Genomic DNA, 72,089 nt, shown 5'->3' with positions numbered 1-72,089 from the left:
TGAACCTTGCACCATTGAACAGCTGCCAAATTCAGCAGTGTGTGATTTCACAATGGCTCTGTTACCCTGATAAAACACACTTCACTTTATATCTAAATTATAGCTTTTGTGATTTGTTTACTGTATGTCTGTCATCATAAACCTTAAGCAGTTTTCCATTGTAATGTCCAGCGGGGGGCACCAAAAGTGAGTGAAATTGTGTCATAATCAGACAAGGTTTTTAAAGTGAATAATAAATGTAGGTTTTAATGAGTAAAATGCACCTCCCTAACCTAAATCTAACCGATAATGTAGTAAAACCAAATAAGAGGTAAACAAAACTGAAATCCATACCGTAAACCAACACCTAAATCTAACATATAATGTTGTAAAAGCAAATGCGGCATGAAAAGCAAATTTTCTGAAGCAACCACGTTATTTTGTGTCACTTCTATGACACTTTTGTCTCACGTATTATCTTGGCTGGGCTCGACATTGGAAGCTCCAGAAATCACATAAAGGCAGTGTAAAAGTAATACATACAACTCCAGTGGTTTAATATACATCTTCTGAAGTGATACAATTACTTTGGGTGAGAAACAAATAGTCCTGGTTACTTGTGTAACCTCCGTTTCCTGATGGAGGGAACGAGACGTTGTGTCGATGTAGTGACACTAGGGGTCACTCTTGGGAGCCCGAAACACCTCTGGTCTTTGATATTTGCATGCCACTCCTACTACAACTACCACTCCCCCGAACATGTGGGTATAAAAGGAGCTGGTATGCAACCACTCATTCAGGTTTTGTGCTGAGGAGCCGAGACAAGGTCCCGGCCATTTCAGCAGGTAATCCAGCATTGTAGCAGGAGGGACAAAACGTCTCGTCCCCTCCTTCAGGGAACGGAGGTTACGCAAGTAACCAGGACGTTCCCTATCTGTCACTCACTCGACTTTGTGTCGATGTAGTGACACTAGGGGTCCCTATACGAAATGCCACAACTGGCTGAACTGTGTTACGTGAACTGGTGGTGTGTGACGGGCAGACCACTGTGTGCCTCGTAGCCAGCGCACCAGGCCGACACGTAACCTCCCCCAACACTGTTATGAGTGCCGAACGGCCCTTCGGGGACAAGTCGACTGCCCAAAAGATAGAGACAGGCTAGCCCAGTTGTGGCCCTTTATCCTCTTTTTTGTCTCTCCCCAAAAAAAGAGTTAACCGACTGGGGCCACCAGGTCTACGTCAGGGGGGTGTCCCTCCCAAGGGCAAGACACCGTGGAGACCACACCCCGCACAGAGGGGGGGTATTTTGAGTGGAAATACGTCACATGGTCTTGCCGAGCTTTGTCGGAAGTATGTCATGTGGAGAAGTCCCATGGTAGGTCCTACCCTACGGGGGAGGAGTTTCTACAAACAAGGTGACTGGGGCAGAGGGGCCTCTGCCCAAGGAAGACGCAGTTTACCAACAGGGAAACGAATTAGCGGAAGATATACGTCGCATGGGGTTACCTATGGGGAACCAAAACATGCGGAGCACCTACCCCAGTACAGGGCTTAGTTAGCACATGTACTGAGCCAGCAGCGAGTTTCTCCGCAAACTCGTCTACCACAGGGCTCTGAGGAAATTATCCAGGGAACACAGTTTGTGAACACTACTGGGAGTCAACAGGGCATGTCTTCAGCTCAGGGGAGGTGAAAGGCGCTATGCACAAACGATAAACCCGGCCAGCTGTCCCAGACTTACCTGCTTGTGACTGCCACTACACGGGACGAAACCGGTTCCACCCGGAGATTGTAGAACCTCGCAAAGGTTAAAATAAAAATAAAAGTTAGTTCTACAATTTAATTCAGCTCTGGAGATCTGTCTGATGCACATAAAGTTTTGGAAACTGCTTATCATCCTGGCCTGTTGCCAACCATAGTACAGCCTGTGGTGTGGTGTTTGGTGAAGTGTCAGCAGCAAGGTCATTGTCATTGATGACCTAAGCTCAGTCTTCCTGTGGTTTATACATAACCTGAAGCAAGATGAAGGGTCTGGGGATCATGAAAGACAAAGCCTCACAGGAAATGGTTGAATAGTCCCTTTTATGTCCATTGTGTTGTAGCTATTGTACTATGTCATCTTCATACTCTTCTGCCTGATTTTTTAAAGGAATAGCACATCCAAAAATTATAATTCAGTCATTATTTACTCTCATGTCAATGGAACACAAATGCAGAATTTTTGAAGAAACATTACACTGCCATTTTCCATACAATAACAGGTCATAGTGATCACATCTGTCAAACTTCAAAAAGGATAATAAATAAATAAATAAATAAAAACACCATTAAAGTAGCACACATGACCCATGCCCTTTATTTCAAGTATTCTGAAAACAATATAATAGCTTTGTGTGCAGAAACGACTGAATATTTTTCCCTCTGCAACAGCTCTCAAACGAATTATGGTTAAATATGTCAAAATAAATCAAATTTGGTGCAGCTAGGTTTGACATCAATGATGTTTGGTCATGAGATACAAGAAAACCATTGACGTTTGATGTCACTGATGTCCGTATTTGATTTATTTGGACTACTTTTATTGTGGGTGTGACAGACATGGTAACTATGAATTGACATGGTAACACTTTATAATAACAGTACATGAATAATCATGAATTAATACCTGACTTAAAAGTTACTTCTGCATGAATTAATGATGAGTTAAAGAATGGACATATCAGGAACTAATGAAGAGCTAACATTAAGTACAACATGAGTCATATGATTTCATGCATTAATAACGGTCACCTTAATTACATGTTAGTACATGTTTGTTAGTTAATGCATTAATTAACATTAGGAAATAAACTAAATCAAACAGGCTTTAGAAGGAAGGAAATGAAGAAATTCAACCTTGAATTAAACATTCATATTTAATATGGTCATAATATAAATATGTTTGCAGTTTCTCCACAAACGTCATTGAATGACGCAGCATAATTCCGCCATTTTTTAAATGGACATAAAATACATAGAAAGACACACAATTAATAATGATCACCAATAATTTGATCTCAACTGATTTTACATTATTCTCCGTTCCTTTCATTTCATACTCACCCTTCCACTCAATTCACTCATCATCCAAACCATAGATACAGTCGGCATTGCGTCATACCCGGCGGTGTGATTTAGTATGGGAGAAAGCGAAGCCTTGTTACAATAGTTACTCACACATTCCTATGTGGAAAAAGGGGAGAAATATCTGACAAATTTGGCTATTTTAACAACGAAAAATATGACGAAAAGCTGTTGTGTAGTTGTTTGCAATCCAAACAATGCCAAAAAGCCCAAAACTGATTTTTTTTTATTGCCCGCCAACTAACAGAAATAGATTTTAATAGAAATACATTTTGTGTTTTTTAATGTCATATATGCTGGTGGATTTGTATTTTCAAATAAGTAGAAAAAAAATCTTGGTCTTTATTTCATTGGTGCAAAAGGTTAAGGATCAACTTAGTGCATGTGTATTAAATGACTTGTTAATGCAGCATAATGTCGTCACTTTACTTAGAGGGGCAAATCATTACTAACTCATTATTAACTAACCATGAACTATAATCAACTGATGACTTGTTAATGCAGCATCATGTCATGACTTTACTTAGAGGGGCACATCATTACTAACTCATTATTAACTACCCATGAACCCATGACTTGTTAATGCATCATCAAGTCATGACTTTACTTGGTGGGGCACATCATTATTAACTCATTGTTAACTACTCATGAACTATCATCAATTGATGACTTGTTAATGCAGCATCATGTCATAACTTGGTGGGGCACATCATTGTAAACTTACTATCAACTACACATGTACTACACTATTATTCATCCTAGTTAAATCACATACTGTCTAGCATCATTTGGTTTGTCATGAGGTAAAAGCTGAGATGTGGACATGGTCTGCATATGGATGACGAGTGAACTGAGTGGTAGGACCCACAGTGGTAGGGTGAGTATGAAGGGAAAGGAATGGAGAATCACTCTCACCCTCATGCCATTCCAGATGTGTATGATTTTCTTTCTTCTGCAGAACTCAAACAAAGATATTTAGAAGAATATCTCAGCTCTTTTGGTCCATAAAATGGTGAATGGTGACCAAAACTTTGTAGCTCCATAAAGCACATAAATGCTGCATAACATTAATCCATACGACACCAGTGGATTAATTTATTTCTTCTGAAGTTGTCCAATTGGCTTTTGGTGAGATCAGACCAAAATATAACTAATTTTTCATAATACATTTCCTTGGCCATCATGATTTCAAAATCATTAACACTTCCTTGCACCATCTAGCACTCAGCGCATGCGTCAAGCACTAGAAAGTGTAATCAAGCTTGAAATCATGATTGTGCCTAGAGACTGCAATGGCAAGGTGTACAGTTAAAAATGAGTTACATTTTGGTTTATTTTCACCCAAAACTGACTAGATCACTTCAGAAGAGTTAATGATGGGAGAACTATTCCTTTAATGTGTTAAAAAGTTTATTAGGATGATCCATGTAAATTATACAGAATAATCCAGCATCATCCAGTGATGTATGTGGCAAACTGAAGACATAAGACAAAAGTTTTTAAAAAAAATTGTAATTAAGACCATATTTAATTATGCACATTTAATTGAAGGTTTAAGTACTTCACAGTCTTTCTTCTAAAGCCTGTTTGATTTAGTTTATTTTCTAATGTTAATTAATGCGTTAACTAACAAACATGTACTAACATGTAATTAAGGTGACTGTTATTAATGCATGAATTCATATGACTCATGTTGTACTTAATGTTAGCTCTTCATTAGTTCCTGATTAGTCCATTCCTTAACTCATAATTAATTCATGCAGAAGTAACTATTAATTCAGGTATTAATTCATGATTATTCATGTGCTGTTATTATAAATTTTTACCACATTTTCTTCACTTGACAAGCACATGTTGCATATTAGATGGCAATAAAATGGTTAATAATGAAGGGATGACAAAAAGCTTTTTCTTGCTCAAAATATGTCCTGGTTTAATATCCTTTTTTTCCGTGTGTGGTGACTGCACGATGTTTAAAGTCACGTTTATTATTTGTATGTTATGTGGAATTACTTAAATTTGTTTGTTGTATAGAAGCAATATTGTGTAACAGTGGACTCGATATTGTCCATTGATGTCACCCATGCAGCCACTATGACAAATAAGGCAATTTAGATTTTTTTATATTATTATTATTATCCATAATTAAACTAACTACATTTTTTTACCATGTAAGTTAAATTTAGGTAAAAAGTTACTTTGTAGACAATTCTACTAGACTGTGTCATTTAGCAGATAGTGTAAATTCTAATACTTTATGTAATAAAATTGTAGTATTTTTACTACATAAAAAGTAATCTGGCATCCACAAAATATATAGTCACTCATTTTCACTTCTAATACTTAAATAAATACTTGCCTTTGAGTCATTTCTGTCAACACTGTCACACAATGTTGCCTCCAAACAACATACCTAGAATTATTATATTAATTTATTATTTTTCTAATTTTGTTTTTGAGTTCCATTTTATGCAAGAAAAGTAAATCAAATATTTGTTTATATAAATATTCCAGAATTTTTAGCAATAGAGGGTTCATCTCAAATTCATCTAAACACATTCAAAGGGAGACACTGATATAAACATGGAGACAGGGCACAGTGGTGAAAGCTATCTGTGTAGTGCATGTTCATAGAAAAACAGTGCATTGTGTCAGCAGTGTGGGAGACCTGGGTTCAGATCCCATGTTGGAATCATGAAGTAGTTGCGTTCTCACAATCAGTGACAAGCGTGATTCGGAGGTTGCATTTTTCCCTCTAACATTACATTTTACTCCACTGATGGTTAGGTTTAGGTAGTAAACCTAAAATGATTTTTTGCTTTAATTTTTGTCTTTGGGTGAACTATTTCTTTAAATCATTCCTGCTCTGTTTAAAACTCTGTGCTCATTGTCTCATACTCTGTCCTTGCAGAGACATATGACTTTAGCCAGATTTGTTCATGAGCTGATAAGAGCTCTAAAGCAATCAGGACTTTATGGTTATATTACATCTATTCAAGATAAAATAAACACTGCTTTGAGTGAGTCAGACAGTGGCTTGGGATTGGATCACTCGCACACACAGACCTGCATGTGGTTGCTGGGTGAGGCCAGTTGGTGTGAGACAGTTGTAGAATTGGGTCAGTATATCTGGGGCTCTCTATCAGTGTTTCTCAATACACAGAGCACCTGTCTTACCTGCCGAGCTTGTGGCAGTGTCAAATTCACCTGGTTTCACACCTGAATTTCTCAGAACTGAAGGAAACATTCCCCTGGCAGCACGTACACGCTCTATTTACACAAAAGCTGGAGTCTCTTCTGCACACCAATTCATCTTATATCTCGCCCCTGCGCGTTTTTGAAATCAGATAACAGAATTCTCTGTATCTCAGGGTAATTTGTGATTGGGTCTATCATGCATGAGATAAAAAGGAACTAATCAATGTGCCCAAACAGAGGAGGGAAAGCACTGACCAATGCGAACCACAGGTGAGGGCAATGACAGTCACTGCCCTGAGAATCCACACAGCAAGCACATGTTATGCGGTCCAGGGTTCACAAAGGAAGGAGACACTTTTGAAAGCAGGACAAAAAGCAATGTCTGTGAATCCAGCTGCCCGTTACCAACTCAGAACACCTTAATAATATTATTTGTGGAATCACATCATCTCTTGAATGTTGTTGCTAACATCGCGACGGTCTTCTTTTGAGGATCTGTCACAGTCATCGCATAGAAATGGAAGAGGGGTTATCAATTAAACAACTGCCACTGGGTGCCTGGGTAGCTCAGCAAGTAAAGATGCTGACTACCAAACCTGGAGTCACAAGTTCAAATCCAGGGCATGCTGAGTGACACCGGTCAGGCTTCCTAAGCAACCAATTGGCCCGGTTGCTAGTGTGGGTAGAGTCACGTTGGGTTAACCTCTTCCTGGTCACTATAATGCGGTTCTTGGTCTCGGTGGGGCATGTGGTGAGTTGTGCGTGGATGCCGTGAAGAATATCATGAGACTCCACACACGCTAGGTCTCCACTGTAATGCACTCAAAAAGCCACATGTTAAGATGCTCAGATTGACTGTCTCAGATGCAGAGGCAACTGAGATTCATCCTCTGCCACCCAGATTGAGGCGAGTCACTACACCACCACGAGGACTTAGAGTGCACTGGGAATTGGGCATGCCAAATTGGGGAGAAAAGGGGAGAAAATCTGACATTGCCACTGACATTTTTCATGGGTTCCTTCTCACGTAAGCAATGCCTCATTTTAGCAACTAATCAACATGAAGCTCAATGATAATAGCATCATGTGAACGTAAGCAACCACCGTGGACAACAACTGCTGTCTTGCTGTAGCATTTACAGTATGCACCTTTGCGTTCGCTAAGGGAAGAGAAGATGAACCAGGAATTTTGGACCAGATCAACTAATTTCATTTATCCAGCACTTTGGTCCACAAGATCACATTCATGCCTTGTTGTGTTCTGTAATGTGACAGAATCATACATTATATGTGACTATTATCCACATATATGCAACAACATATACTTCAAAATACTACAAAAATGGCAGTTTTCATATACAGTATGTTACATATATTTACCCAAATCAAAGTGGAATTTAAAAGAGTACTGTACATATATGCCTAATGTAAATATATGAAATATACCATGTACACCATGGTGAAACTATGGTTACTGTAGTAAAACCAAGGTTATTTTTTCTAAGGTAAGATTAAGGTTAGGTTTAGGGGTAGGGGTTAATGTAGTGTGTCTGTTGGATTATAAATAAACACAAACATGCTGCAGTGATGTCAATTTACTGTTAGTATTTAAATATGGGTGCAAATAGTATCTGACACTATTTGCACCAGACTGCAATTAGTATCTAACATTATTTGCACTAGGGTATAAATAGCATATACCATTATTTGCACCAGGGTTCATGATTTAAAAATAGAAATAGAAGTGGAGGATCTAATCTCAAGACGTAGACCATTCCACAACCTCGGACCAGCAACTGAAAAAGCCTGATCCCCATTGAGCTTTAAGCGTGATCTGGGAACAGTCTGTAGTAACTGATTGGCCAATCTTAATGATTTACATGAATAACGCAAATGTATAAACAGTGAGGTAGCCAGGGGCCATACCATGAACCACTTAAAAAAAAAAAACAGGACCTTGTATTGAATTCTATACTATACTGGCAAACAATGTAGTGAAGCCAATACCGGTGAAATGTGGTCCCACCTCTTAGGGGGCTTTCACACTGGGCATTTGCTGCGGTCCGATTCCGAGTGCGATTGTTCCCGGTGCCCCCCGCAGTGTTGGTCTGGTTTCACACTCACTTGATTCTATCGAACTCCGGTCCATTTGCATTCATCTTACATCATCACAAACATGCATGGAGAACACAACGCAACTCATCATACTTTTTTTTAAAAAATTTTTTATTTTGGTGCCATTATGCACAGCAGAGTGAACGACAACTGCGTATATGTACGCTTCATGGCGTAACACATCAGATGTCCAGGGGAAGGCGGCTTGCTGCTGCTCGCAAACTGCGTTTTTTGAGGAGACAGCTGATTGCAAGGAATTCATTTGCATCTTTGTTTACACTGCACGCTTACACTCGTGTCAAATGTGAAGTTATCGCCACTGTCATCTTCTATTATACCCTGTATTTATAACCTATAATAGTATTTATAAAGTGTATAGATAGATAGATAGACAGACAGACAGTATTTATAGTGTTGTATGTCATTGTGGTGTCATTACTTTTTTGGGATGTGTGGATCCTCGTGTGTTGTCAAAACTAATGATGTCGTCATTGGCTAAAACGCATGCGCAGGTTACTTTACTTCCTGAACGAGTATGCACCCAAGTCCGAGTTGCTTTCACGTTCACGTGAATCGCGCTACAGTTCCATTGCAACCAAACTCAGACCACCTCCTCCAGGTAGTCTCGGGTTCTGTACCGCGGTGCACTCCCCGGTCTGTATGACAGCTTTCACATTACCAATGTTTCATGTGAACCGTGCTCTGTTTCGAACTAAACATTTATATTTACATTTACATTTATTCATTTGGCAGATGCTTTTATCCAAAGCAACTTACAAACTGCCAGTGTGAAAGCACCCTTAGTATTTGTGAGCAGCCAAGCAGCTGCATTTTGGACTAGCTACAACTGTGACATAGATGAATGACTAGTCCCCAAGTAAAGGGCATTGCAGTAGTCGAGGTGGGAAGAAATAAAAGCATGTATAACTTTTTCCAGACTGCAGAATGATAAAATAGATTTTAGTTTGGCAATGGCTCTTAGTTGATAAAAACAACTTTTCACAACAGACTTTGTTTGACAAATTTTAGTGCTGAATCAAAAACAACACCCAGATTTTTCACTTGGCTTTGCAGATTAGCGGCCCATGGCCCTAAGCCATTGGTAATATCTGCGCACATACATCAGATCCAAAGATAATGATTTTTTATGATGGTTTTCTTCTCATTTAACTGGAGAAGATTTTGACCCAGCCAACCTTTAACCTGTTCTAAACATAACAACAACAAATTAAAAGAACAATTCACTCCAGGCTGCATGGGGAGATGGATTTGAATGTCATCTGCATAGAAGTGGTAAGATATACCATATTTCTTAAAAATCATGCCAAGGGGTAACATACAGTATACAAAGAAAACAAAATCGGACCTAAGATAGATCCCTTAGGAACACCATAGGTAATGGGTGCTGAGGAAGAAGAAACATCTCCAAACCTTAAGAAGGTAAGATTTAAACCATCTTAAAAATGTAACTGTAATCCCACAGCATGCCTTAGACAACTAATACGAATTTGATGATCAATAGTATCAAATGCCGCACTGAGGTCCATCAAAATTAAAGCAGCATGATTACCTGAGTCACCAATTATTAACAAATAATTTACTACCCTTAACAGAGCTGACTCAGTACTGTGACCAGCCCTAAATCCAGATTGAAACTTGTCTAAGACATTATTCTGAGTTAAAAAAGACTTCAGCTGAGATAATTTTCTGAGAACTACTTTCTCCAAATTCTTGGAAAGACTTGGAGGCTTAGAGATCAGCCGATAATTCTTCAGATCCAAAGGATCTAAACTTGGCTTCTTCAAAAGAGGCTGAACAATAGCTTGTGTAAAGAAAAGTGGAACCACACTCTCAACAAGACTACTATTGATGATAGACATGATGCTAGGGCTAAAGATATCTACAATCTCCTTGAGAAGGCGCACAGGAACAACATCACAGGGGCAGGTAGAAGGCTTCAGATGAGAAATAATCTCTTTTACACTTGAGAGAGAAACAAGGTGAAACTGATAAAAAATCTCATCACTAACAGTCACTATCACTGGAGCAGGGTCAGCCTTTTTTCAAGAAAAATTCTGACTAATTTATTTTATTTGATCAACAAGTTGAGTGTAAAAAAATAATATTGCTCTTGCATTCTTCACAACCTTTTGATATTTCAACAAAATCTTTTTTTCAGCTCCGTTCAGCCATTCTACACTTCTGTCTGACTACACGAGTAGCATTATCTAACCACGGTTGACCTCTAACTTTGTTCTTGTTTTATACAGAGCAATAACATCCAAAATATTTGAACACACAGAGTTAAACACAGTAACCAGCTCATCAGGACCTACCTTAAAAGAGGGAGACTCAATAAATGACGTGAAGGAGGAGGCTAAAAAAGCATCTGTAAAAGCCGTAGATGTAGATGAAGTGATCAATCTAGACCAATATGCAGAAGGCTGAGAGCTAGATGATCCACAATTCAAAGTGACATTAAAAATCACAGGCAGATGATGAGACAAACAGTAATTACCAATTTCAACATTACAAATTTGAGGGCCTAAAGATAAAGTCAGATCCAACGTGTGACCCTGCTCATGAGTAGGGCCTGTGACAAACTGAGTGAAATTAAGAGAATCTACTAAATGTATATACTGTGATACCAAAGGTTTTTCAGGACAACAAACATGAATGTTAAAATCTCCCACAATTAAAATATTATCTGAGATAGAAATAATATATGACAAAAAGTCAGAGAATTTTATAATAAAATCTTTGCTATACTTGGGAGGTCTATACACAACCACACATATCACAGGGTTCTGTAAGTCAAGCGTCATTAATTGGGCTTCAAAACTTTGATAGTTTACAGACGGTAAAAGCCGACACTTGAAACAATGTTTGAAAACCTTGGCAATCCCCCCACCCCGTCCAACAGTTCTGGGGGTGCTAAAAAAGTCACAACCAGCTGGGGAAAGTTCAACAAGGGGGCTAAATTCACCATCATTCAGCCACGTTTCTGAAATAAATAAAACATTTAATTTGTGAAATAAAAAGAAGTCATTAAGGATAAAAGATTTATTTGAAATGGATCTTGCAGTAATCAATTAATCAAAATCAAATCAAAGACTCAATGCATTTTATTATTATTTTTACATTGCTTCAAAAATAATAACCACAATAAAACAGCACCAAGCATATCTATATTTTTGTTATTAATAACTGTTGTTTGGCTATTATTTAACAGTCACCTTATTTTCAGACCCCCTCTCGGCATTACAGCACCCCCTGTTAAGTGCTGTCAAACCCTTGTATTCTGTGTTAATCTCGTTAACAAATGTAATGATGAAAATGTTAAGGGGTATTTTTGTTATTTCCGCAGCAGTGGCCAACCCTAAGCCCCCTGGCGCCAACCCGTCCGTCCGCAGCATCCCCTGTTCAAAATTTGTTCCTGCGGCCTTGGGTGCATGAGTGCGCATTAAAAGCATCTCACAAACAGGCCATTTCATGTTTCAAGTCATTTTAAGTACATTTGTATTAGAATATGAGTGCCTTCCACACTGTCATCTCGTAATCCATAATGTTTGTTTTAGATTATTTTTGTAACATTTTTGTACAGTCGATTATTTTTTTCATCTGAATTTTTTGTGGAGCACTGTCTCCCTTGCCTCCTCGTTAGAGGTCTGCAACCCAGGCCAGAGGGAACCCAACAAACAGTTTGTTTTCAAGCCAGGTTTGGGTCAGTTTTTCAAGCATAACTTCGGGTTACCTACCTTCCTTACCTACCTAACTTGTTTCGCTAATGCTCTCACTGGGCCGTTCACACAGAACGCGTTTTTGTGCATATCTGCAATGTTTTTCAATTGTTTTCTTTGTAAACACGTGCTGGACAGACATCTTTGACCGTTGCACAGCAAGCATCTCACGCAGGACTGCCACATTTTGTCACACTGTGTCAAGTTAAAAGAGAACTTCAACTTTTGAAAATGCATCTAGAGTAGGGTGACCAGACATCCCCTATTCTGGAGACAGTCCTGGTTTTTGACGGTCTGTTCCCAGCAGGAGCTGTCCCCGGAAATGTCCCCATTTTTACTGCGCGTTCAAAACAGTCTGCAAAGTGAAAATACATGGCAAGAAAGCCCCTATTGAAGCCTATCGGCAACAAGGTTAATCATGTGCTGTTTATTTTGACCAACAGAGGGGACTGCTCGCTATAGCAGGTTTAAGTCATTCGTCTTCCTTTAGTGATTACTTGTTTGCGCCAGTTTTGCCATTAAGAACAGGACCAGGAAGTAAATGTTTGCAGGGTAAACGTCGACAGTGGTGAATGGGAGTGAATGGGAGATCACAGCAAATATTATTTTAATTTACCCATTTGCTCCAAGACCAAAAGAAAAAATCCACTCTTACATTTGAATGACTTTCCCCCCATTATTATTATTATTATTTTATACAATATTTAATATCTTTGTGTCATGACTACAAAGTGGAAAAAATCCCCGACAATATGAGGCATCTAAGTGGGACAATCCCCCATTCAGAAATTAATTTCAGGCCCTGATATTGTCCATAGTGTAAGTGTTTCATATGATTTCAGTTGTATTGCTGAGGGAAATGGTAGTCAGGTGAGCTCAGTTCTTTTGAAATCCCTATGCCAGTTCGCCAGCAAGCAAATTAGTAGCTGTAACAGTTTAAGGATGGGAAAGGAGGAGGTGGGAACCGGCTGAATAGTAAATGTAAGTTTAATGTTAAAACTCAAACTTAAAACAACAAAGAACACAAACACAGACACACATGCAACGCGGCCACGTGCGTCTATCTCTCTCTCTCTCTCTCTCGAACTGACGCCTCCGGCTCCCCTTTATCTCTCTCTCCCGCTGATCAGCTGATTCAGCACCGGCCGTGCACCATCACGGCCCGGCCACACCCTCCACCCCCCATCTCTGGAGGGGAGACCCTGCCCTTCCGGCAAATTAAAAACGATCAACTTTACCTGCGTATCGGAATTTCATTGAGACATATTCAACAGAGTATGATATACTATAGTTCATGACATTACTACATTCACCATGGTCAATATACATGACATCCAAATTGTCCCTCTTTTTTAAATCATAGATAAGTAACATGTGAAATTTCAATGACATATTTACCACTAAACTAAAAATGTCCCCGTTTTTCATTTAAGAAATCTGGTCACCTTAATCTCGAGACACCTGCATTCTGTTTAATCCATTGCTCTTCGTCTATCTTGTTTTTAGCGCAGGTGTCACAAAGATTCAACGTTCTAAATAAGTTCAGGCTGCAAAGAGGACTTCATGTCACTGTTACACATTATTCCAGATTTTTTGTACCAAGCAAAGTTTTGGCACTAAAAACATATTTTTCTGTTGCTGTAGTGTGTTGAGGGGCACCGTGTATGTTTACTGTTACTATAATCTTACAAGTGTTGCCTATGATGCTTAGATAAAATACAGCCTTTTGCAACAATACTTGATCGGAGAAGAAATTACAAAGAGAGTGAATGATTTTGGGATCGGTTTGGGCTTAAAATCTGATGGTACCTCTTGAGTCAGTAGGGTCGGGTCACATGGTCTAGGGTTCAAGTTCAGGCTTCATTTTAAGGCCCGTGCAGACCTCTACTCCTCGGAGAAAACGCCACTGGTCAGAACACAATATATATTGCAACACAATAGGTGTTGCACTCTCAGCATTGCCACAAGGTGTGCTATTGCACCTATTATCAAAAACTATAGCCAAACTATTATCATAAACTATATGTGTCCGAAATCACCCCCTGTTAACTATATAGTGCAGTTTATAAAATATGCATTCCTCCTCACTGTATTACAGCTGAAAACAACTTGCTTCACAACTTGCTTTTGACGCCCCTCTGTGGATATTTCACCCGTGCCCATACGCCCAACAACACTTACTGCTTTGGCCACTAAACAAGGCAGTTTCAAACGACACGGGAATTAAAATTGCGTGTGGCATTTGTGCAGCCAAGACAGTGCTCGCATTGCGGTTTCATCGTGGTTAAAAACTTAAAATCAAGAACTTTATTGAGTCAAGTCACCCATATCATGTCTCTCACAGTTTACTAAAAACAGCATATCGAAATAAAAATACATAAAATAGTATTAATATTGGATATTAAGTATTTTTTGGCGTAATGTATCTACACATGTAGGCTTCTGTAGTCTCTTGTGGTCCATGCAGTGTTGTCAGCTTGAACTGGTCCATAATAGCTTGATGAATTAACTGTGTAACTTTTTAAATAGTCGGGAAAAAGCGTTATTGCTAAAGCAGACAGCAACTCTAAACAGATAAACAGCACCTATTTACTATCGATTGACTATTTTCAAAGCATTGACGAGCTGCTTAAAATACATTCTTTTACAGCATTTGTCCACCATTCACAATATTCAACCATGCACAATAAAATATTAGGATATTTTGGGCAATGAAATGTTTTGTTTATCATTTAATTATAGACTATAAAACAAATGTATTATTCGATGACAGAGTTTGTGTATGAAGCTAAACTTCATGTTACGAGTTGAATTTAGTTGGTTATGACGTTTTTATTTTAAATGTTTATTTTATTTTTATTGTAAACCACAGGGTAACTTATGCACGTCTTTTTTTAGCCTTTTTTAGACACTTTTGAAGGACAATTCTGTTAAATTTATGACTCACAATTGTTATTCTCCATGCTTTTATGGTTCAAGAAGAGCTCAATGAAATTTTCATTGGTAAGTATTTAAAGATTTCAGACTGATTGCAGATCAACGCGGCTGCCGCTCAAGCAAATATCAATTATTATTTTCTTTTTTTATATTCTGCAGCAGCTCCTGCGAGATGCACACGGATGTATCAGGGATTTAGGTACACGCAGAACTGCCCTGAATTGTGCGATTTCCAGCAAATTAACTAGAAAATCATGTCCGTGACCACATGGCCCTAATATTATCAGTGGGCTTTTCCGGTGTCTTTGGATGTAGCATTTGCAGTTAAATTGTGAGACGTAGCTTCTCAGTGAGTGCTAATTACTACTGTGTTGACTCATTTGTATGTACTGTATTTTCGCAAATCAGTCGGCAGATAGAGAAACTAGATTCAGAAAGAAATGTCAGTATAGACTATTATTTCTTTAGATAAGGATAATTGTAAATAAAAATAAATTAAATTGAATTGACAAATTGAAAATGAAGTAGAAATCAAATTAAAATTTCAAATATTAAAATTTCAAATATAATAACCTTGGTTTTAATGACTAACGCTGCTTTCACTTTCTTTGGTGTATGTTTGAGTGGAGGGGAAAAAACAACAAATAATTGAAATGTCAACAGAACGCAATAAGAATTGTTTTGAAGGACAGTTTTGTCTTCATACACCTGAAGCATATGCTTTCATTCTGAAACCACGTTGAAGTCTGTTCAGCAGGATACTAATCATAAAATGTATAGATGAAATGCAACAGGGGTGTTTTTGTTACATTTATATTGACAAACTGTTGTGAAGTTTAAAATAAGCTTAAAATATTGATGTTGAGTTTACGATTGCAATTTTAATTCAGATTCATGAACAGATTCATTCGGACTCTGACTAGACTCGGACTCTGCCTGTTTTGGACTCAGTCTTGAGTCCGACTCGGCCCCTTTTGGACTTGGACTCAACTCGGACTCGATTGTTTAAAGACTCTGACTTGACTCGGACTCGACTAAGGTGGACTCGAACCCAACACTAGTTTTGATTACCGTTGGTTATTTAAAATGCAGCCCCAAAGCAAAATGTTGACATCAACAGGTTTATAGGCAGAGAAAGTGTGTCAGTAGTACCTTGCAACAAGTTCAACCAAGACTAGATTCGGTAAGCAGATATCTAATATGAACTGCTTCTTTGGCTGTATATTTACCTAGTGGCTAGTGCTCAACTTGATTTATAATCAATATCGCTCCTTACAGCTGTTTTGCCACTTTGAGAGTTTGTCTTAGTGCTTGACTTGTATCCTTAGCTGCCTGCTGAATTGTCAAAAACACATACTCCCCTGTAGGTTTGATAAAGCATCTGCCAAGAACATCAATTTAAATGTAGACAGGGGACTGCTTCTTGGCTGTGGCCATGAGAAATGTCTTCAAACTTCAAGTATAGTGTAGCAGGAATGCTTGCTTTGAGTGTGTTACAGCACACTGCCTGTCCACAAACCACAGGATAAGGATTTATTGCCAAGTGTTCAAGCTGAAAGTTGCTCAACCCAGCACATAGAATCACCCCAGAAATTATGATGAAATCACAGACATTAGCACAGTAAAGGATTACAATAACATCCATGACTTTGGAAGGTTCTATAAGTTTTGGATCAGAACAAGTAGCTCTTAGGCTATGTTCAGACTGCAGGCAAATCAGATTTTTTTCTCAAATCAGATCTTTTCAGGCAGACTGTCCGCACTATTAATTGCAAGTGATCAAATCAGATTTGCACGTTCAGACATAACCAACCTATCTGCATGGGTTGCTTTGGTAACGACATAGGCATACCCACGTGACGACGCTTTCAAAACAGATGCGGGAAAAATGGAGGTGCATCATCTCACTCCCCAAATAAGCGCCCTGTCCAGTCACGGTGCAGAACTCCTCCGTCGCACAAGAAAAACTCAGCAACAGAGGAGACTGGTAAATATTGTGATGTTCCGTGCTGCAGTCACCGATTTTTTATGTCATCGCTGTGTGTCGCATTAAGAGTGACGCAAAAGACCATTTGAAATCCGATTTGAGCAGCCAGAGCATCCGGACTGGGACGCATCTGAAAAAATCAGATTTCAATCGCATTTGAAACCACCTCCCAATGTGGTTTGAATCAGATTTGGAAAAATCAGATTTCATGTGGTTTTTTGCTGTCCAGACTATCAAAAACTCATCTGGATACAATCTGGATATGCAAAAAATCTGATTATTAGTGCAGTCTGAACAAGGCCTTTGAGACTGTATGAGCAACACTGCTGAAAAGACCAGCATTGCTGGTCACAATTTTGGATGCTGGTCTCCAGTATGGGATATGCTGGTGTCCCTGAGAAACTAAATTTGAATTTTTCTGAATTTTAAATATTACCGAAATTCAAATTATATTCGAATTACCTTAAAATTTTAAAGACATTATTGCAGTTAGGGGATAAAAGCTATAAGACATAAGTGATCACCAGATTTTTTAATTAACGTTGTCTCCTAAATCCACAAGAGGGTGCAATGAATACACATAAACCAAACAGCACAGTGTTATATTCAGCCTGATCTCAAGAATGTTACGTGACTGTGGCAACATTTTTACAAAATGAAATGATGTGCCTCATTACATGTTTTGCTGCAATTTTCTAGTGAAGTGTCCAGTGAGTGAAATGGTGTCTTAATCAGACGAGGTCTTGAAGTTGAATATTAGATTTATGTTTAAATGAGTAAAACGTACCACCCCAGCCTAAAACTTTAACCCAAACCTAATAGTGTTCTAAAAAAGCAAATGAGAGGTGAACAAAACAGACATCCTTAACCTAAACCAATAGTGTGCATTTGCATTTCTGAATCATGCATTTTCTGAAGCGTTCATGTCATGTCACTTCTTTGACACTTTCATCTCTCAGCTTGCATGCTTGGCTGGGCTCAAACTGTTGTCTTCTGGGTTCGAAGTTCAACACTCTACCAGGTGAGCTACCGTGCAAGCTAATCACATTGGAATAAGTCTGAATATGATGGTGAGTCTGTAATAATGTATTGTTTTCAAATAATGCGTAGAGTAAAAGTGTTTCAATATCATATAGAGCAAAAAATAAGTGTTTATAAAGTGATAATCTGCCGTTGTAGTGATTTGTGTGAATTGAATAATAAGCACAGTTGTTGTAGCGCCTCTAGTGTTAATTTCACCAGGAAACTGTGAAGAAATTTAGAACGCTCCACGTAAAAGTCCATTTGCAAAACTTTAGTTACTGTAATGTTCATTCTATGAGACTAGGTTGGTTATATTGTATACTCCAAATAACATAGGCTACCTAATTAAAATAAAAAAAAAGTGCATTAAATGAGTAAAATCAAAAGATTTTTAGCCAGTTCATGTTCAAGAATCTTAAGTAAAAAAGTAAAATGAGAAAAAAAAAAAACACTACAACTGGTACTTCCTCAGTACTCAAGTGTTTGTCCATGAGCTTTTGAATATTGAACTCTTTTCAACTTGACACAGCCTTTTAAAACACAGTGCATAGGGGCTGTTCAGACCGACAACGTTTTTGCGCTAGAAAAGCTAGATGCAGCGCAATGCACATAACAAAATGCAGCTGTTTCGAGACTCACTTTTAAAAGCGGCGCTCCTGTGTGAAATGCTGAAGGAAAAAAAAAACACTAGCCGCAGAAAAAATACGTCCGTCTAGAACATGTTTATATCGAAAAACAATGGGAAAGAGCACAGATGGAAATGGTTCTGTTAATAAGAGAGCAAGACGCAACGACCAAAGACCTTCACCTAAGTCATTGTCAGCACTTGGCACACATCTAAAATTCGAATGCACAGTTTTTGCATTCAAATGTGCATTCTTACTTTACATTCGATAAATATTTGACATTTTAATTTTAATTTGACAGCCTTAGTCTCCACAGTCTTCTAAAGCAGTTAGTAGCAAGACTTCCTTGGTCCACCAGCTAAGTTTCGCACAGTTTTGCTGGTTCACCAGATAAGCAGTAAACCAGCATTAAAGGGATAGTTCACCAAAAAATTTATATTCTGTCATCATTTACTTGTTCTAAACCTATACAACTGGTTTTTTCTTCAGTGGAAAAAAAAGTGTTAGGCATAATGTTAGCATTACTCACTTTCACTGTTTTAAAAAAGTTGCAGTGAAAGTGAATGGTGACTGAGGCTTCTGCTTAATCTCCTATTGTATTCCATGAAACAAAGAAACTGTTGGAACAACATGAGGGTGATTAAATGATGACATCATTTTTATTTTTGTGTGAACTATCCCTTTAAAGTACTGCAAAAACTATTCCCTGCCATTTCACCGACCTTTTAACAATCATCACAGGTGAACTGTATTTAGAGAAAATTAGTTCTGGAGTGTAAGTAGGTAGTCATTTAGAGATAAGTAGGTTTTAGGAGGGGATGTTTACAGAACAGAGTAAACCCTACATGGTGCTGCTCATTGCCTGTTCTTTACAAATATCCATTTGCATATGTAATTTCCGATAATCAACTCTAAGTATGAATCAACCAACACGCAGGCCTGCCTGTTAAAATGGGGATATTTTCCGTTACCTTAAGAACACTCCAAACCGAAAGAACACACATAAACACACAATCTCCAAACACAACTTCTCTCTGGCTCAAACTCCACTGCAGTCCAGATGCTACATTCCCACCCCCACAGCTGAGGAGCAGGGAGTTGTTTTATCCAATGGCTTCCACATGTGGAGAGGAGACATGGCTGAGCGATTCGCCTCCATCCAGGGACTCATCAGAGAGGAATATTATGTGCCAGAGGTGATGGTTAACAAGTGGGAATTAATCCTTGTATTCCCAGACACCAAGTTGTAGTTTTCTCTCTCACCTCATTTCCCCTAACCAATGAGCTCTTGAAGACTATTTATCTGTTCAAGTTCAAGCAACAGATTTATGGGCTCTGGGCTCTTGCATGCACCCTAACACATTTTTAACTTATTCCCAGTAAAGAATCCAAATCATGAGTAAAAATATTTAGTTGTAACACATTTTGGAGCCTTAAATTTTATTCATTATTCACTGAAAATCTTCCCCTCTCCTGTAGTTCTCAAATTAAAGGTGCACTCACGGAGTGGTGGTGGTGTAGTGAGCTAAAGCACATAACTGGTAATCAGAGGGTTGCTGGTTCAATCCCCACAGCCACCACCATTGTGTCCTTGAGCAAGGCACTTAACTCCAGGTTGCTCTGGGGGTATTGTCCCTGTAATAAGTCGCTTTGGATAAAAGCATCTGCCAAATGCATAAAAATGTAAAAAAAAAAAAAAAGGTAAATATGAGATGAGGACTCTAGTCATATCAGTAACCTTGTAAATGCTGTTTTATTCTACATGGGGGAGGGGCGCCCTCATGGGGGCTACCATTTTAGAATCACATGACTATCTGAATACTACTCTCTTAATCTCAGTAACTGTCTTGTTATTGGACACTTTCACTCTTGGATTAAATTAATCATGGCTGATAGTGAAAAGTTAATTTCTAAAATGCATCTATAACTTAAAACTATTGGTTTTAAATGCTGCTGTATCCACACCACTAGGTGACACTGTAAGTCCAGGATAACACGAACAAAAAGTTACTGAGTGCACCTTTAAATACGGCACACATTAAAACATGATATGAGACATGCGATAACCAATGCGTCAATGGAACCAGATGGCATGGACATGCCATTTTTGAAGTCCATACAACTTTTGTTGTCCATTTCAAAGCTTTGGCAAAGGGAAAGATTGCAAGTTAATAATCACAGGACTTCAGATAGGTAATTGCAATATAGCACACTAGGAACTACATTTATGATACTTTTATGTTAGTTAGTTAGTTAGTTAGTTAGTTATCTAAATGAGGGCATACAATAGACTTCTATTGTTTTTAGTCAAAACACTAACCCACACCCTAAAAAAAACTCTTTTTGTTGCATTTTTGTTTATTCATGAATCAGTTTTGCAGATTGGGTTTTATCAGATTTAGCTTGCTTGTTGTCCCCAAACTAGATAGGTACATACTGTACATCAAATTCCTGAAGTGATCCATCTATTTTTGTTTTGTGATCTATAAAAAAAGTCCTCTAAACATACCTTCAAATTCACTCATTCTGTCTTTCCATCTCTTTATTCTCTCTCTCTCTCTCTCTCTCTCTCTCTCTCTCTCTCTCTCTCTATCTCTCTCTCTCTCTCTCTCTCTCTCTCTCTCTATCTATCACACACACACACACACACAGTGTATATAATCTGGCACAGATAAAGTGTAGCACAGTGCTGTACTGCACTGTAAGCTTGTGTTTAATGTGTGTTTTACAACAGAGGGTTTATGTAATACAACTTTATTCCACTCTCAGGTCTCAGGGTTCAAAAGGACAAAGGGTGAACAAGTACTTTTTTCTTCCTGGTAGAGATTGTGGCCCACATGCATAAATTCAATGTTTATATGTTGACTGCTACTGAGAAATAAAGACAATAAAATAAAATAAAAAGTCGATGTCTAATAGCATTTGACTCAAAGCAATATTTTAAAATTCTACAGATCTGCAAGTTGTCCTATACTTTATTTTCCTAGACGATTCAGAAATGAGGACGAGAAATAAGATTTCCTTCACAGTGAAACGACTTGAGCAATAAACCACAAGAGGTTGTGATTTCCCATTCAAAAATGTGAAATATGCACTACACACACACAGGGTTGGGGAGTAACGAAATACATGTAATGGGATTACATATTTAAAATACAAAATATAAGTAACTGTATTCCACTACAGTTACAATTTAAATCATTTGTAATTAGAATACAGTTACATTCAAAAAGTATTTTGATTACCGAAGAGATTACTTTGCATTTTATTGTCATTTGTTTCATTTAATATTTAGTCCTTTCAGATGGAAAACATTTATACATATAAATGATGCGATCCAAAGTGCATATGAACAGCAGTGAAACACTTTCTTATGATGTGTTACATTCATACGAGCAGACAGAGAAGTAAGTTTGAAGTAAGTTTGGAGCAGAAGAAATAGAAATAAACCTTGTGTAAATTGTCAGATTTACGCTAAGCTAAAATGCTATTTCTAGCCATTTTACATGCATGTTACCAGGCACGATCATATTTTTTTATCAAGAAAATTCACGTTGGATCATAATTTCTTTTTTTCTAGTAAGACCTTTGATATTAGGGCAAAAATCTTATTTTTGATAATAATTTTTTTATTGTATTCCTGTAAAAATATCTAAAAATACTTAAAACAAGATCAGTTTGGTTTATCTGCATAAGATATTTAGGTTTTTCAGAGAAAGTATTTTTAACATGTGTATTTTGTCTTACTGTACTGGCAGAGTTTTTATAGTCAAAACAAGTGAAAAAATCTACCAGTGCTGAAGAAGTAATCCAAAGTATTTAGAATACGTTACTGACTTTAAGTAATCTAATGGAATACATTACAAATGACATTTTACAGCATGTATTCTGTAATCTGTAGTGGAATACATTTCAAAAGTAACCCTCCCAACCCTGCACATACATATGAAATATAGAGAATGTTCATATACTGGTTTTCACTGATATACAAAAGGCACGTACTTGTACATACTTTATATTCAACATATATTTCAAAAAATGGCTGTTTTGTGTATATAAAACATATTTTCTTAAAAACTTGAATATGTATATACTCAAATATATGAACTACAATTTTATAAAAAGTATATATGTGCATATGGCCATATATCACATTTATGTCAGGGTTTACAATGGTTAATGGATATTGTTATGAACAACTCAAATGTTTTTAGGTAAAGTGTTATTTTAGTGTTATTTGCAAAACAAATAGCGTGTGTTCAGGGCAGGAGACTACAGGTTTGTGTGACCGGTGGGTGGAAGATGGGGAAATATTTTAAACTTGCTTGGAAACAATCACTACTGCAACTCTGTTTGTTGCTGTAAGTGGTACAGAAATTATATACTTCATCTTTAATAAAAAAATAAATAAATAAATCACATTTAATAATAATGATAATAATTATTAGTATCATTTTATAATACTTCCACCATATTGGTTATTAGCTTGTTTGTTATAATTTAATACAATTTTTTTTTTTTTTTTAATAATGAAGAATTGATTAGAAGTATTGTCACAAGTGTACACTTAGTGTACTGCTTATTTTACAATGGTTATGAATGCAGCTCATCTAATAACATTTTAGAGCCAGAATTGTTCATTTTATAGCAATTCACTAATCATTTACATGCAGAGTGTATGACTCATAAGCAATTTATAAGATCTACTAATTTATCTAAGTATTGTTCAGTACAAAGGTATGATTCCCTAGTCAACATTAGAATTTCTGCTCTGGCTAATATGAACTTTCATTGAAATAACATTATCTTTTGACTGCTATCACTGACTCATAATCAAAGGTTTATTATATAATGTGAAATACAACCTTAACCACAGGAGCAGACCCACCCATTTATGTGTGTATGATGAGAAAATAGGAGGGCTTTGAGTTTGTATAGAGGAAATGAGCTGTGAGAGATGTACGTGTGTACATGATTGCGACTCCCTTAGGTTATACATTAGTCTCGAATGGGCTGCAGACAGGGGCTAGAACAATACGCACTGTGTTACGTAACAGCTTCCATAGGAGTCTCTTGCACACAGAGCCCCTGGCACACATCAAGATGTCATTCAAATGCCTGTCTGTCCCACTCCCCCCTTCTTCCTCCTCTCTTTTCTATTCCTCTTTCTCTCTCTCTCTCTCTCTCTCTCTCTCTCTCCCATTACATTTGATCTGAAAAAGGACTTGGATTTTGTTATTGCTTGTAACTTGGTTAAGACCAACTTGTAATTAAGGCAAACTTGTCATGATTTTCAAAGACCTTCAGGAATTATGTTGTCCCTGTTCTCCTTGCGTCATAGACATGCGGTCCATACTAATGTTGAGTTCAAGGTAAAATTAAGTTCATGATGAAACTATTAGGACTTAAAATAGGACACTAAAAAGATGGTTCTAATTAATAAGGAAAGAGTGTCCTAAATCATTTGAAGAAGGGTGGGGAGTTGGGACTGATGAAAGAAAAAAGAAGCCCTCCTGAAAAGACAAGCATATGTTTTGCTTTGTAAGCTTGCGATGGTGGTATGCAATTGTTCAAAGTGACCAACTGGACCGTATTAGCCAGCATGTCCTAAAAAAAAAAAAAAAGGCGTACCATACGGGATGCCTACTGTCCCTTATTTAAGCATCGAAACCCCAGTCGGATGGTGAAACGTCCCATATTGAAGAGCTCAAAATGCCCAAATGTCCCATAATCATGTGGTGAAAACTTAGCAACCCTATGGTGTCCATAGCAGGCTTCTTGAGAGGATTGTTTAAAATGTGTTGTAAAATTCAAAATTGCTTTCTATAAATGTTCGCACATCGCTGGCACCACCCAGCGTCCATTGATGGACCCAGCTACAACTTCCAGGGCTGCTTAAAAATGTTCAGTGCAAATGAGCGCCACTCACATTGTTTTCCATTAAATTCGATCCAAATCATTACCAAGGAACATGCATTATTGACTTCAGCCTAGGCTTGAAGATACATTGTGTATGGGCATTTTTCAGTAACAAGTTTGTGTTTTTGTCATTTTGCAGCTTGAATAAATCTTAGGCTACATAATGCAAAATGCAAAATAACCATGGCCCTTTCTAATCCTTCAGTTTGTGCAGTTACACCAATTCTGACATACACCAACTTTGTTCAGTCTTGAAGAAGTGCAAATCCTTTGTATGTTTTGAGGTCGAAACATACTCTATGGAAACACGTGATCTCAGACACTTCAAGCTATGCAAGCACAATTTTGTGCATAGTTGCGTTTCAGACCGGAATTTCCTAACAAAACGCAAATAGGTGTTGCAGTCTCAACATTGCTGCAAGGGCTTCTATAGGGGACTTCACGTCACCACTGTCATGGTGTAGCAACAGTTTGAAGAGAACATTGCTGAGCAAGTAAGTTAATATATTCAATATTATTATTAACTCAATATTTTTTATAGCACATCCAGTTTAATGGCTCAGACTTTTGAGGGTAACTTTATCAGCCCCTTGAGTTATGAGGTTTGTTACCGCCACAGTAACCCAAGAACACTCTTGAACATTATGTATGTTCAACCAGATGGTGCATTGGCAATGTGTTGGCTAAGCACTCACATCTGCATACGTGTACTTGCGTGAAGTATATTTCTAGCATTAAACTTCCACCTCTATGCAACACACCAACGAATTGTATGTACGATACCTGTGCCTTGTCCTACCTGTGACGCGAAGCCGCTTAGTGCTTCTCGTCCAGTGTGCGGCCTGCTTTTACTGACTTAACCAGCAAGACTTCCTTGGTCAACCACCTTCAGTAGAAAGACCATTGCTGGTTGACCAGCTTCACCAGTTAAGTGACACCATGGCTATGCTGGTCCACCAGCTAAATAGACTAAATGGACTACTTAAGATTCATGTTGGTCTTTTCAGCAGGACCTACAACATTGTTCTCTCTAACACGCAAGTCCTAACACAAGCCTAATTGGACTTACATCTACACATTGATGTCTTTAATCATGCCTACAGTATTTCCAATCTTAAGTCATCAAACACTGCCATCTTTATGCATAGTCTACTTTAGAGAACATACAACATTCATGAATCAAAATAATTTGAATACGTAACTGTGTGTGTAAGGAAGACTGCTTATCACTCGCACTGCTGTTGCTCGGTATCAAATTCACTATATGTTTAAACAATGAGCAGCTGGAAGGCTTGCCTGGCTTTGGTGCCATGGGAACATTTCTTGCATCATCTATGTGGTTATTTGAGGAACATTTGGGGATATATCAGTTGCGAACCTGGTCCTGGGGTGAAACACCAAAGTTGCCAACTTACAGCAAACATCAAATCCTAGAAGTTAAAGTAAAATCAGAGAAATATGCACTAACTGCAATGGCTTCTCTGACCAGGCCAAAGTTCCACCTCTGAGTAAGGCCACTCTGTTGAGTAAACTTTAGTGAACCCTCTGAACTGCTGTAGGGTTGAGGTTGAAGGAGAGAAGCCAGTGTTGGCTGCCCTCCACAGGCTGGGAGGTCTGACTTCTTTAGTCTCCAGCCTCTTCAACGGTCTTGCCATCTGTTGGTGGTTTTTGTGCCTTGTGGGTAACCCATTTTGTTTGTTTAGCAATATTAAATTGTGGGTTTACAGAAACCCCATGCCAGTGGTCAAATATTATTCCACACCTTCCCATCGACCAGAGAGAATGTGGAGAGTGAAACTACAGGCTTTATTCTGGCCACGTGCCGAACAATAAGGAGGTTTGCATATTAAGTATTTGAACACAAGGGCAAAGAGTTAATGTGCAAAATTGTGGGAGCTTGTCCAGTGGAAAAGATTCTTTGTGCTTTCAAAGTCTCCCTCTGCTCTTGTAACCCTTGTATTTTTGGCCCTACTGAGGGTCAGAATGAAATGAACCATTATGTGTCAACATTATTTAAGACAGTGGGAATTTTCTTTTGTGGTTGAGGGGCAAAATTGCTCTTATCTTGTGCACTAAGCATGACAAACTTTTTACTCATGTACATAAATAAATAAGAATGCTTATATTTAATCGACTTCCTACTAAAAAGTCTGAAGTCTTCATCTGGTTTATCAGTGACAAGCAAACAAAAACACGTGCACACTCACATTGTTTTTAGCCATTCATGTTTTTGCACACTCTGACAATTCCCTCCACAGATTAGTTGGTGCCTCCACCTATTGGTGAAAATACTCAACTTCAAGGGATAGTTCACCCAAAAATAAAAAATTATGTCATCATTTTAATTTGCAATTAAAGTGAACGGTGATAGAGGCTAACATTCTGCTTTTGTTTTATGAAATAATAATAATAATAATAATAATAATAATAATAATAATATAAAATCTTATGAGGGTGAATAAATGATCAAATAATTTGTATTTTTGGGTGAACTATCCTTTTAAGGCAGTTTGTGCTGACATTTTGCAAATATTTTGGTCATTTGGTTTAAGTTGTTATAGAAACAAAAAATCCACATATATATTTAAGTGTAATGTCCATAGGTCTCTATAAAAGAAGGGAACAGTGCCTGAGTCATAAGAGAAACTGGTAGTATAATTAGGAATCTTACAAAAGAATGAATAATAAAAGTAATAATGATGAAAAAAATTGGTTAAATTCCCACTTGTATACTTACCTACAGACACTGTGTTGGGACAACTGAAATCCCTTACAGGTGTGACTGCTGAATAGTGAGATAAGCTGTATATGTCCCAGTGCTTTGATCTACATTTATGCATTTTGGCTGACACTTTTATCCAAAGCAACTCACAATGCCCTGATTACAGGGACAATCCCCCTGGAGCAACCTGGAGTTAAGTGCCTTGCTCAAGGACACAATGGTGGTGGCTGTGGGGATTGAACCAACAACCTTCCATTACCAGTTCAGTGCTTTAGTCCACTACACCACCACCACTCGATCTAACACCAGTATGCCATCTCTGCAAGTGCATTCTCATCATGAATATAGAAACAGTGATTCAGTGACTAAGGAGAGTCACCAGGGAGACCAAGAGGTAGACTGCAAGTCATTGTTTGTGCTTGGTGGTCGCTGGTGGTTGTGGGTGGTTGGAGATGAGATGGATGATGGACTTCAGGGCGCCCCGTGCGCCTCAGGCAAGATTCCACCCCGGGTGGCTGCCCATGTCACCCATACCTAAATCCGCCCCTGCAAACCATCCTGGAACACATGTCTCCCAGTGCCATCAGAAGACACACACTCCAGTTTCTTTGTGCCTGTTGATTCAGTTGAGTTTTATCTTAAGGGTACTTAATATGTCTTCAATAATTTCTTTGCAAAGAAATTAGGATATGATATACAACAAAATTATGAAATAAAATTTTTACCGCTATTTTGACAATTTGTAAATACAGTTCCTTTAGAAAATTCAAGACATGTGTCATTATATGACAAACACCTTTTACCTGCATCTGTCCAGCACAGATGATTTGTGGCTGGGTCCACAGTCAAGGGATTTGGCAACCTGAGAGCCTTATATCCCTCCAGTGATGAGATCTCAATTTTAAGGGCATCACAGTTCCAGTCGGTCCAGTATAGGGTTCTGAAGTGCATGTAGATAAACATGACATGAAGTCAGTTTCGAACAAAACCACTGAACTATGTAAGTTTAATGCAGATATGAAGTAAATGAAGATGTGGTTAATGTTCATGTTCTCTATGAAAATAAATGTTTAACAGTATAATTTTGTTTAAATATTTAGCAATCTATTTTCCAGTGGCTAGCTTCACTCAATTATATGTGTTTTAAGATGGCTTGATTAGACATTCAGATTAGTATAGAAAAATTATTGCCTCTGAAACAGTTTGACAGAATACAAACAGCAAGTGAAGGATTTTGGTCTCATTTACCCACTCTTAGTGTCCACTATGATGGCTCTGGGACTGACCAAATCAGAGTCAAACAGCACTTTTCTGTTCCTGCCATCCAGGCCAGATGTCTCAGTTCTGTCTTTCCCACTGTCTACCCAAAACAGCTACCTGTGCACAGTGTCTACTGCAATTCTCTCTGGCTGACCATGGTATGGAATTACACATTGCATGATTATGGAGACTAAAGTGAACAAACTTTGTTATGACACTATCATAATTACCCATGGATGGATGGATATATGATTAGTCTTAAATCGTAAGAAATATGCATTTCAGTTTTCCATTCCTTTTGCAAATAGAAATTCCTCACTTTACCAAATTTTTTACAACTGTTTTCACAACAATATATATATATATATATATATATATATGTATATATATATATATATAAACTGGCGGCCAAAAGTTTGGAACAATGTACAGATTTTGCTGTTTCGGAAGGAAATTGGTACTTTTATTCACCAAAGTGGCATTCAACTGATAACAAAGTATAGTCAGGACATTACTGATGTAAAAAACAGCACCATCACTATTTGAAAAAAGTCATTTTTGATCAAATCTAGACAGGCCCCATTTACAGCAGCAATCACTCCGACATCTTATCCTTGAGTAATCATGCTAAATTGCTAATTTGGTACTAGAAAATCACTTGCCATTATATCAAACACAGCTGAAAGCTATTTGGTTAGTTAAATGAAGCTTAACATTGTCTTTGTGTTTGTTTTTGATTTGCCACAGTATGCAATAAATTGGCATGTCTTAAGGTCAATATTAGGTCAAAAATGGCAAAAACAGAAACAGTTTTCTCTAGAATCTCATCAGTCAATCATTGTTTTGAGGAATGAAGGCTATACAGTGCTTGAAATTGCCAAAAAACTGAAGATTTAATACAAAGGTGTACATTACAGTCTTCAAAGACAAAGGACATCTGGCTCTAACAAGGACAGAAATAGATGTGGAAGGCCCAGATGTACAACTAAACAAGAGGGTAAGTACATCAGAGACTAAAGTTTGAGAGATAGATGCCTCACATGTCGTCAGCTTCATTGAATTCTACCCACTCAACACCAGTTTCATGTACAACAGTAAAGAGAAGACTCAGGGGTGCAGGCCTTATGAGAAGAATTGCAAAGAAAAAGCCACTTTTCAAACAGAAAACAAAAAGAAAAGGTTAGAGTGGGCAAAGAAACATTGGACAACAGATAATTGGAAAAGAGTGTTATGGATCTTAACCCCATTGAGCTTTTGTGGGATCAGCTAGACTGTAAGGCACGTGTGACGTGCCCGACAAGACAGCCACATCTATGGCAAGTGCTACAGGAAGCGTGGGGTGAAATGTCACCTGAGTATCTGGACAAACTGACAGCTAAAATGTCAAGGATCTGCAAAGCTGTCATTGCTGCATGTGGAGGATTTTCTGATGTGAACTCTTTGTAGTTTAAGTTCTGAACATTTTTTTCAAATTGAAATAATTTTTCACGTTATTACAGTTTTTCTCAATCGATTTGGCACATTTACTGAAACAAAGTTACAGTTGTCAAAACTCTAAGTACAATCCTCACATCATGTGGTACATTCAGCACACCACTCTTTGTGACCTGCAAAAGGCGATTACTCAAAATAATTAACTCATATTTCAAATGTAAAGAAATCCATCAAAGAATAAATCATTGTCATCAAAACAAAAGGTTCCTTTATCATTGTTTAGACCAAGACAGTCAAAATGCAAAGACATCTTGTCAAATGACAGTGTACTCTGAAAGTGTGATAGTTACCCACTATGTAATATTGTCCAATTGCTAACATTGTATATATAGACAGCTGAATAGTACTGATGTCAAAAAGTCATGGCACACACCATACTTTCAACAAAACATTTATTCAAACATTTCTCATCATTGTATGTACACACTTTACAGCCAACTGAAAATACGTAAAGAAAGCTTGTACAGAAAAAAATATATACAACAGCAAAATTCAGGGACTACAATATGTGCAAGAAAAAAGAAAATATGCTGCAAGTTCATCAACCTCATGGGTCTTCCAATCTCTCCTCTCTGTCTGGCCACAACAATTCATCTACATCACACCTAATATCCTGCCTTGCAATGCAACGAGGGAAAAATCTTTTGGCATGACGCAGCCACACCCTACAACAATCTGCTGTGATATCCTCACAACCAGCATCCACTGCACCAAGTAAGGACAACTGGTCATGTGTAACGTGGCTGGCAAGGATGGAGGATCTAAGAGCAGCTTTTAATGGAAACAAAAGATGAACAGAGTAACACAGAGAACCAGGTACAGAACATAACAACACATGTGAAGACTGACAAAGGAAGCAGGGAAAACAAGGGCTTAAATACACAGGGGCAAACAAGAGAACGAGGAACACCTGTGGAAACAATCGGGGAAAACCAATCATAAAATGAAACTACAAAAGGACTACAAACTAACAGGAAACAGGAACATGGGAACTAAACAAGAATTTCAACATAAAAGTCAATGCAAAAAACAGGGAATATGTGACATCATGAGGACGGTGATCATAGACCTTCCATCTCCATGCAGAAAAGAACTCCTCAATGGGATTTAGGAATGGGGAGTGTGATGGGAGAAACTCCATCAAAAAACATGGGTGGGCAACAAACCATTCCCTGACTGTATTTGAACGATGGAAACTTACATTGTCCCAAACTATAACATACGTTGGCAAGTAATTTCTTACCAACCCCCTCTCTTTCTCAGGAATGAGATTCCTGTAAAGAGTTTCCAGGAAATTGAGGATACATTGTGTGTTATAGGGCCCAATGATGAGAATGTGGCTGAGTACACCATTCCCACATATGGTAGCACACATTGTAATGTTCCTTCCACGCTGGCCTGGCACATCAACATTGGCTCGGTGACCAATAATATTACGGCCACGTCTCCTGACTTTGGTCAAGTTGAATCCTGCCTCATCAACATACACAAAAATGTGCGGGGATTCATCAGCCTCCAGCTCCATTACTCTCTATAAAAGATAGTAAAGCAATTTAGGAAATCATTTATAATAGATATTGTAAATCATACAGTTACACAAATGCCACATTGTGTAACATATTCTGCATATACAGGTTGTACTTGTTACAATTTTTCTCAATCGATTTTACGCATTTCTCTAAACTCAGGTCACTGCTCTCAATACAATTAACACAGCCATCTGAACACTTTGTAATTGTCCTAAACAGATTGTGCATTTTTCTTGATTTTCCTCATTTTCTCGAAACACTACATACAAATTTCTCTGATCTCAAATTCATGCTTTCAAAACAGTTAACACAAACAACTAAATTAAAGTCATACTCTCAAATGCACGTCAGGTTGTCAAATGCCTTCATATTGATATCTGCTGTGTTAGTAATGCATGCACCAAAGAAAATGCAGTTTAAAAAAAATTACACACAACTGTCATGACTTTGCTATCTATAAAAGGGGTCAAATATGAAAATTCAGAGCAAACAAACAACGAGGAAGAAGTAGAAGAAGAAGAAGAAGAAAAAGAGGAATAACAACACGAAGAAGAGGTGCAAAATGAAAAGAGGTAGAGTGGGTAAAGGAAGAGAAAATAGGAGGAAGAAGAGATGAGAAAAGGGGAAGGTTTTCTCAACTCTTTCAGGGGTGAGCATTGCATTGAAAGAGTTGAGGAAAGACCAAATGGAGATGGTGTAATGATGGTGAGAAGAGAGAAAGAGGACAGCAAGGTGGAAGAGTAAAGAAGACACAGAAGAGGCTCAAATGATCTGATAGTTCCTCTAATTTATCATATTATAAATCACGGTCTCTCTGAGACACACAAAGTGTTCAGCCTAATGTGAGCAGATCTACAGTGACTTCAATCTCAACAAAAAAGAAGAGGGAGAAATGCCATTCCTCTGCATGCCAGTCAATCAATGTCCACAATTACTGTACCATCTGTGCTTATAGTGCTGCCATATAGTGTCCATACAATTTAGCAAGACTGCTATTTTTTGTTTGTTTGTTGTTTGTTTGTTTGTTTGTTTTTTACAGTAAACTTCTTCATCATCCTTCCAGAGGAAGAACAGGAACAACTAGAAATTTAGAGGCATTTTATGAAAACAGATAGAAAAAGGTCTTTATTGTGGATTTTTATGATAAATGTGTTATTTCAATCATAGAGTTGTGTGTCTATAGCTGAAAATGTTATGAATTCAATCAAGAACACATCTATAGTTTTGATGTTATTATTTAGTTTTAATAAATGCATTATCAGAAAAGAATATGTTGCTTCATTATGCAGTGAAATTGAATTGTTTTGCAAAACTGAGTGTCTGTTTCATCCGCTGTGTGAATTGTTTTGAGAGCACTGATTATAGTTTGGAGAAATGTATAAAACTGACTGAGAAAAACTGTAATACTGAAAGACAAGAATATTACAGCACTGTGTAGTGTACAATGATGAATTCTTACCTGTACATACATTGCTCTAAACTGTGAGGAAATTGAATTGTCCCCCATCTAGCCTAAGTCTATCCATCTGACAACTATTACAACAATACCACATAACTATTATGTATCTAATACAGTATATGTGTGACAGGTTATTGTGATTGTTGGTTGTTCTATTTAGCATGTAGGGATTTACACAATGAACATGTGTATAATTGCATTTGAGAGTAATATCATTCAATAGCAAATTAATGCAAATTATTTTGATCTGCAAGGCTTACTCAATGCATTTTGTGCCAAAGCAATTATAAATTAATATAGTCATGTGAACAAATGACCTAATGTTCATATATGTTGCAAGAAAGGAGGTCACAGGAGCAGGATCTAAACGCAGCTTCTTTAATAACAATAAAACAGAACACAAGGCAGAATAAACGCGGAAACAGGGCAAGACAGGAAACCAGGAAGTAAAACAAAAGTAAACTAACAGGACTGGAACCGGAGCATGAACAGGGGAGAAACATTAACAACCGACAAGGGTAGAACAGACATCAGGGCAATATATACACACATAGATAATGAGGTAAATGAAAAACAGGTGAAAACAATGGGGAACAGCTGGTAGCGATCAGGGCAGGGAATCATGGGAAGTATCGTAACATAACCCCCCCCCCCCCCCCCACACACACACACACACACTTAACGGGCGGCTCCTGATGCCCAAGGAGGGCCAGAGGACCCAGGAGACCAGATCAGATCAGGCAGACAACCATGGGACCTAGGGAATCAGGGCAGATCAGGCGGATGACCAGGGGACCAAGGGAGCCAGAGAAGATCAGGCGGTCCACCATGGGACCAAGGGATCCAGAGCAGATCAGGCAGATGACCAGGGGACTAAGGAAACCAGGGCAGATCAGGCAGACGGCCAGGAGACCAAGGGAGCCAGAGCAGATCAGGCAGATGGTCAGGAGACCAGGGAGATCAGAGCAGATCAGGTGGATGGCCAGGAGACCCAGGAGACCAGAGCAGATCAGGCAGACAGCCAGGAGATCCAGAAGACCAGAGCAGATCAGGTGGACAGCCATGAGACCAGGGAAACCAGAGCATATCAGGCGGACAATCAGGAGACCCAGAAGACCAGAGCAGAACAGGCAGATGGCCAGGAGACCCAGAGGACCAGAGCAGATCAGGCGGAAGGCCAGGAGACCCAGGATACCAGAGCAGATTAGGCAGATGGCCATGAGACCAGGGAGACCAGAGCAGATCAGGCAGACAGCCAGGAGATCCAGAAGACCAGAGCAGATCAGGTGGATGGCCATGAGACCAGGGAAACCAGAGCATATCAGGCGGACAATCAGGAGACCCAGAAGACCAGAGCAGAACAGGCAGATGGCCAGGAGACCCAGAAGACCAGAGCAGATCAGGCGGAAGGCCAGGAGACCCAGGATACCAGAGCAGATTAGGCGGATGGCCATGAGACCAGAGCAGATCAGGCGGACGGCCATGAGACAAGAGCAGATCAGGCAGATGGCCATGAGACCAAGGATAACAGAGCAGATCAGGCAGATGGCCAGGAGATCCAGAAGGCCACCTCAGGATAGGGACTGGATCAGGAGGCCAGGTTGGTGGCCACAGGGCTGAAACAGGGTCAGGAGACCTGGGAGATGACCACAGTCTAGGGACTGGAGCCATGGAAGGAGCTGTAGGAGACTCAAGGGGCGAAGCTGTGGAAGGCGGAGCTGTGGCAGGCTCGAGGGGCGGAGCCATGGAAGGTGGAGCCGAGGCAGGCTTGAGGAGCGGAGCTGTGGAAGGCAGAGCCATGGAAGGCTCGAGGGGCGGAGCCGTGGCAGGCTCGAGGAGCGGAGCCGTGGCAGGCTCAAGGACGACCTCTGTGGTCGTGAACATGGGCAGAGAATTGGAAACGACCTCCATGGTCGTGTACAAGGGCAGAGACTCGGAGACGACCTCTGTGGTCATGAACATGTGCAGAGACTTGGAGACAACCTCTGTGGTCATGAACATGGGCAGAGACTCAGAGACAACCTCTGTGGTCGTGAACATGGGCAGAGAATTGGAAACGACCTCCATGGTCGTGTACAAGGGCAGAGACTCGGAGATGACCTCTGTGGTCGTGGGCATGGACAGAGACTCGGGAACGACCTCTGTGGTCGTGGGCATAGGCAGAGACTCGGAGATGACCTCTGTGGTCATGAACATGTGCAGAGACTTGGAAACAACCTCTGTGGTCTTGTACATGGGCAGAGACTCGGAGACAACCTCTGTGGTCATGAACATGGGCAGAGACTTGGAAACGACCTTGGGTACAGAAGCCTTTCTCCTCCTCCTCCGGGAGGCCGAAGTTGGCAGCGCAGGCTCTGGGACTGATGAGGCTGGCAACTCAGGCTCTGCGACAGACGAGGCTGGCTCTGGGATGGATGAGGCTGGCAACGCAGGCTCTGGGACGGACGCGGCTGGCAACGCTGGCTCTGGGATGGATGAGGCTGGTGACGCTGGCTCTGGGATGAATGAAGTTTCTAGCTCGTTGGCCGTGGCAGGCATGGGCATTGACTCGTTGGCTGTGGCAGGCATGGGTGTTGGCCGTGGCAGGTGTGGCTGTTGGCTTGTTGGCCGTGGCAGGCGTGGGCATTGGCTCGTTGGCCGTGGCAGGCGTGGCCATTGGCTCGTTGGCCGTGGCAGGCATGGGCGTTGGCTCGTTGGCCATGGCAGGTGTGGCCGTTGACTCGTTGGCCGTGGCTGGCAGAAGTACTGACAAGCTGTGAGGAAGGGTCTTCGTTACCCTAAGCACCAACATCAGTGGCAGATAATTCAACTTGGAGACAAGGGTCGAGAAGGGCTTCGAACCAGGAGTCACGGAAGGCAAGGCTAAGACATGGTGTGGAACCGACTCAGACGTGGTTGTAACATGGCATGGAACAGACTTAGACTTGACTGGGACATGGCGTGGAGCAGACTCAAACTTAACGGTGATATGACATGGAGCCAACTGTGATGTGGCTGTGATGTGGCATGGAGCAGGCTCAGGCACGGCTGTGATGTGGTGTGGAGCAGACTCAAACTTAACTGTGACATGGAGTGGAGCAGGCTGACATGGTGTTGCTGTGACATGGCACGGAGCAGGCTGAGGCGTTGGTGTGACATGGCATGGAGCAGACTGAGGCGTGGCTGTGACATGGCATGGAGCAGGCTGAGGCGTGGCTGTGACATGGAGCAGGCTGAGGCATGGCTGTGACATAGCATGGAGCAGGCTGAGGCATGGCTGTGACATGTGACATTGCTGTGACATGGAGCAGGCTGAGGTGTGGCTGTGACATGGCATGGAGCAGGCTGAGGCATGGCTGTGACATGGAGCAGGCTGAGGCATGGCTGTGACATAGCATGGAGCAGGCTGAGGCATGGCTGTGACATGGAGCAGGCTGAGGTGTGGCTGTGACATGGCATGGAGCAGGTTGAGGCGTTGCTGTGACATGGCATGGAGCAGGCTGACATGTGGCTGTGACATGGCATGGAGCAGGCTGAGGCGTGGCTGTGACATGGAGCAGGCTGAGGCGTGGCTGTGACATGGCATGGAGCAGGCTGAGGTATGGCTGTGACATGGCATGGAGCAGACTCAGGCGTGGCTGTGACATGGTATGGAGCAGACTCAGACGTGGCTGTGACATGGCATGGAGCAGACTCAGGCGTGGCTGTGACCTGGCGTGGAGCAGGCTCAGGCACGGCTGAGATGTGATGTGGAGCAGATTCAGGCGTGGCTGACTCGGAAGCCAGGATCGGGATTGACTGAGGAGCAAGTGTCTCTAATACCAGCGTAACATATTCCTCCCACGTGTAATCTCCGGTCACCAGCAACTCCCTCCACTGGTGAGCAATGAGACTGATTGAATACATGGACTTCAGGGTTAAATCAGAAAAGTCTGTGTATTTGGCAAGGACACAAAACAGACAGGAACATTCCTGGACAGGTAAGTTTGCTCGGATCAGCTGAATAAAGGGAGCCGTTAGATCCATTTCGTTTAGTCGGTTGTTCTGTTGCAAGGAAGGAGGTCACAGGAGCAGAATCTAAACGCAGCTTCTTTAATAACAATAAAACAGAACACAAGGCAGGATAAACACGGAAACAGGGCAAGACAGGAAACCAGGAAGTAAAACAAAAGTAAACAAACAGGACTGGAACCGGAGCATGTAGTCCAGTGTAGTCCAGGGGGAAACAGATGACAGAGGCAAAACACAGGGCAAACAACAGAGAATCGTAACAATATAGTTAGTCATATAGTTTGAAAAGTTTAATAAAAAAAGTTTAATAGTCATTTGACGATTGTGCCAAAGCGATTGAGAAAAACTGTAATATCCTGACTATACACTGTGATCAGCTGAATGCCACTTTAGTGAATAATAGTACCAATTTCTTTCCATAAGAGCAAAATCTTTACATCATTTCCAACGTTTGGCCACCAGTGTATATCTTTCTGTTTAATTCTAGATTGGAAAAATAAACCTCAGGTTTTCAGTGTGGTTTCAGACATTTGGACCCCACTGGATGGACGGACGGATGGACGGACAGACAGACAGATAGATAGATAGATAGATAGATAGGTAGATAGATAGATAGATAGATAGATAGATAGATAGATAGATAGATAGATAGATAGATAGATAGATAGATAGATAGATTGAAAATATGTATTCAAATGACAGTTTGACCATCTCCTTGGTGGATAATAGCTTCTGGCTCAGACCCAAACACTAACACAGCTCTGTTAATGGTGTGCCTTCTGAAATTTGTCCAATATAACATGTTCTCTTGGCAGTAATAGCCAATTCTAATCACAATAGAGTCCTGCAATTATAATCATCCATTAAAAATCTAGATTAATCAGAACAAGACTGCAATAGGTTGTTTGTATCTGAGCATGAACATGAGGCTGTACCTTTAAGGCCAATAACATAGTGGACTACTCTTGAATTGGTTATGCAACATCGAGAGGAATGACTCCAATCTGTGATGCTTGAAAATAAAGGACAGCTGGCCCTGAAGGAGGGGAGCTCACTAAAGGATACATCAATGCTTTGTCCAATGGGGGAGCATTACCTGAAATACCTGACAGGTTAAAAAGGGAGACATTATGTTATCCCTAGCTATAGTCTGTTTAATAAAGTCGAGAGGGACTTAGAAGATGCACTAACTTTTAACTTTTTGTAAAATGTAAACATGCTGTACCCCTAAAGAATGATTATCACTTGCTGTTTGATGCTCTTAATCTTTTTTTTTTTTTTTTGTCTTTTTTTTTTTTTTTTTTTTAATGTTCTTGCATAAGATAACGATTTCAGTCAGTGGATTCATTTCAGTGAACTGAAAATGCTATTTTATTTTACAAGGGCCATGTCACCCCTTCAACCCCACCCATGTTGAGATCACATGACCAGCCAAATACAACTCAAACTAGATCTGCTTACGCTGCTGCTGAGTATGAAAACTTGCTGCTGCTAGAACATACTCAGAAACATGTTAAGCATGTAAGATATGCTGCTGCACAATAAGACATAAGACATGCAGGATCAAGCATGTAAGATATGATGCTGCTGCACTATTACACAAGTGGTGGTGGGGAAGAGGAGGGTTTCAGAGAGAAAAATGTTGTAGCAAGCTGCAGTGAAACCAGCTTCTCAGCAAACAATTGAGGCAATTTAAATGTTAGACAAAGAGAGAGTACGCAAGTTGAATGGTTAACAGATTATTGGCTCTATTTTTGTGACAGTGCTAGGACCGTGTGTGCAATGATTCTGTGCTGTGTCATCCAATTTTTCGTGAGAGCACTAATTCTAATCGCAATTTCCCTGCCAGCTCAATGCACAAGTGGATGTGGGTGATACACATGCAAACTGTGGCCGTATTGTATGTTAATGAAGTGCCGCAAAGCGCAATTTGCTATTTTCCTGAGAAAAAGGTCATTGTGCTAAAATGTCTGAGAGCCACGTCTATTCTCAGCGCAGAGTCTAAACTCAGTTACTGCATTTGCAGTTTGGAGATTCCACCAGCAGATGATATCAAACAGCTATCAATCACTTTTAATACTAGCCATGATTTGTGTCAGTTAATCAATATGATTAATTATACTTACATTCTTTATAATTTAACCTACATCCAAATAGTCCTAACGAGCACCACATTTTCCATGCGGATGCATTCCGACACGTATTTAAGGAGCAGATCACTGTCATAAAAATATGCCTAACATCCAACAAAGATGTAGTTACTGCACAAAAGAATGTGACAAAAAATGTTCCATATTTCTATTTTTCTAATGCATTAAATACAGCCCATTTACACTGCCAAATATCCTATGAATGTGCTGTCTTCATTTATATCATTGTTGCTTGACAGGGAATGAAGTATATACAGTGACAGGACGCAGATGGTGTAATAACCTGAAAATAACCTCTAAATTAAATTGCACTTGACCAAACCCATTCAAGCTTTTTGCATGCTTTTTCATCAAACCACTAATGCAAAAGACTTAGCGCTTGGTTGCACGAAAAAACCAAAACTTCATGGCCATGCCAACTGACTGTGTCTATGATGTATCGCATAGCACAGCACTTAAGACATGGTGTTTTGTTTTTTTGTTTTTTAAAGGGCCCCAAATGTCAAATGACCAATCAGCTGCACCATGCAAGCTGATCAGCTAAACAGATTAAATGTCAAGGATTAAATATCATTCAAGATAACCAAAGCTTAGTTTAAATGTCTATTAACTTTTTCTCACAAAAGTAACATGATTTCACAAAATATTCCACAGAATATTTTATTGTTCTTTTCAATGGAATCAGTGCTTTTAAAATAACTTTACTACTTACATGAGGGCTTTACATCATCACAGGAGCGTGTTCCAATCATTTCCATGCCTTGGCGGCCGACACACCAGCAGAAACTACTGTTGCTGTAACACTGCACAGGCAGGAAATTCCCATAAGCGTCACACTGAGGCATGTAGTCCTGAGAGGATGGCTGACCATTATAGTGACTCATGAGTGAAAGTCTCCAGCGTTCGCACACAGTCTTTGCACGGGGAACCGGTGCAGCTGAGTAAGAGATAAAGTACTTGTGTCATATTTACTGAATGTAAGGAAGTTTTTTTAGATGTTTGTCTTTTTTAAAAACAGAGCAATGACAGCAATGACTGCATTCCCATGAGGGATAGTTATGCCAAATATAGCTGGAACTGCATGCCACTTCCACAACACATTCTGATACAATGTAATACAACAGCAAAGAACAGGAAATGTGAGCTTACAGTTCAGCTTGTGGAAGAAAACAGAACAACATCTGGCAGCATGGTGCTAATCTTTTGATTTGTAACATCAGTGTTGGAGTGTAATTTCATTACAAAATAATTAGTTACTGTAACCTAAAAAGTAGTGTAACACATTACAGTTTAAATTATTGTAATCAGATTACAGTTTCTGACTTTCAATTATGTAAATCACTTTTCAGTGCATTACGTTCGTTACACATAGCCTACTTAAAATAATCTAAAAATAATATTATTAATACATTTAAAACATTAATTATATTCATAGGTATGTCTGTTATACCTGGTTGATCACAGTTAGTGTTCACTCTGCCAGGCAGTGTCCTGGTGCCAACTCTCTCTTGCCCGCTACTGTCCACGCACCAGCAGGGACCAGTGGTGCCCAAGCACTGCAATGGTTTGTACTGCCCTTTCTCATCACACTGCGGAGTGAAGGCCTCCAGGCCTCAGTGGGTGATTAGACTCTTTTGCAGGCTGTCTCTGTGCTGTTGAAACACAGTTAATGGGGGCTTGGGCTTCTCTAATGGGGAAAAACAGAGGAAGAGCTTGTGTCTATTTAATGCATAACCCTAAAATTATTCCATAAATGGTGGTGGATTATTGCACAATGTGACTTACTTAAGTATTATATGTTGTTGGATCAACACACTTTGTCTGTCTTCTGTAAAATGTGTTCTGTAAAATGTGGTCTACCACTGCTTTTCACAGACACTCGTGTGTGTTTTTATTCCCACACGGATGGCATTCACCATCAATAACAACAACAGTTTCTGTAACAAATAGAAAAAGTCTCTGTATTCTTACACTAAACATTTAAATAATCAACATATATACAATAATAAACAACTATGATTCTTAAGGACTGTATTTAAATTATTATGAAATAATCTTAATTTGCTATTAACATAAAAGAATCAACTAGCGATCACAGCACTCATATTAATGTGCCTGAACAGATGTAGCTGATTAGCTAGCCACCAGAAATTATATGCATTCTTAAATAATAGCGATATCTAAGCACGTATAATTTTCAAGGCATGTACAACTAACAATAACTCAAATGATAAAGTTAAAGTATAATCTAGAAATAGACAAATTGTACACTTACATCATCTTTGACTGTTGTGTCAGAAGTGAAATGGAATGAATGTGTATAACTAAACCCAGACTGAACTATTGTGAATGTGCATCTTGCGCTAGAATATACGCATTTTACGTAACTGTCCCATTCAGATACCCGGCTCTGTTACGTAATGTAGCTTGGCAACCTCCATACCAGGAAGAATTCACAACAGCCGCCCCCACAATTGAGCAGCAAATGGGCTACAGAGAGAATTCTTCAAGTGTCTTTAGTATCCTCATCAAAGGCAGGGAGCTGAATCAGACAAGCAACTGGTCTTGTGTAAACTTTGCCTTTGACAAGAACATCTGCAGACCTCACATGACCATCTAGGTCTGTTAACAGTTTTAACCATCCTCACGATGGGCCACTGAGCCCTGGGAAGCTGAGGATCAATTATTAAGACAACGGAGTTCAGGGCAGGTTTGCTGATGATGTCCGCCACTAGTGGTGGATCTGCACTGAGGGTAAGTAGTTGCTTGTAATCTGTATCCAGAATTCATCCACAGGTTTTGGCTATGGCACCATCTTCACCGCCCCATAACAGCTGGTGCATATGCCACTTGGGGCAGAGACGCATCATGCCACCCCATGAGAAGGTGTTTGGCGTAATGGGGTCAAGGTCGGCTACATCAGTAGAGGCATATCCTAGTGGCTTAGAATTCAGGATTCCCTCTACCTCCACTAACACTGTATGGAGGACATCCTCGGACATTGCTTGACTTCCCACTGCAACTTGGAGAGCAGCCTTAATAGAGCAGAACTCTCTTTCCCAAACCCCACCGAAGTGGGGAGCATTTGGCGGGTTAAACTTGAAAAGGATCTGATACTGCATTAACTGTGCTTGAAGCTGTGGCTCCATAGCTGCCTAAGCCTCACAGAGTTCCCTCTCTGCTCCTTGGAAGTTGGTTCCACAGTCTGACAATATTTCCTTTGGTCAGCCTCATCTGGAAATAAACCGGAGAATGCAAGCAAGAAGGCTTCTGTTTCCAAGGAATTGAGGAGCTCAATGTGTACAGCACGGGTAGTCATGCACTTGAAGATGGCACCGCAGCACTTCTCATTCCACCTACCAATCTTCACAAAATACGGTCCGAAGCAATCGATGTCTTTCGAGTAAAAGGGGGGACAGAAAAGTCTGTTGCTCTGGTGGTAGGTCTGCCATCTGAGGGATCTTTGGTTGGGTCCTCCACCACTGACAAGATGGACAGGCTGACGACCTCACAGGATCCAGTAATGTCCCCGTATTTCAGCAAACACTCTCTCCATTCCAGGGTGTAATAGTCACTCATCAAACTCTTTGATGATAGCTTGGTCACTGGGTGCCATGGATCAAGAACAATCGGATGTATCTCTTCCATGTTTGCATTGTGCATTCTGTGTAATCTTCCCCCGACATGTAGCCGACTTGTCTCTGAATTCCACTCAAATGATAGCCAACCGACTTTGATTTGGAACAGGTTTCTGGGCTTTAAGAGTGGCTACCTCCTCTGGAAATTTCTGAGCTTGACACTCTTGCAAGACTAGAGTTTCTGCATCCTGAAAACTAACAAACTGGTTATCTGTAAGATCAGATGTTCCTGGAAAAGCGTGTCTAGTAGCATCCACTAGCTCTTTCCATGAGTTGAACTGAGTAGCATCAGGAATCATAAGGTTTGGCTCTACCACTGTTAGACAACAAAGAGTGGTCCCTTTCAATTCTAAGGTTGTCTCTGTGTAATAGCTGGCAGTCTCTTTGGCCAGTATTCAGGGCTCTCTCTCAGGAACAGTGGTCCCAGAGTCCATCGACTGGGCTTTGTAAGAGATAGGAGAGGTTTACCTCTTGTTTTGTCATCTGCCGGGTTATCAACATAACACCAAGCCTGTCTTTCTGTCAGATCTTTTATCTCAGACACCCGGGTTCCAGTGAAAACCTTAAATCGGCAGGAGTCCGATTGCAGCCATTCCAATATGGTTGCTTAGTCAGTCCACAGGGTTGTCTGACGGATGGCAAATGTCATTTCAGTTTCCAGTAGTTTGGCTAACTGAGCACAGAGCTCTAGGCGTGGCATAGACTGTTGCCTTTTAGGAGCAATCCTTGACCTGGCCATTACAAATAAGGTGTGAGTAGAATTGCCTGAGAGCATGGACAGATAGGCTACTACTCTGTATACCTTTTCTGAGGCGTCACAGAACACATGAAGATCATACACCAGATCCGCCTCATTCATTTGTACCGATGTGTAGCAGCGGGGAATAGTATTTCGCTGAGGTGAAGCAGCTCGTTTTTCCAGTGCTTCAGGCATTTCAGAGGGCTTCAGAAAGGTCCGTGTTATCCCAGTCCCTCTTCTTGGCCCACAACTGTTGGATAAGCACCTTCGCTCTGGTACAATAAATCCCAGAGGATCATATAGACTTGCTAATACCTGATATGCCATTCTCATGGTCAGTTCTGTGAGTCCAATTGGCCGGTGATGATAGCCTAGGGTGTCAGCTGCACAGATCCAGCTTAAGCCTAGGGTGGGCTCTAAGGGTTCAGTACGATTCTGTTCTAGCCACTGCTCCTCAGCCAATGACTTAGCTTCAGCTGGCAGGTGTTCTACTACTGACGCCTGATTGCTGGCCCACTGTCTGATGTCGAATCCTCCTTCTGCCAGTAGGCTGTGTTACTGGTCCACTCTAGACTTAGCAGTAAGTATGGAAGAAAAGCTCTCCAAACAGTTGTCCACGTAGAAGCTTTGCTGGACCAAGTCTCCTCTGACTTGTCTACTTCTTCAGGTGAGAGCTTAACAATATGTCCTGCTTCTATGAGCTTGGTAATTTGCCCAGAGTACACTATTGTCCTTTCAGTGCTCTGCTTGAGTCTCCTTTCCGTGTTCCTGAGGTTAGGCATAACGGACTGGACTGAACCTTTAAGCTTTTGTGCACTGGACTTATGGAGGAGAGGGGTTGCGTAGCGTTGAACTACATTAATGAGGACTCGCTGTGTCTTACTCTCAAGAAGGTCCATAGCTTCTTGATCCTCTCTGGAGCGGACAACTTCTCACTCCAATAAAGCAAGATGTCAAGTTGTCACAGAGGAGATCTTCAGGACTGGTGGCTGAGAAGAAAAGGCACTGTTGGGCTGATGCCTCCTTAGAAGTGAATGCTTCAACTCCTTGTAGAGCCCAACCAAGGGCCGTGTGGATTGCTACTGGTCCACGTTCTTGTCCTCTATGGATTGGCTCTATGGCAATAATGAGGTGGGCATGGCCAGATCCGATTAACACCAGTTGTCGTACATTGTAGAATGACTGCACTGGAACACCTCGTAAGTGAACATGTCATCTCTGATGTGCCTGCACTGGATAAATCTGCCCTACCAAGTCGAGACTGGAGGCAGTGAATGGTCCCTGCACCTTGAAGTGTTTTGATCCACTGAGGTGTGTGATGTCAGGTCGTACTGTGCGAAGGGCAAGAGTCTCATGCTGACCATTTAACTGGAGCAGTTTGATTGCATCAGGAAGGATCATGATCTGCTGAGCCCCATCATCCAGAATGGCAAACGTCTCCAACGACTTGGAATTGTTATGCAACAGGACTGGTACTACTTACATTTATATTTATTCATTTAGCAGACGATTTTATCCAAAGTGACTCACAAATAAGGAGAACAACAGCAGCAAATCATCCTAGGGAGGCAGTAGTAACACAAGTGCTGTAATACAAGTTTCAAAATTGTTTAGAGAAGTACCCCTTGCAAGGAGGATTAGAGTATTTTTTTAAATAAATAAGAAGACACTAAAGTGCACTAAAGGGGTTGGGTTGAGTGCTCACAAAAGAGCTGTGTCTTTAGATGCTTTTTGAAGGATGTTAGAGAACCAGCTGCTTGGGTAGAGTTTGGCAGATCATTCCACCAGCAAGGAACAGTTGAAGTGAAAGTGTTGGACAGTGATTTTTTTGCTTCTTTGAGATGGCACTACAAGGCTCCGTTCACCCACCGAACCCAAAATTCTGGAGGGCACGTAGACCTGAAGTAGTGAGTGTAGATAGGGGGTGCAGAGCCGGTGGTTGTTCTGTAAGCAAACATCAATGCCTTGAACTTAACGCGAGCAACCATTGGCAGTCAATGCAGTTTGATGAATAGATGCGTGACATGCGCTCTTTTGGGCTTGTTGAAAATCAGTCGCACTGCTGTGTTCTGTATCAATTGCAAAGGTTTGACTGTACATGCAGGAAGGCCTGCCAGAAGACCATTGCAGTAGTCCAGTCTGGATAGCACAAGCACCCGGATGTGGAGTTGTGTGGCATGCTCAGATAGGAAGGGCTAGATTTTCCTGATGTTGTACAGAGAAAATCTGCACGATCGGGCAGTCCTTGCGATGTGGTCAGTGAAGTTTACCTGATCATCAAACACTACCCCAAGATGTCTGGCTGTCCTGAATGGTGTGATCATTGACAAATCTACTTGAGTGGTGAAATTGTGCTGGACTGCTGGGCTTTCTGGAATCACCAGAAGCTCTGTTTTAGTGAGGTTGAGTTGGAGGTGATGTTCTTTCATCCAACACAAGATGTCTACCAGGCAGGCTGAGATCAGTGCAGCTACTGTAGAATTGCCATGCTGGAATAAGAGGTAGAGTTGTGTGTCATCAGCATAGCAATAGTAGGAAAAACCATGTGCCTGAATGACAGATCCCAGAGATGACATGTATATGGAGAAGAGGAGGGGCCCAAGAACTGAACCCTGGGGTACCCCAGTAGCTAGTTGGTAAGACTTAGACACCACTCTCCTCCAAGACACCTTAAAGGACCTACCTGTGAGATAAGACTCAAACCAGCTGAGCACAGTTCATGTGATGCCCTTTGCCATGAGGGTTGACAGGAGAATTTGGTGGTTTACAGTGTGAAATTCAGCATACAGATTTAGCAGAATGAGAATAGACAATTTGGATGAAGCTCTTGCCAGTCTCAGAGCTTCAGTAATGGACAGCAGGGCAATTTCCATTTGCTGTCTAGCAGGTTGTTCTGGGAGAGAAAATATGAGACTTGGTTGAACACAACTCGTTCAAGTGTTTTCGCTATAAATGGGAGGAGAGAGACAGGTCTGTAGTTTTCTAAAAGTGCAGGATTTAGTGTGGGTTTCTTAAGTAGTGGGGTTACCCGAGCCTGCTTAAATGTAGTAGGGAAGGTACCAGTGAGAAGAGATGTGTTAATAATGTGTGTGAGTGCAGATAAGATTGAAGGAGAAATAGCTTGAAGGAGATGGGAAGGAACAGGGTCAAGGGGGCAGGTAAGGAGAAGTTGAGAGACTTCAGCCTCAGAGAGGGGCCAGAAAGAGAGAAGTAGGAGTTTGTGTGCTGTTGGCGGGTGTTTGTGGGTTTGTGGTGTGGCGAACTGACTGCTGATGGTTGTTGTTTTGTTTGTGAAAAATGTGGCAAAGTCATCAGCTGTTAAAGAGGATGTGGGAGGGGGAGGAGGAAGGCAGAGAAGAGAGGTAAACGTTTTTAAGAGTGTGCGAGTGTCAGGGGAATTGTTAATCTTATTCTGGTAGTAGGCTGGTAGTAGGCTGTTTTAGCAGTGGAGATGTTAGCGGAGAAGGAGGAGAGCAGGGACTGATACTCACTCAGGTCAGCTGGATCTTTAAAGGTGCTATATGTAATATTTTACTGTACTAAATCATAACATTACCATAATATGTCATTAGAGAATTAGGAAACATGCTAAGTTGAAATACTGGCTTCTCCGATAACAATGCTACAGCCAGTATATTCTACTTTGAAGTTTCCATTCCAGGCTGGAATTTCTGTTTATGTTTTGGCCTGTGTGATCCTGCCCACTGCACACTCACCAATAGTATTTCGACACCACTAGGTTGCCAGATTTGCAGCCAAACAACACTGCGTGCTGCAGCCATGGAAGCCAGCAAACGAACTGGATCAGTGATAACAGATTCCACCTGACCTAAAAATCTAAATACCACCATGACCAGATGCATAGTAAAACAAAGATAAATATTGGAGATACCTTTGGAAGATGGAGACAGTTTAAAGCCCAGAAATCCTTTAAAACGGATGTTGAGTTGGCTAATTTGCATGTCAACATTCTGGCAACCCGCATGAGCTTCAAGTCTGGGGTGGGACAGACAACTCTCCAATATTTTGAATTTGGACTGCAGTACCCATTTCATACGCTTGTTGTCAATCTTATATATAGCACCTTTAAGGAAAACCTTAGGTGATGCAATGGAGGGTGTCATACAGATCCAACTCTCTGATGCACCTACTGTATGCCGACTAGTGTGACGTTGAGCTACACCATGGAGAACTTGGAGATGAATTCCCCCACAGTCACTGCAGGGCTTCTTGAGGTTGCATGTCTCAGATGTGTGCATTTGAGCACACTTCCAACAAGGTTTGCCCTCTGTGATCCACTTTTCAAGATCTGCTGTCAGTTGCTCTCAGATACGGTTGCAATGACTGATGTAGTACTCCTTGCTGTCACAGAAGAGACAATAGACCTTGAAGGTTTTCTTCTTCGACTGTGTAGGCTTACTGGCACTGTTAGGTTATGAGGGCTCCATGCCATGATAAACAACCACACATTGACCATGTCCCCTGGAAAGAGTCCTCTCTTTTGCTATAAATGCTGGTTTCTTCTGTTGGTAGCATTGTACTAAACAGCTAGACAATTGCTGCTGCTGAGCTTTGACCTGAAGGCATCCAGCAAAGTCTTGCAGGTTGTAGGGATTGAGGCTTATGGTACTGAGTTTCCCTTGGAGCTGCAAATACTGTATGAAACTGTCCCATAAGTACTTTGGCAGCTTATTTAGCAAGCGATCTACATGTGAGCAGCAATTAAGCTCCATGCCATGAGGTCCCTCTTATGATATCAGCATGCTGACACTGAGGTGGACCCGTAGCGTGAAGCTCTAGAATCTGTGAGCATCATTGGACTTGATATTAGATGTGGTAAGAATCGCTGCTATTTTATTTTGAGCCAGTTGGTGTGTTTGACCATACTGCAGTTGAAGTGCTTGCATGGCTGCTGAATATGGAAAAGGATGATGGTGGCAGGACTGACTAATCATTTGGGCCTCAGGAAGCTTGAGGTGCTCTAATAGCACATTATACTTGTACTGCTCTGTTAGCTTTGGATGAGGTTCGAGCAGGTTATCTAAGGCTAATTTAATGTTTGCAAATTCTTTCTCACAATCCTGTGAGAAATCTGGAATTTTGGGTTGAGGCACACTATATGAGGGGCTTGAGGTGAGCTGTGGTCTAGCGGTGTTATGACAGGTTGTAGCAGCAGGGCAGCAGAAAAGACTTGATCTCTCATGGTTGGATTAGTGGCTGAGAATTTAGTTTGAGGTGGCTTTGATAAAGCAGGAAGTTTGCAGGGATTGAGTGCATAGCTTGGAATTATTGGAACAGCGTTTGGCTGGGAATAAGGTAGCGCTGAATAGCCAGAAGGAACATTGTAATGTTGGTAGGCAGGAGCAGTAGTGGTCCACTGCCAATGGCCTGGAGGTTGAACAGTTTGTGCTGAATCATCATAGTGAGAAGGCCGCCTCATGAGCTGTGGAGGTACAGGTTCTGGCTTGACAGATATATGTACCTAGTTAGAAGGTCCCCTGTATAATTAACAGCATTAGAGAGAATTTCTGCCATACGAAACCCAAATGGGGGGGGGGGGAGTTTGTAACGTAACTCCCCCAGTAATCAAAACTAGCTGATGTAGCGCAGGGGTTAGCATGCCAGAAGAGATGGGTGAATAGGGTGTGCTCTCACAGTTCACTGGAGCTGGCTGAATAGGAGTGAATTCAGGTCGATTATGAATGTAGCCATGGATATAATCATCCAAATGCAGAGGTGTATGATGATGCGTGATGTTCATCAACTGGAGGGTAGTTGCTGAATTATTCTCAAGTGGCATAGGAAGACATTGCCCTTATATCCAGGCCAGCACTGGCAGTAGAATGAGCCCTGGGTGTTGAAACATGAAGCAAACAGATGACAGAGCTTCAGCAAACACTCATCAATATCTGCAAAAGAAGAGACACCTCTAAAAATAAGACTCAAACAGTTTACTACTTGTGTAGTCACATAAATTATACTTGTGATTCAAGAGTGTCAATGGGCCTCATTCATGAAACACAAGCAGAATCAATTTCTATGTAAATCATTCAGAAAACCATTCTACAGAAAATGTTGAATTCAGTTCAGTGCAACAATTCATGTAAGAATGGTCTTATGGGGATGTCGGAGCTGTGGCCTTGTGGTCAGTGCGGGTGATTTGAAATAATAAGCAGTGGTGCTTGTTTCCTGTTCATGTTGGGTCTGGGTCATGTTCTCTCCCCTCATGTTCTTTCAACTTTTTTTTTTTTTTTTGCCAATAAAAAGTGTCAAAAGCCCTAATATAGAAAATAATGGTTTTATGAAAAATTCGTTTGAATTATGTTTCCAGAATGAGGACCAATCAATGCAATTCTCCTTAGCTTTAGGTTTCTAGTATTTTGTTTTACGTACTGTATCTATCTAGGTAATGACACAAAGCATGTCCACTGACTTGATTTATTAATCAACATCAAAATTTTATGTTAAAATTTATACAAATGAAAAAGGAAAGTGCATCATTTATTTGTTGTGATTGGTCAGCATTTATTTTAAGTTAGCTCTTTAGGTCTATTTTTGATCCACTTTTTGCCCACACTTGGTATGTGGTGTGACAAATAAAAGTACAAATATTCCATGTAGTCTCTAAATTAATATAAGGTAATGAAAGATGCATACATAATATATTAATAAAATGATTAGCAAAATACTGTTTAAAAAAGTTTTAGATGAAGTACAGCATGTCACACCACAGGACATGTAAACTTTCCAGAAGTACTTAATGTCAACTGTGACCCCGTTTACACCTGGTATTAACATGCGTCTCGGGTGATCCGATCACATGTGGTCAGGGGAGACAGATTGCTGTTTACACCTGGTCACTTAAATGCATCTCCTGTGACCACTTGTTATCGGATTTGGAGGGGATGGACTTTGTTTCATGACGACATACATCAATCACTATATCGGTGTGTTACTGCATGACATTAAAGTGCAACAAATTCAGAAAAGACAAAGAAAGCGCAAAAACAACGGCACACTATTTCTCCCAGATGCTTCTGAAATTTAATTTAAGCACAAAAGCAACATTTTGAGCAGAATTGTCAGTTAGTGGTTTACCTGTATTACCTTGAGCTGCAGATGTTCGTGCTTCTCATAAGTATCCCTGCATGTTGATATCAATGACACAATGAAGAAGATCCATGAAGTTCTCATGCTTGTGTATACAGTATATCCGCTTTTAAATTTTTCAGATCGGACGGTTATTTCCTTTTAAAGCCGCTCGTAACCGGCAAAGTTAACACTCTTGTTTTAGCGCAGTGGTTAATTGACAGGTTAGGGGTGGCGTTTCACTGCTGCCAGGACGCATTCAGGATGGATTAGCATTTACACATCAAATGTGATGCGGTTACATGCGTTTTTGACCACATTCATATGTGTTTTTTGTGATTTGATTACAAAACGTTTTAGACCCCGTTTAGACCTGCATTTAGCACTGGCCACATGTGATTGGATCACCAAAAAAGCATCTTGATAACAGGTGTAAACAGGGTCTCTTACAATGTATGCCATCACTTACCCACACACTCATGCCAATCAAGGTCAAACTCATAGCCTGATGCACAGTGGCAGTGATAGCCACCCGGCATGTTCACACACTTGGAATGAGGACTGCAGAAATCGAGCCCCTCTACACACTCATCTACATCTGGATCACAGATTCAAAGCACAAGAGAGCAATTCTGCACTTAACCTGAGGCAATAATTCATTAAAGGCTTCAGAAGAAGTTACAGATTCTCTGAGGGAACTCTCAAAGGAACAATCATGGCAAGCTGTTGGCTTGATGTCAAATAGGACAGAGAAACAAAGACTTAAAGCCTTGTACTGTGGCAGTTAAGTCCATCTCCCTGGAAGCCCATGGCACACTGACAGTGGTACTGGGTGCCCCCGCCAGGCAGACAGAGGGCCATGAGGTCACAATGATGCTTCCCAGGTAAACAAGCTCAGGGAGCTCACCTGATAAAATACAGTTAGGATAATCTCCAAAGTCTTCAACAAGAGCCACAGATGCACCTTCTAAACCATGGACATTAATAAAGAGTTGGTCCTCCCTTTCACTCCTCTGGTTCAGCTTTCCACTAGATGCTGGAACATGGCTGCAGGGATTTTCTCCCATTCAGACACAAGACCATTAGTGAACTCAGGCACTGATGTTGGGGGATGAGGTCTGGCTCGCAGTTGGCGTTCAAATTCCCAAAGGTATTTAAATACTGTAGGTTCGAGTCTGGGCTTTGTCTCAGATCCACCATTTTCTGACAATACCATGTACTCTCGTAGTGAAGATGATGTCACAGCTGAGTCAGACACAAACTACATTACCCATTATGCCCACAGAATATATTTCACTGATTTAATGGTGCATTCAAGTCATGTCGGAATTATCGTATTTACAAGTTGAGTGCACATGAATGCCACTACAAAGTCATAATTATCAGTTAGGAAACTCAGGATATTTTATGCTTTCAAGTGCACCTGGGAAGTTACTACATCCGAGTCCGGCATTTGTTACTACGACATCATGCAATGAAGTCAGAAACAGAATACAGAAGAAGCCAAAACAAGACAAATACATAATAAACAACAGCAATAGATCTTTTTTTCTGTTGAACTAGTGAGATACTACACTTGCATGACTTTAACACTACCTATATAATTTATTAACCAACTAAATTCAACTCGTAACATGAAGTTTAGCTTCATACACAAACTCTGTCATCGAATAATACATTTATTTTATAGTCTATAATTAAATTATAAACAAAACATTTGCCCAAAATATCCTAATGTTTTATTGTGCATGGTTGAATGTTGTGAATGGTGGACAAATGCTGTAAAATAATGTATTTCAAGCAGCTCGTCAATGCTTTGAAAATAGTCAATCGATAATAAATAGGTGCTGTTTATCTGTTTAGAGTTGCTGACTGCTTTAGCAATAACGCTTTTTTCCACTGACTATTTAAAAAAGTTACACATTTAATTCATCAAGCTATTATAAACCAGTTCAAGCTGACAACACTGCGTGGACTATAAGAGACTACAGAAGCCTACATGTGTAGATACATTACCCATAAAAAGACTTAATATCCAATATCAATACTATTTTTATGTATTTTTATTTCAATATGCTGTTTTTAGCACGATGCGAGCACCGTCTTGGCTGCATAAATGCCACATGCAATTTTACCAGTTGTCAGGTCCCATGTCGTGTGAAACTGTCTTGTTTCATTTCTATTAGGCCTACATTGGATACATAGACCTACCCACCTTGATGTTTTCATCGTGCCAGCCACCTCGGTAGTTGATGTTTTACAGTAGTCTCTGTAGTAACATTCAAGCGTATTGGTTGACTGATGAGTGTGCCTGTGCACGTGAGTATGTGTGTGTGCGTGTTTGCTTAAACACAGTGAAACAACTCTGGCTACCTCTACGACTTCAGGGGCTAATACAGCTGCATGCAGACAGAGATGTGTTCATTAATTTCTGTTTTGTTGTTTATTTTTTTTTTTTCATTGCATCACAAATGTCATGGACTCGGCTGGACTCAGAAAAAAATCCAGAGTCCCAAAGGCTTAAGTCCAAGTCAAGTCCGAGTAAAAATGCATCAGAGTCCGTGACAAGTCCAAGTCCATTACAGGTCCGAGTCCAAACTTAAGTACCCGAACTCTACATGACATCATGACTATCAAGTCAGCACTTTCATAGAATTCCAAGTTTATAACTTGTAATTATGAGTTCTACGAAAATGTGAGCGCTTTTTACAAGTCGGTATCTCATAATTATGGTAATTCTGACATGACGTGAGTGTACCATATCACTGCATATGAATATCCATATTTCGTTACTAATAAAGTGTACCAAAAACAGTATACCAATGGATAGGGGTGTGCAGCGCAGCCATTATCTGTATTTGTATCTGTAGCTGTTATCGCAAAATTATCTGTATCTGTATTATTTGTATCTGTATCACACCCATTTTTAAAATGTAACTCTATTACATGTATAGTTTCTATATATAAAATATTCCTTGTATATGCCCATTCATAATAACATCTTAATAAAAACAAATATCAGTTATTCTTACTATGAGTATTATTCCTATATTACGGAAGCTCTGAACTGCACGGTGGAAAAAAAAAAAATAAGAGTGAAAAAAAAAATAGTCTCAGTTCTTTCCTGAGCCCAAGTCTTAAATTGTTTTCTCTCTTCCAAAATTTTTTCTTCTGTCTTCAAAAAAAAAAAAATAATAATAATTCTCTCTTCAAAAATTTGTTTTTTCTCTCTTCAAAATGTTTTTTTCACTCTACAAAAAAATGTTTTGTTCTCTCTTCAAAAATGTGTTTTTTTCTCAGGCTCAGGAAGGAACTGAGACACTATTTATTTTTTATTTTTTTCACTCTTATTTTTTTTTTTTTTTTCACCGTGTGGTTCAGAGCTTCCATACCTACCAATGGAGTAGAATGTCAGAATCCTCAGTTTTCATAAAAGAGTAAGCGAGAAATACCCGGATGATCTACTATTTCCGGCTAGATTCTGAAGTGCAGATCAACTGGACACTATTCCATCCCCAAATGCCAAGGGAGCTGAGGCATGTCACGTTCAAAATGCTGGATTTAAAAAAACGGATGAGAACCACGAGTGGGATGGCTCTTTTCAACTGTGAGAGCTATATATACCTGGAAAGTTGTTCCTTGTGCTTAAATGGTGCTTGTTTAATAAAACCAGAGTTCCTTATTTTTGCGGTTGTTGTTTTTACGTTATACATTAGGGACACGGGCCAAAGCCCACATTACCGGATGAAGTATGTCTATTCATACTACTTGCATGCATACCATGCGTACTGTTTTACCAGACAAGAAGGGGACTTGCACTGTGGCATCTCTGAGTTGCTCTCTCCTTCCCCCTGCTGGTTGGCTGACATTCCTGCCCTGTTAGGTTCCCCTGATCAGTCCTGGACTGGTTGCTGTTTTTTGCTGCTTGCCATTCCTTTTCCTGTGTTTATTCTTCAATAAAGACTTTTGTTAATTATCACCTACCTGTTTGGGTCCACTTCCCACTCAGCCTCATACCCCCCATAACAGATGTATATTTCCCAGCGTGAGTATTTGAGTCCAGCCAGTCTTCACATCAGGCGACAGTTTCAACAATGATAACACTTAAATAGGCCAAACTGTGATGAATGAGGGAAAAAAAACTGCATCACATTTGAATCATAACACATGGTGCAACTCATTCTCAATGCATTCACCATATTATAAACGTAATAGTCAGTCGAGCATTCACTCATCCCGAGAACGATAATGTACAGTCTTAGACCATCAGCCAGTTAACCTCCTTCAGAAGTTCCTGAAGATAATCAGAGTTCTTAGATGTATCATAATATATCCAAGCTAGTGTCCTCCATTTAGAACATTTTAAGACGCAACAATGTTTGGATGATGCTGTCAAAGGTACAGTAAGCTGAAAGACCTTTGTCCCTCTGGAGGATGGATCTTGAGTATCGCAGGGTGTTGCATAGTGTAGGTGACATTGTTGTCACGAAGTTGTCTCCTGAGCACAGTGAATTTTTGCCTTTTTCTGAACAATGTTGATGACATATCACGGAATATCATTATGGTAGAGATGCTTTAGGCGAGCTGGCTCTTTTCTCTTGCAGCATTAAGGGTTTTAACTGTGTCCTCGTACTTGAGCAAACACATCACGATAACTCGTGGCTTGCCGTTCTCAGCTGGTCGCTGCTGCAGGTTACGATGAGCTCTTTCAATTTCGTATACTTCATCATCCCTTCCTAGGATTTTAGGCAGCAATTCCTATAAAAAAGCTACGGGGTTTTTGCCCTCCACTCCTTCTGGAAATCTGACAAGATGCAGATTTTGGCACAGCGAATGATTTTCTAGTTCATCTATCTTGCCTCTCAGTTGTTTAATTTCGTCTTCGTTGGAGGTCTACTACCACGGTTTCAAAATCTGTCTGTCTAGTTTCAACCTCCACCATCTTTAGCTTCAATGATTGCTGTTCTTGTCAATTTTATCCATGGAATCTGTGATCTTGTTCAGATACCCATCAATTAGATTCTGTATTCTCATAAAGACCCTCTTCATTTCTACGTGAAACCAATGTGGCGGATCTAGCAATGCCAGATTTCCATCTTTTTTAATCGTCCGTTTTCTTAGAAATCGGCATGTTCAAGAAGCTATCCGACATTTTGTGAATGTCTCGCAGTAAAGAAAATATTTTACGTGATATAAAACATCTTAGAAGTTTTAGAAGGGTTTTTTGGGAGCTCCGTCTTACACACCTCCTCCCTGCTCAGTCAATCTCCAATTTAACTTTCACTTTAACATTCTTCTTCTTGTGTTTTTGGTGATTCACATTCTTCATGTAGGCGACCCCTACAGGGCAGGGAAAAAGAATTTCAAGCAAAAAAGGATTTAAATATTGATCTGTTTCTCACCCACACCTATCATATCACTTCTGAAAATATGGATTAAAACACTGGAGTCATATGAACTACTTCGTTGGTGCTTTTATGAGCTTTTTGGAGCGTCAACATGTTGGCACCCATTCATTTGCATTGTATGGACCTACAGAGCTGAGATATTCTTCTAAAAATCATAATTTGTGTTCTGAAGAATAAAGAAAGTCATACACATCTGGGACAGCATGAGGGTGAGTAAACAATGAGAGAACTTTCATTTTTGGTGAACTATCCCTTAAAGTGCTTAGATGGTGGAATGAATTTCAGTGGCAATAATATTGTGATGATCTTTGAAAGTGTACTCTATGAGCAGTTTTGTATTTACAGTTTTAATACAAGTTTGGAAATATCTGTTTGTGCCAAAAAGGGTAAATATTGTATTTTAATTCATTTCATTCAAATTCATTTAAAGTAATGTATGTAATGATTTGTGTGCTCATGAAATATAGAAGAAAGTACAATGTTCTTATAGCTGAATTAAGTTTAATAGAGTTCATCAAATGGTAAGGCTCATTTGCTTCTTAGTATTATCATCATGATGCCTTTAAGATATCAAACAGATTTCATACCCATTAGGGTCTAAAGCCTACAACCTACAATGGGGATAAGGCTCCGCGGGCCACGGGGTAAAAGGCTCCATTGATTTATTTTCTCACAAAACACTAAACAGCAACAAAAACTACCACAATACTTTCCTAAACACCTGTTTGTCACTATGCACTGCAATTTTTTCCTGATCCACAAGATCTTTGTGTGTGGTGTATAAAGTTTGATTTTGAGGCAATTTGATCTAAAAAAAAAATTCTATTTTTTAAAATGTTGAAAATGTATGTAGCTAATGTAAATCCCTGAAATTCACACATTTATTTTGAGACAAAATACTTTTTTATCATTTGCACTTTTAAGGTAAAAAAAATGCAAAAGTTTTTCCAATAAGTGAAAGGATAGTATTTGTGGTAAAAAGCCTCCCTGTTGCAGGGGCTAAAGGCTCATTTTAAACATTGTTTTTCTAAAGTGGACGGAATAGATTTGTTCTGAAATTTTTTTAAAGTGGGCTCACACTGACTGATCCAATCACAATGGAGATTAATTTGTTTATAAAATAAGATGTTATGAAATGCCAAATGTGTTGGAAATGAACAGGAAATGGTGCACCCTTTTCTGAAGTAGTTATTTTATTATTCTTGCTGTCAAAATTATTTGCATTATTTGACAAATTTTGCACTATAAATATTGCCCCTATATCTACACTATATCACTTTATACCCCCTAGAAGCCTTTTACCCCAAGTGTGGGGTAAAAGGCTCCCTCTACACCTTTTTTTAAAAGCTGAATTTTAATCAAAACAACCTTCTGTTATTATTTCTTTTCAAACAAATGTGTATATATATATATATATATATATATATATATATATATATATATATATATATATATATATATATATATACATATGCATTTGGCAGACGCTTTTATCCAAAGTGACTTAATTTTAGTTTTATTCAGAATGATTAAATTGAATGTATTAAAAAGCACTAACTTCTAACATACAGTTATATTGCTATTAATGCTGTTTTATGTGTGCTATTATTTTACTGTTATTAATTATTATTTTTAATTATTTATAATGAATTTTTGCTATTTGATTTAGCTTTTATTGTATTATTTGACCTATAATTATTATTTAATTTACATTTTACTTACTATATTATAGATTAAAAACACATTGGATTAAAAATTTGCATTTAATGTAAAAAATAAATAAATACAAATACAAATCACCTTTTAAATGATTTGATCAAAATGCATTTGATTAATATGTTTGTAAGTTGTAGTGAGTCATTAGCTGTGCGCATCAGAGAGCATGCTCTACCAAAACTCCACCTTATTGGTTGTGGTCGTTGCCCTTCTCATTTGAAAGTCATGGATTGTGCGTAAAAGTTCCACTTCACAATAAGTATGGATCCTCATTCCTCTCTGCAATGAGATATTCGTTGCCTTATCAAACAGACTTCTAATAGCATGGAATTATCCTAGGGTGGATAATTACAGAAAATAAAATAAAAAACAAAGTTTTTTATGGCGTCACACCCGAAAAACTACAGTTGCCATGGGCGCCTAAACGTCTCTTACGGATCTCCCACAACATCTGCGATCATGTTTTCAGCCGGTGTCCTTGGGAATGTAGTCGCCTTAATACTCTTGGAAATACGGCGGAGGAAGCAAACCGCATCCCTGTTCCAAGTCCTCGTCACATCGTTGATCATTACAGACTTGCTGGGAACTTTCTCCGTCAGTCCCCTGGTGATTACCGCGTATTTGAGGAACGAGTCGTTGCTCGGGATGAGCGGAAACCGATCGGTCTGTGAGCACTTCGGTTATGCGATGACATTTTTCAGCCTGGTGACTCTGGCCATTCTTCTCTCCATGGCTGTGGAGCGCTGGCTGTCCATAGGGCATCCCTACTTTTACGAGAAGCGCTTGACCAAACGGTGCGGGTACATCGCCGTCACCCTCATATACCTGGTTGGCGTTCTTTTCTGTGTCACACCTTTCCTCGGGTTTGGGAAGTACGTTCAGCATTGCCCGGGGACGTGGTGCTTCATTGACATGGACCTTGATGAGCGCGAACACAAAGTGTTCAATATAATCTATGCGTCTTGTTTGCTGGCCATGATCGTATGTACGGTTTTGTGCAACGCGTCTGTCATCTATCATCTTTTACTCATGTATCGAAGACACAAAGCGAACTGGAGCTCTACCCGGGGACACAGAAAGCATCGGTCCATCACGAAAGAGGTAGAACATCTGGTGCTGCTCGGGTTCATGACAGTCGCCTTCGTCATTTGCTCCCTTCCTCTTGTGGTAAGGTCTTTTCGCACTGTTGATTTCTGTCAGACATGGGTTTTTTTATTTTTTATTTTTCTTTTTTTACGCATCAAACTGTCACTTATAATAGCTAAGAATGTGAAGCAGTTTCCTGTTTCTATATGTTCTATGTAACACTTTAGGGTACATTAGCTATAGACGCATATAGCCCCCAAATATGTTTTGGCACTTAAGCCACACTAAAAAAAAATAAAATAAATGTATGCATTGCATTAGATAACAAGCTATCAAAACAAGTGACATTTATGTTAAATATAGCCTCAGGGTTGGGGAGTAAGGAAATACATATAAAGAGATTACATATTTAAAATACAAAAAATAAGTAACTGTATTCCACTACAGTTACAATTTAAATCATTGGTAATTAGTATACAGTTACATTCAAAAAGTATTTTGATTACTGAAGAGATTACTTTGCATTTTAATGTAATTTGTTTCATTTAATATTTAGTCCTTTCAGATGGAAAACATTTATACATATAAATGATGCGATCCAAAGAACGTTTGAACAGCGGTGAAACACTTTCTTATGATGTGTTACATTCATACGAGCAGACAGAGAAGTAAGTTTGAAGTAAGTTTGCAGCAGAAGAAATAAAAATAAACCTTGTGTAAATTGTCAGATTTACACTAAGCTAAAATGCTATTTCTAGCCATGTTACCAGGCACAATCATATTTTATTATCAAGAAAATTCACGTTAGATCATAATTTCTATTTTTCTAGTAAGACCTTTGATATTAGGGCAAAAATCATATTCTTGATAATAATTTTTGTATTGTTTTCCTGTAAAAATATCTAAAAATCCTTAAAACAAGATCAATTTGATTTATCTTGTTTTAGAAACAACACTGCATAAGATATTTAGGTTTTTCAGGGAATGTATTTTTAACATGTGTATTTTGTCTTACTGTACTGGCAGAGTTTTTATAGTCAAAACAAGTGAAAAAATCTACCAGTGCTGTAGGAGTAATCCAAAGTATTTAGAATACGTTACTGACCTAGAGTAATCTAATGGAATGCATTATAAATGACATTTTACAGCATTTATTCTGTAATCTGTAGTGGAATACATTTCAAAAGTAACCCTCCAAACCCTGAATATAGCAAACACTCACTTTGAAGCAACACATTTCACGTAAAGTCGCCTGTTAGGTTTAAAATCAATAAAACAATAGATATACTGTTTTAAACGAAGATTAGACATAAAGATATAGAACATTGTTTGTCACACTAGTGGATCATGTCCATACAAAATATTTTAGCCTATTTTTAAAATGTACACATTTCATAATAAAATTCTGTTACACTGAATTGTGTAATTTTTAACTAAATTAAATTAATAAAACTTTATTTTGTTAAAGGAATAGTTCACCCAAAAATGAAAATGATCTCATCATTTACTCATTCTTATGCCATCCCAGATGTGTATGACTTTCTTTCATCTGCTGAACTAAAATGAAGATTTATTAGAAGAATTTCTCAGCTCTTTTGGTCCATACAATGCAAGTGAATGGGTGCCAAAATTTTGAAGCTCCAACAATCACATAAATCAGCATAAAAGTAATCCATATGACTCCAGTCATTAAATCCATATCTTCAGAAGCGATATGATACAGTAGGTGTGGGTGAAAAACAAATTAATATTTAAGTCTTTTTTTTTTTTTTTTTTACTATTAATTCTCCTCCCTGCTCAGTCAATCTCCACTTTAACTTTCTCATTCTTCTTCTTGTGTTTTTGGTGATTCACATCTTCATACATATCTCCCCCTACTGGGCAGGGAGAAGAATTTCTAGCAAAAATGGACAAATTACTTTCATGCTGCCTTTATGTGCTTTTCGGCATGTCAACATTTTGGCACCAATTCACTTGCATTGTATGGACCTACAGAGCTGAAATATTCTTCTAAAAATCATAATTTGTGTTCTGCTGTAGAAAGAAAGTCAACCACTTCTGTGATGGCATTTCATTTTTGGGTTGAACTATCCATTTAAAGACTACTCAAATTAATGTACTCTGCAATAGCAACTGTGTAAACTTGAGGGTTAGTGACTTTATACATTCATTAAAAATAACCTTGGGACCAGTTGGTTAAAGTCTTCACAAAGATGGCTTAGAAAAGCTCTAGCATCACTTGTTTGCAGATGCCCATTGAAATTTTGTTATGTAATGCAATAAATGTAATGATAGGTTTGTCCAAATACTTTTAGGGGCCACTGTACTAAGCAAAAATATTATTAATTACAATAGTAAGAATTAAGAAATGTATTTCAAGCACCTACTAGAAATGATCACACTGTACTAAAGTGTTTTATGGTAATACACACACTGAAAACCCTAATAAGTTGCTCAATTGATTATGTAAACTTGTTCCCTCAATTGAAATGAGTAATGGCGTCTTCAAAACATGTGTAATTAAGTTCACTTAACTTGGTGATTATGTAGAATGAATTTAACTATTCAAGATAAGGTAACTAGATGCAAGTAGACTTAACTCAGATTTGCTTTTTAAATGTTGTTGGTTCTACTCAATAATTTTAATTCATACAATATCACAGCTTAAATAAAGATTATATATATATATATATATATATATATATATATATATATATATATATATATATATATATATATTTTTTTTTTTTTTTTTTTTTATTCTACACAGAAATGCATAGGCACCTGTACTTAAGTTCCACATGCACAAGGAGGACTAAAGCCCAAAGTATACTTCGGTTTTGATAGGAATGCTTAGCGAACCCTATCCAAGGGGCAGCCTTGGACTGGGAACAAAAATCGGCCATGATGTCAAGTTGTCGATCAGGGAGTGGGGGGGTTGTGGCAATGCGTTTCGCTGTCCCTTCATCATATCGTGACCCACTTTGGCATATTGTGACCCTGTTTCGCAGCCGGCCTACTGGGAAAAGTTCTGGTTCTTCCGGTGGCCAGTCCGCCTCTGCGCCAGCCTTTCAAAGTACACTTCAAGCATGCTACGACTGCTATGAGATGTTGGACTATTTCTCTTGAGGAGTTTAGACCCATAACGATGTCTTTGTATTCCTCAGACTTAAGTTATACAAATACAGTGAGGTATCTCCTTACCTCCTCAAACACACGTGCAACACTGATGTTTAACATCCACTGTTGTTGTTTTCACCTTCGTCTTCTGTTGTTTAGCGCAGATTTCATCTTCTTTTAATGCTTTGTGAAAGTGACGGCTCAGTTGCGAATTTTGCCTCCTTGTGGACCCACTAATTAGTACAAATAATTCAAGGCGTATGTGCATCCTGTGATCAAAGTACACGCGGTTAGAAAAATTGGGCCACACACGTTCAGTGCTCGAGAGCTCTGTTGGTGACGAAATGTGTGTCACGCGTCTTGTATGCGTATGCCTAGCATTTGCATCTGGCTTAAGTATACTTTGGGCTTTAGATAGAGTTATCAGGGTCCAACTTGACCAAGGGGGACACAGAGCACCCTAATGGTGACATCATACGAAACAACTATTTGCAACAAAACAACATAAATAATTCTACAAAAGAGCTAAAATCTCTTTGAATTCTTAATAACAGCTATTTAAGTAACAACTATATTAAGTTCACTTTGACCAAGGAAATGTAATTGTATATTTAAAGCGCAAGGCAATGTGGGTATCACTGTTCCCTCTAAGCTGCGCGCATGCGCAGCCGCACACTTTTGATATTACTCCATTGGAGATGGAAAAAACATACACACACTGAGCGCAGACTCAAAATGTGGGAATTCCTAGAGATATCTTGTATAGACCTTATTCACGCTAGCGCCATCTCTGATTTTTAATGGGAATGACAACAAGGCTGTGATGGGTAGATGTATAGACTTGGGCTTAAAGTGTTTTTGGATCATTCCACGGAATAAAGCATTGATAAAATATCTGTCCAAGAACATTCAGTATACAAAGTACTCCAGACAATATGAGTTGTGGAAAATAAGATGTGATCTAGTAGCTTAATACAGCTTTAGACCATTCGTGCTATTGATGAGATGTTAAGTCTATCCCTCACAGGCTTGTTGTCATTCCCATTAAAAATGGCATTAGTGTGAATAAGGTCTATTAGAGCTAAATGCATGCTCAGTGTTTCAACTGGAGTCTGTGTGAATCCAAGTATATTTAATAGCATATTAGCCTATATGTTTTTTACTGTGGTTTTGAAATTTCAAAAATCAAGAATTGTGAAATTTCACTGGTATTGGTACCAACAAAAATGTTGGTATATATATATATATATATATATATATATATATATATATATATATATATATATATATATATATATATATAATTCTGCTCAGGTGGCCAAAGGTTCCCCCCAACAGAAATAGGATTTGCTCAGCAACAACAAAAATTAGAGGGAACGCTGGTAGGTGTTCCCCATAGCCTCAATTTTGTACTCAATCTTTTGAGTTATTAACACTTAAAATCTTAAGTCTATGGATTTTTAAGAAAAATAAGTTTGAGGAACATACGTACTGTAGATATTTAAGTTATGAGCCCTACACTTGACATTTCAACTAAGTAATCATTTTTCTGATTTTTCCCATAATGATAACATTAGGGTTTACACTTGAAATGCACAGCAAACGTTAACCTAAAACTTGTGCCATTTGGTAACATCTACATTAACTGGTTTTATTCATGTCTAATATATGATTTAACATCACTAAATAAATCTAAATTCATTAGATTACACCAACAAAACAAATTTTAAGGGTTTAAATAATTTTGCATCAGGTAAAAACAGCTCCATAAAGTAACAAATGCAGATTACCACTTTTTCAGTGTTTGCAGAACATTAAATATTTATATGACAACACAACAGCATGTATTTTTACACTGTGTTTTTGTCTCCATAGATTCAAGTATACATTCATACCATCTTCAACCTTGAAAGTCATAAAAAGGATCTTATAGCCCTTCTTCTCTTATCGGCTAACCCCATCATTGACCCCTGGGTCTTTATCATCCTCAGTCCCCCAGTGCCTCGCCTGCTCTGGGACAAGATGTGCAAGAATTTAAAGTCCAAACCCACCCAAGAGAAGTTCATTTGTGTTCAACCACCGTTGTGTCAGTCAAGTCCACCTGGATGTCCACAAGTAGTCAATTTGCTGAAAGTTTACACAGAAATTCCAGGAACTGCTGACTCCTGATCCCTAAACCACTTTCAGTTTGTGGGAAGGATTGTGGAGCTATTGCTCAACTATAAATTGAAAATCATGGATGCTTAAATCCAAGTCCGACAGGTCCAGAGATGCGTTGTTACTGGAAATCTGAAACAGATGGATCTACCGTAAGACCTGACGATAGCACAAGTGTATGGTGTGACCCCCATAGTACTGTGTAGAATATAAAAGATAAGATTTTTTTAGCAAGGCAAACTTTTTCATAATTATTTATTCTATTTATTTATAGAGAGTTAAAAAAAAAAAAAAAAAAAAAAACAATTGTAAACAAATGTTCATCAGTAGGAAACATTTACTTTTTGATTGCAATATAATGCAAATAAATAGCCTGGGAAAATGTTTTGTTGATTCAACTCATTATATTTAGTGCCTTTTTTGCATGTTTTTTTTTTTTTAATTTTTTTTTAGTCTGACTTAATTGAATATGTTTTTCTCACAAATTAAAAAGTAATCTGAATTGATTGAATATACAGTAGTTGTAATAACTTCAGTTTATTTAGCTGAACTTAAATTGTATCTAGTTATAACAACTTCACTTTAGTTTACTGAATTTTAAGGCCTGCTGCTGTATAGTTAGTGTTCAGTGAACCTAACTTTAGTTGTCAAGTAAACCCTGCAAGTTTTGCACTGCAGTCTGTTGTCTTCTTGAGAAACATACTCCATAGATTTTGAGGCACATGGATGTCAACACTTGACACACAAACTTCAGTAATGTTGATACTCAACAAACATCATTAAGTAAAAGATGAGCTTTTAACATCACCACACAACTATTAATCAACAGTAATAACAAAAACAACAGCAGCAGCACAGGTAAAATCTGCAAATAGCACAAAAAAATCTAAAATCTTATTATTTATTCATGCTGCATTGCATGCTGGGAGCTGGTAAATCTTTGTTCAGACAACTTTGTTAAGCAAGTTGAGATGACAAATACACTTGTTGATTCAACTAAAGTACAAGCTGATAGAATCTCAACTTAATATGTTAAGTTGACTGTACAGTTTAGTTGTGTCAACTCAAAAAGACACCTTGATACAGCTAGATGTCAGATTTTTTTGTCACAGTGTACATCTACAGATTGGCGTGAAGACCCCTTCCTGTTTAAACTGCATGGGAAATCTGGTTCTCTTTTTCTGTTTTCATGCTACTTCGGTTTTCAAATCTGCATTCTGTTGCAGATACTGTAATAGCAAGTCATACCTTATTGTGAAAGAGCTTGAATAAACAGAAAAACTGTATACAGCATTATGACTAATGACAGCAATTTTTCAGAGGGAAGTTGAACAGCAGAGTAAGGGAAAAACAGTTTAAAAAAAAAACAAATCAAAACCATTTTATCAGCAAGATCGTAGGATAGACATTAAGCCTTCTGTGTCTTGAGCAACATTTGAACAAAATACAAATTTTGTATGACCTTTCATCTTGAGACTTACAACCTTGATTCTCTGAAGTCTCAAGAGACAGTTTTGTCAATATTCGTCATCGTATATGACTATTTATTAAAGGGATAGTTCACCCAAAAATGAACATTCCCTTGTTATCCCTCATGCCATCCCAGATTTGTATGACTTTATTTCTTCTGCAGAACACAAACAAAGATTTTTAGAAGAATATCTCAGCTCTGTAGGTCCAAACAATACAAGTATATGGTGTCCAGAAATTTGAATCTCCAAAAATCACATAAAGTCAGCATAAAAGTCATCCATAAGACTCAAGTGGTTTAATCCATGTCTTCAGATGTGATATGATAGGTGTGGGTGAGAAACAGATCAATATTTAAATCCTTTTTTACCATAAATCTCCACCTTTGACCAGCCTGACCAGTAGGTGGAGATACACACGAAGAATGCAAATGGCCAAAAAAAAAAAAAAAAAAAAAAAAAGAAGAAGAAGAAAGTGGAAGTGATAGTGGAGATTTGTAGTAAAAAAGGACTTTAATAATTATCTGTTTCTCATCTACACCTATTTTTGGGTAAACGATCCTTTTAAATTACCTCCTTATAAAATGAATGACAGTGTTAGACTTCACTTATGTTAGTATGGCAGTGATTCTTTCTGGGATGATGAATTTTTTTTCAGTTCACTTGCTTAAGTGGTTTTATAACCTATTTAGGTAATCAGAACCAACATGCAGAACCTGGTATTCGGAGGCCAAGTATGGCTATGACAGATTTTTTCTTAAACTTTGAAGAGCTGTAGGAATTCCATTACGATAACACATTCAGACGTCTGAAAATGCAGATCATCGTTTATGTAGTCTCTATATTAAATAATGACCTGAGAAAGCCTGTGGTTGCTCAAATGGCTGCGCCATTTCCCAAAATATAAATCAGCTTGTGTGTAAAACACATATGCTGTTAGTTGTAGGTAATTTCCTGATCTGCATCTAATTCTTCCCTAATGGTCTACATGCTTGTGTTTTGTTTTATCTTTATTTTCACAGCACAAAGTGCATCTCAGACTAATGAAAATTAATGGATGTTTTGTTGTTCACCTTTGAACTCTGCTAAAATTTGATGGGACAGGACAGAGTGCATTTGTGTATTTAATCTGTGTTCCTTTAATTGGACATTTGAAGAAGGAGGGAGGGACGTCCTTATAGGACAATACAACAAGGAACATTTATCTGGCCATCTGGCCATATATTACACATCCATTCTGTGGTTGCCGTAATGTGGTTTACTGAGATTTCCAGAGCACAGTGAGATGAGATTTTTTGATGAAGGCAAGTATACCTGAAATCAGTTTGCTGATAGCTTCAAAATGCAATTTGTTACAGATGGATAATGGGTCTCTGATCTGAACAGATTTTCTGTCCTGTGTATTTTTCTTTGGTTGAATTAGTGCCGGTATTACATGCATTTAGACGTACATCTCTGCAGGCTACAGAGGATCTGCTTGGGTCCTGAGGTCTGGTTCGTTAAAAACTTTTTAAAAACACACTGAGGGCAATAGGCTATTCTGAGCTGAGATATTTACAATACAACAGTTATTTCCAGTCCTTGAATCTGATTGGCCTAGCAGCATACCAAGTGTGCTGACATTTATTATAACAGCACTGGGACACTTAACTATTTATATCTCTCCACTTGTCTGTGGCTTTACAAAAAGTGGTGGGGATTTTGATTCATTGTTCATTTTGATTTAATTAACTGATTTGTTCAGTGACCATTTCTGTGTGTTACATCTTAACACCAGTAGGTGTCGACAAATGAGCGTGTTTTATGTTATGAGTCATTCATTGTCTGTTTGTTTACAGCTGAAACAATGGAAGTGAACATGAACTATATGTTCACGTTAAAGATTAATTCAGAAACACAGATTTCTATGCCAACGAAAAGTCTTTTTTAACCGGCCAACTTTTTGTCTGAAACGCAAGTAATTTTATATTATTTACGTGTTTGTTGAACTGTTGGATAAAAGCAGTACCACTCCAAAATAATGCTGTTGTTGAATATATCAGCACTGCTGTGATTACCTGTGCTCGAAACACAGCCATGCTTGCTTGTGTATATATTGCTTACATCCACATAAAATAAAGTTTTCCTCTATTTTTGTGAGCCATACTCACAGAAGTATCACATTGTTTTAGCATCAACATGTTATTAAACTTGCCAAGAGCTGTGGTGCAGATATTGCCTCTGATGGGTATGAGCTGTGATTCTACTGCAGGAATGCTGGTTTGAGTCTGGCTTGATTAATTTCCTGTTTCAACTGTCTCCCACCACTTTCCTGTCTTGCTTCACTCAAATCAGAAACGTCATGCCTGTTCAAACTGAACATGCCTGTTCCTTTTTAAAGGGAATTGAATGAAACTTCCAAAAATATCTATATCTATATCTATATCTATATCTATATCTATATCTATATCTATATCTATATATATATGCATGACACGAGTAACTTTTCCAACAATTGTTTACAGACAAATTGTTTAACTTTTATTTGACTATATCACAGTTCCAGTGGGTCAGAAGTTTACATACACTAAGTTAACTGTGCCTTTAAGCAACATGGAAAATTCCAGAAAATTATGTCAAGCCTTTAGACAAATAGCCAATTAGCTTCTGATAGGAGGTGTATCTGTGGATGTATTTTAAGGCCTACATACAAACTCAGTGCCTCTTTACTTGACATCATGGGAAAATCAAAAGAAATCAGCCAAGACATCAGAAAAAAATTGTGGACCTTCATACTGTAAGTCTGGTTCATCCTTGGGAGCAATTTCCAAATGCCTGAAGGTACCACGCTCATCTGTACAAACAATAGTACACAAGTATAAACACCATGGGACCACGTAGCCATCATACCGCTCAGGAAGGAGATGAATTCTGTCTCCTAAATATGAACATAGCTTGGTGTGAAAAGTGCAAACAGGTAGACAAGTATCTATATCCACAGTAAAACAAGTCCCATATCGACATAACCTAAAAGGCTGCTCAGCAAGGGAGAAGCCAATGCTCCAAAACTGCCATAAAAAAGCCAGACTACAGTTTGCAAGTGCACATGGGGACAAAAATCTTACTTTTTGGAGAAATGTCCTCTGGTCTGATGAAACAAAAATGGAACTTTTTGGCCATAATGACCATCGTTATGTTTGGAGGAAAAAGGGTGAGTCTTGCAACCCGAAGAACACCATCCCAACCGTGAAGCATGGGGGTGGCAGCATCATGTTGTGGGGGCGTTTTGCTGCAGGAGGGACTGGTGCACTTCACAAAATAGATGGCATCATGTGGAAGGAAAATTATGTGGATATATTGAAGCAACATCTCAAGACATCAGCCAGGAAGTTAAAGCTTGGCTGCAAATGGGTCTTCCAAATGGACAATGATCCCAAGCATACCTCCAAAGCTGTGGCAAAATGGCTTAAGGACAACAAAGTCAAGGTATTGGAGTGGCCATCACAAAGCCTTGACCTCAATCCGATAGAAAATTTGTGTGCAGAACTTAAAAAGCGTGTGCGAGCAAGGAGGCCTACAAACCTGACTCAGTTACACCAGTTCTGTCTGGAGGAATGGGCCAAAATTCCAGCAACTTCTTGTGAGAAGCTTGTGGAAGGCTACCCAAAATGTTTGACCCAAGTTAAACAATTTAAGGCAATGCTACCAAATACTAACAAAGTGTATGTAAACTTCTGACCCACTGAGAATGTGATGAAAGAAATAAAAGATTAAATAAATCATCCTCTCTACTATTATTCTGACATTTCACATTCTTAAAATAAAGTAGTGATCCTAACCTAAGACAGGGAATGTTTTCTAAGATTAAATGTCAGGAATTGTGAAAAACTGAGTTTAAATGTATTTGGCTAAGGTGTATGTAAACTTCTGACTTCAACTGTTTATATATTAACATATTAAATCAAGAATTGCACCTGGTTCCCCTTAAATGCTAAATGAAACTGTACCACTAACACAGGTTACAGGTATGTTGTTAAATACTGTACCCCCAACAACCAAACCATTGGTCATGTATATAGGCACCAAGTGAGCCAGGAGTGCCACTGGTTTCCCCTCCAAAAAAAAATAAAAAAAATAATAATAAGAAAAAAATCCTATAAATGGGGTGGGGTGGAATAATTGGGTTCAAAACAGTGTTACTATGAATGCAAACTTTAATACAGTGAAAAAGACAAAAGTTATTAGCATAACATAAATATATATAAATAAATAAAAATTTCCAACATTCTTTTGAATGTCCATGTACTCAAATTAAATATTTGATGCCATGAGTGTACCTTCATTTACTATTACTAATATTTTGAATGGCCATGGAAAATGAAGCAATGTGATAACAATTTTACCTGGTCGCAAAAAGTAGTCCGTTAATTTACCTGATGAACTTTCACCTTTTGCTGACTCTTATGCTTCGCAGAGCTAATGTGTGCTTCTAAATCACTTGCACCTTTATTAGCAACTGACAAATAAGTGCCAGCTTTGTCATACATTCTGCTTCCCGCGGATCTCGACCTAGACAAAAGCATGGGAATTTTTTGTGCAAATCTTCTGTAAATTTGCACTTTCGTTTGGGCATTATTTCCACTCAGCAGTCATTTGCTGCTACTGTGAAGCAGCTGTTTGATGCCGAACATAACAGCACTTCGCACGTTCGCGGAGAGATTGACAGGCAGGAATTTGGCAAATAGTTGCTGCAAGCCTCTTATAATCGATCAATTGGTGTGCGAGAAGGCAGGACTTACAAAGAGGTGTTAAAGCAATGCAAATGTGCGCGCACACACAATGAAGTATTAAACCAGATGCACATCATAATGCAACTAAAGCCGAATCCTGGACATTTTCACAAATTTAGAAATCCCGGCCGGATGCTTTTTTAAGGTCCGAAAAAGAGGACGTATGGTCACCCTACTCAAATATTTATAGAAAAGTGTGTGTGCGAATGTAGATTCTACAATGTGTATTTATCAGATTTCCTTTTAAATGTCAATTTGACAATCATTCTGAAAGTCCAAATATCCAGCCAGATCATACAAATATTGTAAAATATGGTGAAATACTGGGGAAAAAATGTCTCGGTTACATGAAACATAACCCTGGTTCCCTGAGAGGGAACGAGATGCTGCATAATCACATTGGGACACGCCCTGAGTGTCACTTGGCCTGAAGCCCTTCTACAATCACACCAATTTATTGGCTGGTGGCGCTTAAGCGACGCCCCTAGGAAGCTACGTCATGGGCTCCATAAAAGCGCTCACTTTGGAGCCATGGAGGCACGAGCTTATGCAGCTGCTAGAGAGTATGACCAGCTTACACAGCATCTCGTTCCCACTCAGGGAACTAGGGTTACGTTTCACGTAAATGAGACATTCCCTTTCATAGGAACTCGAGCTGCGTAATCGCATTGGGAACGATACACATTCACGCCATGCGAACAGTAGCTGCCAACTGTCTACACCCATGTGGCAAGCATATAGCGGCGCACAAGCGAGCTAAAGCGTCTGTATAAAACAGATCAAATTATGAGTTTACTCCTGTTTCAACAGAGAGAACCTGGGAAGCAGGAGTCAAACCCTCATCCAGATTCTAAAATCTAACAAATGTATGCAGAGAGGTCCACCCTGCTGCCATATAAATTTCCTCCAAGGACACACCTCTACCCAAAGCCCATGAGGATGCCATGCTCCTTTTAGAATGGGCTCGAATACCCGAAGGCTAACCACATGCTTCGTAAGCACTTGAGACTGCATCAGTAAGCCAATGAGACAGTCTTTGCTTGGACACCGAAACACCCCTGTTGTAGCCACCAAAGCACACAAACAACTGCTCTGACTTAAGCCACTGGCTAGTACGGTCAACATAAACTCACATCGCCCGAACTGGGCAAAGCATATGCAATCTTTCATGCTCCCCTGTCTCAAATGGGGGAGGATAGAAAGCCTGAAAATTAATAGTCTGTGAGCGAAATGATGTAGAAACAGCCTTGGGCAAATAGCCCAAACGAGGTCCTAACACCATTCTTAAACACCCTGGCGGAAAATCCATACACAAGGGATTGATCGACAGGGCATGCAAATCACCCACCCTTTTAAACTATGCCAATGCTACTAGCAGGGCCGTTTTAAGAGTCAGAATCTTATCAGTGACTGTTGCCAAGGGCTCAAATGGAGCACCCGAGAGTGCCTCTAAAATGACAGCTAAATTCCATAAGGGAACATGGACGGGACGAAAAGGTCCAAGAGATAAGTGAATTTCTACTGACAGATACTCTAATGATAAGTACATGCTCAGCTGCTATAGCGGCAACATAGATTTTAAGCATTGCTGGGGCAACCCCAGCCCCAAAACGCTCTTTCAAAAAAAAAAAAAAATCCAGCACTGTA

The 72,089-nt window shown here is 39.3% G+C and overlaps 1 protein-coding gene and 1 long non-coding RNA gene across 3 annotated transcripts; one reads left to right on the top strand and one right to left on the bottom strand.

The window, feature by feature from the left end:
- Positions 1-26,432: 26,432 nt before the first annotated feature.
- Positions 26,433-58,153, bottom strand: LOC127416267 (uncharacterized). Of its 2 annotated transcripts, XR_007893080.1 has the most exons (7): positions 58,028-58,153; positions 49,284-49,537; positions 41,037-41,188; positions 40,702-40,938; positions 39,964-40,188; positions 28,173-28,309; positions 26,433-27,983 (listed from the first exon to the last, which is right to left on the bottom strand). It is a non-coding gene; the product is annotated as an uncharacterized LOC127416267 (long non-coding RNA). The 2 variants fall into 2 exon arrangements; XR_007893079.1 differs by lacking the exons at positions 26,433-27,983; positions 28,173-28,309 and adding an exon at positions 29,576-31,654.
- Positions 57,715-65,497, top strand: LOC127416247 (prostaglandin E2 receptor EP2 subtype-like). Its single transcript, XM_051655489.1, has 2 exons — positions 57,715-59,008; positions 63,923-65,497. Exons 1-2 carry the CDS (start codon positions 58,223-58,225, stop codon positions 64,214-64,216), a joined length of 1,080 nt encoding a protein of 359 aa, XP_051511449.1. The 5' UTR covers positions 57,715-58,222; the 3' UTR covers positions 64,217-65,497.
- The last annotated feature ends 6,592 nt before the right edge of the window (positions 65,498-72,089 follow it).

This window comes from Myxocyprinus asiaticus, chromosome 25 (assembly GCF_019703515.2).
Source record: "Myxocyprinus asiaticus isolate MX2 ecotype Aquarium Trade chromosome 25, UBuf_Myxa_2, whole genome shotgun sequence".
Taxonomy (NCBI): domain Eukaryota; kingdom Metazoa; phylum Chordata; class Actinopteri; order Cypriniformes; family Catostomidae; genus Myxocyprinus; species Myxocyprinus asiaticus.
This window is presented reverse-complemented; position numbering and strand designations above follow the sequence as displayed.

What these genes read in the sequence shown, in the direction of transcription:
- LOC127416247 (XM_051655489.1), top strand. Translation starts at nt 58,223, where the DNA reads ATGGCGTCACACCCGAAAAACTACAGTTGCCATGGGCGCCTAAACGTC. An exon ending in TTTGCTCCCTTCCTCTTGTG is followed by an intron (nt 59,009 to 63,922) that starts GTAAGGTCTTTT and finishes TTGTCTCCATAG; the next exon opens with ATTCAAGTATACATTCATAC.